Source organism: Budorcas taxicolor, chromosome 15 (genome assembly GCF_023091745.1).
Source record: "Budorcas taxicolor isolate Tak-1 chromosome 15, Takin1.1, whole genome shotgun sequence".
Classification (NCBI taxonomy): Eukaryota; Metazoa; Chordata; class Mammalia; order Artiodactyla; family Bovidae; genus Budorcas; species Budorcas taxicolor.
The window spans coordinates 52,117,952-52,188,630 of NC_068924.1; the positions used below are offsets into that span (position 1 = coordinate 52,117,952).

General features: G+C 49.7%; 1 protein-coding gene across 2 annotated transcripts; it reads right to left on the reverse strand.

Annotated features, from left to right (window-relative positions):
* Nucleotides 1-20,913: 20,913 nt before the first annotated feature.
* Nucleotides 20,914-55,674, reverse strand: CHRDL2 (chordin like 2). 2 transcript variants are annotated; one of them, XM_052652490.1, is made up of 12 exons: nt 55,418-55,674; nt 44,106-44,218; nt 39,039-39,132; nt 37,000-37,142; nt 34,280-34,373; nt 32,552-32,607; nt 30,403-30,571; nt 29,317-29,511; nt 26,070-26,243; nt 25,192-25,246; nt 21,685-21,777; nt 20,914-21,022 (listed from the first exon to the last, which is right to left on the reverse strand). In XM_052652490.1, exons 1-12 carry the CDS (start codon nt 55,497-55,499, stop codon nt 20,932-20,934), a joined length of 1,359 nt encoding a protein of 452 aa, XP_052508450.1. In that variant the 5' UTR covers nt 55,500-55,674; the 3' UTR covers nt 20,914-20,931. The 2 variants fall into 2 exon arrangements, with proteins under 2 accessions (XP_052508450.1, XP_052508451.1); XM_052652491.1 differs by lacking the exon at nt 25,192-25,246.
* Nucleotides 55,675-70,679: the final 15,005 nt, after the last annotated feature.

Here is a 70,679-nt window from a genome sequence, read left to right on the forward strand (position 1 = left end):
GGAAACATCAAGGGAGCATTCCACCCAAAGATAGGCACAATAAAGGGTAAAAATGGTAGAGACCTAGTGGACACTGAAGAGATCAAGAAGAGATGGGAAGAATACATGGAAGAACTGTATAAAAAAGATCTTAATGAACTGGATTACTGTGATGGTGTGGCTAGCCACCCAGAGCTGGACATTCTGGAGTGCAGTCAAGCAGGCCCTAAGAAACAGTGCTGTTATTAAAGCTAGTGGATGCGATGAAATTTCAGCAGAACTATTCAGATCCCTAAAGGAGGATGCTAACTATTGGACAATCGCACTTATCTCCCATGCTAATAAAGTCATGCTTAAAATCTTGCATGCTAGGCTTCAGTATTATGCAAACCAAAGACTTGCAGATGTCCAAGCTGGGTTTAGAAAAGGAAGAGGAACTAGAGATCAAATTGCCAACATTCGGTGGATTATAGAGAAAGCAAGGGAATTTCAGAAAAACATCTATCTCTGTTTTATTGACTATGGTAAAGCCTTTGTCTGTGTGGATCATGACAAACTGGAAAGCTCTTAGAGAGATGGGATTACCAGACCATCTTACCTGCCTCCTGAGAAACCTGTATGAGGGTCAAGAAACAACAGTTAGAACCCTGTATGGAACAACTGATTGGTTCAAGATTGAGGAAGGTATACACCAGAGCTGTCTGTTGTCACCCTGTTTGCTTAACCCATATGCTGAGCACATCATGAGAAATGCTGGGCTGGATGAGTTATAAGCTGGAATCAAGATAGGTGGGAGAAACATCAACAAGCTCAGATATCTGGATGATACCACGCTAATGGCAGAAAGGAAAGAGGAACTAAAGAGCCTCTTGATGAGGGTGAAGAAGGAGAGTGAAAGAGCCAGCTTAAGGCTAAACATTAAAAAAAACTAAGATCTTGGCATCCAGCCCCATTACTGCATGGCAAATAGAAGGGGGAAAGGTGGAAGTAGTGACAGATTTCCTTTTCTTGGGCTCCAAAATCACTGTGGACGGTGACTGCAGCCAGGAAATCAGAAGATGTTTGCTTCTTGGCAGGAAAGCGATGACAAACCTAGACAGTGTGTTGAAAAGCAGAGACATTACTCTGCTGACACAGATCCGTAGAGTCAAGGCTATGGTCTTCCCAGTGGTCACGTACGGTTCTGAGAGCTGGACCATAAAGAAGGCAGAATGCCAAAGAATTGATGCCTTTGAACTGTGGTGCTGGAGAAGACTCCTGAAAGTCCCTTGGAGAGCAAAAAGATCAAACCAGTCAATCTTAAGGGAGATCAACCCTGAATATTCACTGGAAGGACTGATGCTGAAGCTCCAGTATTTTGTTCATCTGATGTGAACAGATGATTCATTGGAAAAGTCCCTGATGCTGGGAAAGATTGAGGGCAGAAGGAGAAGAGGGCTTCAGAAGATGCGATGGCTGGATGGCATCACTGATGCAATGAACATGAACTTGGGCAAACTCCGGGAGATGGTGAGGGACAGAGAGGCCTGGTGTGCTGCAGTCCATGGGGTTGCAGAGTCAGACATGAATGGGCAACTGAACAACAACTACTTATCCTGAAGGGCCCCTAGGGGCAGGATTTCCAGGCCAGGGTGAACACTAGTCTCTCTGAGGTCCAGTCTACAGATGGGGTTTTTTTTGCCTGAGGTGTGGTGGGTAGAAGGGGCATGTAACTCAAACCTGTCAATTTATGTGTCCACAGGAGCCATTTTCATCAGCAGGGGCTATGCAAGTAGCAGGCTCCCCAAGGCAAGAGTCATCTCTTCACTGTAGATGAGTCTCGGAGTGTGAACAGAGTGAAACAGTCAGTGACTCCCTAGGCTCACGGTCAGAACCTTGTCAGCCAACCAGATGTGAGACAGATGAGGACTCAAGGCAATTGTGGCATCGAGGTGTTCTGGAAAGTTCTAGGCAACAAGTGGGCAGGTGTGGATGTGGTTAGGTGCCCCTGTGGGTGTAGGGGAATGGCTAGAGTGACTGCAGGCCCCAGAGAAGCCCACCCGGAATGAGCCCACTGCAGAGTAGAATTCACTGTGGCAAGGCCAAAAGAGGAAGAAATGGCATGTAGGCCCCCTACTCCGGGTAAGCCTGGGGTTCTAGAGGCCACAGGGGGCAATGCCCAGGGCTCTCGTGAGGGACCCGGCATAGTCAGGTCCCCCTGGAGGGAAGTCAGGTGTCTGCACTGCCGACCACTGGCCCTTCCTGCTCTAGATCCTGCATGTGGCCTGTGTGAGGGCCAGGAAGATTACAGCCCTGGCTTTTATTCCAGGGAAGGGCCTTCGCATCTGGTCTGACTTGTGGCGGGGTCAGGGAGAAGCTACCTAGTAGGGAGCAGCCAGGCTCTGCCATGACTCTCTGAGGGCCGGGATCGACCTGTGTAACGTGTCCAGAGGCTGCCACTGAATCCAGCCAAAGATGAGGGACTGAGGGCAATCTGGTGTTTCTAGTCACGGGACGTCCCAGGGCCCTCTCAGCTTGCATCCACACGGACATCCAGGACAGAAGGCTTCCAGAGGCAAGTGACGCCTCCTACAGGCTGTCTTCACTGATTGAGAAGGAATCCAAGGCCTCCTAGGGAAATATGCAGAGGCTCCAATCCCAACTTTACTGCCTGACCTTGGACAAGACATCAACTGTCCCAAGCCTCAGTTTCTTCAACTGTCACCTGGGAAACACAATATGGATTCTGTTTTGAAGGTTCACGTGAAAGCACCTTGAACACAGCAGAGCTCTGTGCACACCTGAGCCCTTCTGGCCATTAGAGTGTAACAGGACTTACCAGGAAGCAGGGGCCTGCCTGTCCTCTTCACCTTTGTGAACCCAGAGTCTGGCATGCACCAGGTGCTCAGTAAATCTTTCCCGAATAAGCCAATAATGGGAAAGGAGCATTTTGAGACTCATTATTAACAAGGGTCACTCCATCAGCCAACAGAGGAGACCAAGGGGCCTTGTGAAAAGGGCATTGGGCCGGCAGACCCAGTCCTGCCACTGGCTTGTTAAGGAACCTCGAGCAAGTCAGACTAGCATTCTGGGCCTCAGTTTCCTCATCTGTTCAACAAGGGGGTTGGATAAGAAGAGCCCTCAGGCTGCTTCTCAGTTCTGAGAGCCTAAGGGTGTGCTGGGGGTTGACCACATGCTCACCCGCATCTGGATCCATGAACCATTCTCCAGGTCCCACCTCCTCCACGCCTGTTTTCTTCCTTCATCTTCTTGGTATCTTTTACTCTAATCAGGCTGTTTTCTTTGTAGGTGTTTAAATGCCACTTTGGTCTCTTTGTACTTATGCGTCCTAACCACCCCCATCCCTGACCTCTGCCCTGATTTGGGGAGCTCCCTGGAGGCTGCACTGTCTCCTCCAACCACCTTATAGGCAAAACCGTCGTTCCCCTCGGCCTGCACATCCCCGTAGCCCCCATCAGACTGGGACAAGCCTCAGCTTCTCCCTTGGGTTGGACCCAGGGCTGTGGCCGCCCTCACGCTGGGAGGGGGGAGGGCAGAGTGACACGCTTGCTGACAGACCAAGGCGGCGCTCTGAGGGGAGCAGGCCAGCAGCCGCAAAGGTGCAGCGTGTGCCAGGTGGGCCTTGCCAGCTGGGGCTATTTTTAGAAGCCATGTTTGCAAATTTTGTGTTAATAGTGTCTCTGTCCAAACTCTGGCTCCCAGGGCTTAGGGAGGCAGAGAGTCTTTGAGAAGAACTCCCTCCCTTCTTGTTCCTCCCCTCCTCCTCATCTGTGTTCTCCTCACAGGTGCCTGGGATCAGTGGGGGGCTCCATCCAGGTCAGAGCTCTCCCCAGCTGGGCATCTGTAGACACAGGGCAAATGCGGGGGGATTGATGTGGCAGAAGGGAGGTGAAGAGGCTTATAGCTGGGGTCAGCAGAGGCCCAGTCTCAGACGGGAAGGTCCCAGACACAGGGCCCTTCTGTCAGTGGTCATGTCACTGGATGGGAACTGTCAGCTGCCTGGTCTGTCATACCCCCACCCCCCCACCACTGCATGCATGTGATGAACCCAGGCTCCCAGTAGGCTCTGTATCTCTCTAATGATGCCCACCCTCACCCCAAGTCCCCTGCCTGGTCTTCACTGAGTCTGTTCTGACTGAGGCTGAACTCTGATCCCAAGGCACCAGAAATGCCTTGAATTGAAATACTGTTCAATCAGTGTATCTTCCCAGGGTGCTGAGACGGTGCCACCTGCTTAGAGCTGACAACTGAAGGATGAGTAGAAGTCAGGTGAAAAAGTGGTTGGAAGGGACTCCACATGGTGGGAGCAAGTTCTCATCACAGGAGGCCCTGGTGTAAAGGCCCAGAGAGTGGGCCTACAGTTCAGTGATTCTGTGACCTGAGTGGCCAGGGGAACCTTCCAAACACAGGGGCTCCCCAGGAGGAGGCTCCCACCCACACAGACCTGCACCCCTGCAGGCACACACACGACTCCATTCCACCCCACCACCCAGGACAGCCCAGGATGAAAGCCTCCCCTGGAGGGCAGTGCCACAGGTACATTCCCAGGGGAACCTAGTGATCAGTCTGGAAGGGACCTCAGACAGCCGCCCTGCTCCTGCTGGGTCTTTGCTTGAATACTCCAGCACTGCGGCGCTCACTCTGACCTGCTGCTTGACAGGCAGGGAGCAGGTTCTGACCAGGAAAATAATTCCTGCTGAAACCCATCGTCCTGTGACACTCCCCACTGGCCCGAGCCTTGGTCCCCCTCGGCTGAGAGGCAGCCTCCTGTAGCTTTTGCAGTCACTGGGCTTGGATTCCAGGCCTGGCTCTTCATTTAGAATTCTGTGACCCTATTCAGAAGCAAGGCACTGAACCTCCCCGGGGTTCCATCTGTAAAATGGGGAAAGTGAAAAGTGAAAGTGAAAGTCGGTCAGTCCTGTCCAACTCTGTGACCCCATGGACTATATAGCCTATGAAATTCTCCAGGCCAGAATACTGGCTGCTGCTGCTAAGTCGCTTCAGTCGTGTCCGACTCTGTGCGACCCCATAGACAGCAGCCCACCAGGCTCCTCTGTCAATGGGACTCTCCAGGCAAGAGTACTGGAGTGGGGTGCCATTGCCTTCTCCAGGGGATCTTCTCAAGCCAGGGATTAGAACCCGGGTGTCCTGCATTACAGGCAGATTTTTTTTACCAGCTGAGCCACAAGGGAAGCCCAGGAATACTGGAGTGGGTAGACTATCCCTCGGAGAAGGCAATGGCACCCCACTCCAGTACTCTTGCCTGGAAAATCCCATGGACGGAGGAGCCTGGTAGGCTGCAGTCCATGGGGTCGCCAAAAGTCAGACACGACTGAGTGACTTCACTTTCACTTTTCACTTTCATGCATTGGAGAAGGAAATGGCAACCCACTCCAGTGTTCTTGCATGGAGAATCCCAGGGACGGGGGAGCCTGATGGGCTGCGGTCTATGGGGTCGCACAGAGTCGGACACGACTGAAGCGACTTAGCAGCAGCAGCAGCAGACTATCCTTTCTCCAGGGGATCTTCCCGACCCAGGAATCGAACCGGGTTCTCCTGCATTGCAGGCGGATTCTTTACCAATGAGCTATGAGGGTAGGAGACAGGAAGTGAAGTGGGAGAAGTTTTAGCCCAGGGCCTGTACTACAGTGAGCGCTCGACAAAGCTGAACTCTTAGTGATGCTACTAGGTTGCCATCCTCACCATGGACCGCATGGGGACACTCCGAGAGGGAGGAGATGGGGCTCTAGGTGGCCCCCCCGAGTGGGGTGGGGGTGGCGGGTGGCGAGAGCCGCCGATCGGGGGGCAGGCCGGGCAGGGGCGGGCGGTCGTGGCCTCAGGGGCCCTCTCCCGGCCCCGGCCCCCTCGCCGCCAGGGCACCACTCGGCTGCTGCGCTTTACGAGCGAAAACAAACACGGCCCACAAGCGGCCCCTGTGCCGCGCGGCCCCGCGCCCGCCAGCGCCGCCGCCGCCAGGTCAAAGCCGGCTTTGTGCCCGCCCCGCCGCCCCCGCGGCCCAGGCGATTTTAATTAGTGTCTGGGTCTGCGCCGGGAGATGGGAATCAAAGCCCCCGTTCTTCCAGCGTCCCCGCCCCGACCCCCGCCTTTCAGCCTCGCGGATCCCCCGGGCTCCGCGTACCCCTGCTGGCTGCTGCGGGAACTGGAGCCTTCCCCAGCAGCCGCCTTGAGTTCGAATCTCGCCTTTTTACAATGGAGGGACCCGGGCCACGTTCTTGGCTCTCTGAACCTCGGTGTGTCCGTTAATAATAGCATTCACCCGGTCAGCCCGCCCTTAACGTGGGCGCTGGGAGGGTTGACATCAGGAAATAGGAGGGCTAGCCCTGAGGCAAAGCACCGAAAACGCTTCTTAGGGGAGAGGCCAGGGAACAGGGGTGGGGGGTTGGTGTGGTGGTGGGGGGTGGTGTGGTGGGGTGTGTGTGCGTGTGTGTGTGTGCGTACACGGGTGAGAAAGGGCAGATTGGCTCTTTGGAAATTTCACTTGGCAACTGCCCTATGGCAGAGGGAGTTGAAGGGTTGGGACTGGAGCCAGTGGCTTGTGATGCCCATATGAGGGGCTGAGGCAGCCACCAGATTTGGGGGGGCGGTGAGAAGGGGACCTTGAAGGGGAAGGTCCCACCATGAGCAGCCTTCTACTACCTGAGGTTTGACCCTTACACTCTTGAGGCCTCATAAAGAGTAGCCAGGACCTTCAGCTCTGCCTGGGATGCTTGTTCAAAATGCCAAAGCCTGGCCTTACTCCACACCTGCTGAATCTCAACCTATGACCTGGGGTCCCAGAACCAACACTTGGAACTGTCCCCATGTTGGTTCTCGTGGGCGAATATGGGGTGTGCAGAGGGTGAATGAAGACTATGGCTTTTCCATAGTCTGCAGGAAAAAATGTAATCCTTGGTCCCCACTCCCCCAGCACCATGGCAAGAGGGACATTGAGCCCCTCATAGAGCAGCATGTCCTTCACTAGACCTCAGTGTCCTTGTCCGTAAAATGGGCACAGCCTGGCTCATCCACTCTCCCTTTTGGTGCTCTGGGAGGACCAAAGGTGCCCTTTTGTGGGAAAGGGTATTAGCAGCAAGAAACCCGAAACAGCCCCCTCTCCCACTCACAGCCATTAACCAACCCTGCTAAAGGCATTTTTGTGTGTGTATGACTGATGCTGCTCAACACCCTTCTGTGAATCCCGACTGCCTTCAAATTAAAACTCTGACTCCTCAGCCTAACGTTCTAAATTGGGTCCTGGCCTTATCTCCAGCCTCCTTTCTCATAGTCCCTCATCTTATTCCAAAACAGCATCCCTACCCTGTCCCACGGAGAAGGCGATGGCACCCCACTCCAGTACTCTTGCCTGGAAAATCCCATGGATGGAGGAGCCTGGTGGGCTGCAGTCCATGGGGTTGCAAAGAGTCGGACACTACTGAGCGACTTCACTTTCATGCATTGGAGAAGGAAATGGCAACCCACTCCAGTGTTCTTGCCTGGAGAATCCCAGGGACGGAGGAGCCTGGTGGGCTGCCGTCTATGGGGTCTCACGGAGTCGGACACGACTGAAGCGACCTAGCAACCCTGTCCTTAAGTTCCCGGAATCTACACAGACACCTGTGCTTTCTTGCTTCCTTGCCTTTGTCCCAGTTGGACATAACACTCCCTCCCTCTCTCATCTCCCCCATTTTCAAATAGACAAATTCTGTCATTGCTTTATTATCCTGTTGAAGGGCTACCTCCATTCCTGCCCCACCCTGCCCCTGCATCAGTCTTCTACGAAATACTCCAGCACTATTTAGTCCTCTGTTAAAGCACTAATTACCATCTACACTGGTTAAGATCTTGAGTTTGGAAGTTTGATTTGTTGCCATGATTGTGTGGCCTTGGGCAAGTTCCTTAACCTCTCTGAGCCTCTCTTTCCTCCTTGTGATTACTGAGGGGATTCGGGGACTTAAGGAAAGGGAAGGTGCTTGGGGGCAGTCACTGCAGTGTCATGGCTAAGACTTCAGACTTTGCACTAGAGGGCATTGAAATTCTACCTCCACTCGTTGACAGTATGACTTCGGGTACATGCTCAGTCACTCAGCTGTGTCCAACGTGTTGTGACTCTGTGGACCATAGCGCACCAGCCTACTCTGTCCATGGGATTTTTCAGGCAAGAATACTGGAGTGGGTTGCCATTTCCTCCTGACCCAGGGATCAAACCTAAGTCTCCTGGACTGGCAGGTGGATTCTTTACCCCTGAGCCACCTGGGAAGCCTATGACTTTGGGTAAGATTACTAAAATCCCTCTTTGCCTCAGTTTCCACAGCTATGTGATTTGGACAATATTCATGTAGCGAATAGACTATGGGATGGCCCTTGTGATTTCATATCCTGTACAATGCCCGTCTTTGAGTCTGAGTGGAACCTGTGATTTGCTTCCGGCCAGTGGAGTATGTCAGAGGTGAGGGGATTTTGCAGATGTGATTAAGGTCTCAAATCAGTTGATTTTGAGTTACTCAAAAGGAAGATTATCTTGCCTGGGCCTAATTTAATAAAGTAAAAGTTCCTAAAAGGAACCAGACCCTCCTTGGAGTCAGATAGTCTCTGTTGCTGACTTTTGAAAAGTAAGTTGTTATGTTGTGAGACTATACATCCATGGAATTCTCTGGGCCAGAATACTGGAGTGGGTAGCCTTTCCCTTCTCCAGGGGATCTTCCCAACCCAGAGATTGAACCCAGGTCTCCCACGTTGCAGGCAGATTCTTTACCGGCTGAGCCACAAGGGAAACCCTGTGTTGTGAGAGGGCCCATGTAAAGGGCATGTGGTGGTCTCTAGAAACCAGGAGTGGCCCCTAGCTGACAGTGAGCAAGAAAACAGGGACCTCAGTCCTTTTACCATAAGGAGCTGAGTTTTGCCAATAACCCAAGAGTGCTTTGTAGTGGATCTTTCCCCCAGTCAAGTTTTTGATGAGACCTCAGCCCCTGCTGACATGGGGATTATGAACTGGTGAGACACTAAAGCAGAAAATCCAGCAAAGCTGTGTTCACACTTATGACCTATGTAAACTGTGCGATAATGTATTTTTTTAAAAGAATAGTTAATGTACAGTATTATGTTCGTTTCAGGTGTACGATATAGTGACCTGACAATCAAATACATTACAAAATGATCACCTTGACAAGTCTAGTAACCATTTGCCACCATACAAAATTATTAGTATCACTGACTATATTCTTAATGCTGTAGATTATGTCCTGCCATTTATTTATATCTGGAAGTTTTATCTCTTAATCCATCTCACCTATTTCACCTATTTTGCCCAGAGCCCCACCCATAATAAATGTGTTTTAGGCTGCTAAATTTGTGGTAGTTTGTTACTCAGTCTAAAAAACTGATATAAATTGTACCTACTCTGTAGGGTTCTGGTAAAGATTAAGAGGTCACTAAAAAGCCTTGGGCTTCCCAGGTGGCACTAGTGATAAAGAACCCACCTGCCAATGCAGGAGATGCAAGAGACATGGGTTCAATCCCTGGGTCAGGAAGATTCACCTAGAGGAGGGCATGGAAACCCCTCCAGTATTCTTGCCTGGAGAATCCTATGGACAGAGGATCCTGGTGGGCTACAGTCCATAGGGTCGCAAAGAGTTGGACACGACTGAAGCGACCTGATACACATGCACACAACACAAAGCCTTAGCCTGGTTCCAGGCTCATGGGAGATGCTCAGTAAATGGTTGTAATTAGTTACCATTGTTATTATGCTTAGAATATAGCACTTTACAAAATTAAGTTTTTAATCTTCTGCTTGTTAATTAGTGAATTTAACAAATAGAATTTGCAAGCAGGAAACCTACCTTTGTGCAAACTTGCTATGAGACCTTCACCTTGCTGGGTTATATCTGTTAGGATGCTTTAGGTTGTAAGTACAGAAAATTGACCAATGATGGCTTTCCAGCAGCAGAATTTGAGATGAGGAGGAGTGTGAAAATGTTGTGTTAGGAAGTATTTCCAAGACAAACCAGCTGTAAGGAAGGAGAGAAGTGGGACTGAGAGGGCGAGTCCTCCACATTGTAGAGAAGAGGACTCTACAGGCCAAGTCCCACAAAAGGGAACTTTGGTGCCATCTTGCAGAGGATTTCTGGGGATAGTACAGATCTCTCCTCAGAGCTATACAGATCAGTGCAAGGAAGCTGGAGGACCAATACCTCCATACTCATCCATCATTGGTTAAGGGGCACCTTTGAGTGGGAGGGAGTATGTAAATTCCCAAGCTTTTCTGGCTTTCCACACTCACAGGCAATGTGGGCTCCAGCAACCTGAGGGTAGTCTTCTGATAAGAAAAAATCGATACTGACTGTTGGAAGTGAAAGCACATTGGAAGCATGCTGCTGCTGCTAAGTCGCTTCAGTCATGTCTGACTCTGTGCGACCCCATAGATGGCAGCCCATGATGCTCCTCCATCGCTGGGATTCTCCAGGCAAGAACACTGGGGTGGGTTGCCATTTCCTTCTCCAATGCATGAAAGTGAAAAGTGAAAGTGAAGTCGCTCAGTCGTGTCTGACTCTTCACGACCCCATGGACTACAGCCTACCAGGCTCCTCCGTCCATGGGATTTTCCAGGCAAGAGTACTGGAGTGGGGTGCCATTGCCTTCTCCAACATTGAAAGCATACAGGTATGAAAATATGGAAGGGATGAGAGGGTCATTGGCAGTACTGCTACAGTGGCCTAAGCTATGAGGATATATGTTGTTTTCTTAATAAAAAAAAATGTAAGTGGCCCCCAGATTGGCTCATTGTGGTTCATCAATTCAGTTACCTACAGCCTTCTTCAGTATTACTGACGTTCATAATCCTCTGCCTCATGGTCACAAGACGGCTGCTTCAGCTCCACGTCTAATGTCCTTAACTGATCACCTCTGAAGTAGGAAGCAGGAGGCAGAGGGAGGGCAGCAGCAAGAAGGCTCTCTTCTCCTGTGACTCTTGTCTACAATGTGGAGGACAAGCCCTGTGCCCCTCCCCCACCGACATCCCGCCAGAAATGGGGTTGAGGCGCAGCCCTAGACCAGTCACTGGCAGAGGAGTGTGGGGTTGCCAGAGATGCGTTTGGTCAGTCATGGTTCACTCCAGTTGCTGAACACCTAACCAAATGGGCTTCTGCTAGCAAAGAGGAGGTTGGGGAATGGCTGCCAAGGGGGCAACCAACAGCATCTGCCACAGAATATTTGCAAAAGAGAAATATTGGTATCTGCCTCTGAGATTCATGATGAGGGTGAAATGAGCTGGTTTTAATTGCTATGCACGTCCACATGTTTCTGCTTTCTTGCACTGTGAGCTCACTGAATATAGAGGCCATGTCTCACTTACCTTTGCCTTTCTTGATTCTACCCTCTGAATGGTGCTTAACCCCATCGGCTTCTCTGTTGCCACACCCTAGTCCTGCTGCCATCATCTCTCTCATGATAGCTATGATAAATTACTTATGGATGGCTTCCATTCTTGGCTCCCTCCAAGGCTTTGTCTCCCACAGAAGCCTGAGGAATCATTGTAAAACACAAATGTGATTGAGTCACCTCTTTGTTAAAAAAACTCTTCCAGGCTTAAAAAAAAAAAAATGGGGGTGATATTCAGAATTACTCCTGATTTGGCATAGGCTCTGGGCAATCAGAATAGGCATCAGCATTGACAGCCATGGGAGGGCATCCTCCGAGTCCCATCCCTGTTCCGAGGGCCCTGCAAGGGCTGGCATCTGCCTACCTCTCCAGGCTTTCCTCTAGAGCCTGTTGCTCCTGCTCCCGGCTGCCTGTACCGCCCGCCTCTGCTGCCCAGCCTGACTGTTTTGCTGGGCTGATCTGCTTGCACTTCTCCAGATGTACCACACTTATTTGTCTCCAGGCCTCTGAACATGCTGTTTCCTAGGGCTGGAATGTGATTTCCCCACTTTCTCTGGCTACTCCCTTAAAGTCACTAGTTGGGTATCCCCTCTTCCAGGAAGCTTTTTCTGAAACCCCTCCCCCATCGCCATGGTCTCTCACAGCCCCTCAGTGCTCTTTGCTATCAGAGTGCTTGTCACCCTCAGCTGTCATGTTTATGGCTTTCTTCCTCATCAGACTGGGATCTTTCTGAGAGTACACTGAGACACGGTGGACAGTTACGTCACCAGGGCTGGTAGTAATGGGTGGTGATGGTGGTGGTGATAGTGAAGGGTAGGACCACCCTTAGATCCAGGCAGGGGGGACCACCCTTAGATCCAGGCAGGGGGGACCACCATCCTGGACCACACCCTCTAGAGGGCCCCACTCTGACCCCCTTTCAGCTGCACCCCTACCCATGTAGTGCAAGGAGTCCATAGGTTCAAAAGGATGTGTACTTATCCCGCTTTTAGACCAGGGAACCCAGGATTCTGGAATTCTCTGCCCAGACGGCCCAAGTCTGCTTCCGGGACTGTGCAGTCCTTTCCCCAGATCTGTTCTCTAAGCCTGAGGGGTGTTTCCTGGGGGGAATGGGCAGAGGGAGGAGGGTTTGGATGAAACTGGGACATTTTTCTAGTTACTATTGCTACATAACAGATTATGCCAGAGCTTAGCTTAAAACAAATATTTTTGGAGGGAATTTTACATTTTTTTATTGAAATGTAATTGATGTACAATATTATGTTAGTTTCAGGTTGCTACATAATGATTTGATATTTGTATACTTTATGAAACAATTACTACTACAAGTCTAGTAACCATCTGTTTCTATATAAAGTTATTCTAATGTTGTTGATTGTATTCTTTATGCTGTACTGTATATTACATTCCTGTGAGTTATTTATTATATAACTAGAGGTTTGTAATCTTAATCCCCTAAACCTATTTTGCCTACCACCCACGTCCCTCCCTTCTGGCAACCATCTGCTGGTTCCCTGTATCTATGAGTCTGTTTTTATTTTGTTTGTTTTGTTTTTTAGAATCCACATATAAATGAGATCCTGTGGTATTTCTCTTTCTCTGTGTGACTTATTCACTTAGCATAATGCCTTCTAAGTCCATTCATGTTATCAAAAATGGCAAGATTTCATTCTTTTTCATGGCTGAGAAATTTTCTGTTTTGTACGTAGGTATATATATCACATCTTTACCCTTTCATATGTTGATGAACACTTAGGTTGCCTCCATATCTTGGCTATTATAAATAATGTTTCAGTGAGCATTGATGTGCATATCTTTTCAAATTAGTATTTTTGTTTCTTTGGGTAAATACCTAGAAGTGGAATTGTGGTTCATATGGTAGTTCTAATTTTAATTTTTTGAGGAATCTCCATGCTCTTTTGCATAGTGACTGCACCAATTTATCACCCCATCAATAGTGCACAAAGGTTCAGTTTTCTCCACATCCTTTCCAGCACTTGTTGTTTGTTGTCTTTTTGATAATACCCATGCTGAGGCTGTAAGGTGATATCTTATTGTGGTTTTGATTTGCTTTTCCCTGATAATTAGTGACGCTAAGCATCTTTTCATTTGTCTGCTGGCCATATGTCTATCTTCTTTGGAAAAAAAATGACTATTCAGATCCTCTGCTCATTTTTTAATTGTTTTTTTTTTTTGATGTTCAGTTATGTGAATTCTTTGTATATTTTGCATATTAACCCCTTATCAGATGTATCATTGCCAAATATCTTCTTCCATTCACTTAATCTGCCATTTCAGTTTGTTGATAAATTCCTTTGCTGTGTAGAAGCTTTTTAGTTTGATGTAGTCCCATTTGTTTATTTTTGCTTTTGTTTTCCTTGCCTGAGGAGACACATCCCCCAAAATACTGCTAAGACTGACGTCAGAGTGTGTACTGCCTATGTTTTCTAGGAGTTTTATGATTTCACATCTTACATTTAACTATTTAATCCATTTTTACTTTATTTTTGAATATGGTATGAAAAAACAGTCCAGTCTGATTATTTTGCATGTAGCTCTCCAGCTTTCCAAATATCATTTATTGAAGAGGATGTCTATTCCCCGTTGTACATTCTTGCCTCCTTTATTGTATGCTAATGACCTATGTAAGTGTGGGTTCATTCTCTGTATTCTGCTCCACTGATTTACGTGTCTGTTTTTGTTTTTGGTTACTGTAGCTTTGTAGTATAGTCTGAAATCAGGAAGCACCATACTTCTAGCTTTGTTCTTCTTTCTTAAGATTATTTTGTCTATTAGGTTTTTTGTATTTCAATACAAACTTCAGAACTATTTGTAAAACAATTGTTTTTTAATGCTTGTGAATTCTGTGGGTCAAGAACTTGTATGGGACACAGTAGGTATGGTGCATCTCTGCTCCATAATGTCTGGTCCTCAGCTGGGATGACTCAGTAACGGGGGGCTAGAGTCATCTGGAGGGGTCTTTATCTGTATATCTGATGGTTGATACTGGTAGTTGGCTAGGAGGTCAGTTGGAGTTGTTGACTGAAGCATCTGTGTATGGCCTCCCCATGTGCTCTGGGCTTCCTCACAGTATGGTGGCCTCAGAGTAGTTGGACTTCTTATTTAAAGCAAATATCTTAGTAAACAGAGAAGTAGCTGTGTTGCTTTTCCTGGCCTAGCCTTGGAAGTCACCCAGCATAATCTATTGGTTACAAATGAGTCACAGCCCACCCAAATGTAAGGGGAGGGGACATGGGCCACGCCTCTCAATGAGAGCAGTATAAAAGCACTTGTAGACATGTTAGGCATGTTTTAAAACCACCAAAGACATGCAGGCTAGGGTATTTCCACCTAGTCCATGTGTGTATGAAGCCCCCGCATAGTTTAGGCAGAGCTGGAATGAGAAGAGAGGTGGGCCAAAAGTTGGAACCTGGGGATTGCCCTTCCTGTGCTTCTATGTTCTGGCAAAGAATTCAGAGAAGTCAGAAATTTTAAAATTTGGCCTTCCAGGTCATTAATAAATTACTTTTGTCAAAGTAGGAAGATAGAAGATATTTATTTAATAGTTTGTTCAGTTTGATTTATAGCTTTTAAATGTTTAGGATATGATAAGTAGGCTCCATTTGTATTCTTGGTTGGACCCTGCAAATGAGAGGGGTGGTCTTTGTGATGGAGGCAGCAGCAATGGTGGTGCAAATAGTGGTGATGATGGTGAAAATTGTAGTGGTGATCATTTGAAGGCTCAACATTTATTGAACATCTATTACAGCTCAGTAGTCAACCACATCACATCACCATTGTCTTCACTATCATTATTTCCCTCATTTTCTTCTTGAAAAAGCATGTATTATGGGGGCTGTGATAGGGGCTGGGAATGCAAAGATGACTGCAATGTGGTCTCTGGCTCAAGAAGCTTACTGACCAGTGGGACAAAGGCTCAGGAAGAGGTCTTTGCGATACAGAAAGTTGAACTACAGAAGAACGTACAATGCTGGGGGCAGCAGAGGGGACCAGGAGAGCCATTCAGAGGAGGGCTTAAAATCTAAGTTGGGCCACTATAGGCAGAGAATAGGGAAAGGCATTCCAGAAAGTGGGAACAGCATGTTTAAGTTATGGAAGAGAGGACAGTAGTTTAAGAAATGATAGCCTGGAAACAGGGATTCCTTTTGACCCTGTGTGTGCTATCCACACTCTTATTTGGGGAGGCTACTCCCCCAATCCAATCACAGAATTCTAATACCTCCTTCCTGATCACCCAAGATGGACCATCCGAGTTCTTCCCTAGGAACTTTCTATTGGAATTGGAAGGGAAGAGCCTTTGTATGTTATCTGACAGGGAGCTATCAGGATGCTATCAGCCTCTCCTATCAGGAACAGTTCACAGCTATCAGGAACAGTTCACAGTATGTCTGCTTCTTAAAAGAGTTGATTGGAAAGGAAGTGCTGATATGCAGGGTGAAACAGAGAGAGAGAACACCCTGATGGTGTCGAAACCTGTGACCCAAGTCTTCCTAGAGCCCACGTTCTTCCCAGCTTGATCAGATGAAGCAGCAAACTGGACCCTGGGATGCAGCTGGGAGAAGAGGTGAGAGAACTGGAGCAGCAGGAGCCAGATCCCCAAGGGCCAGGAGAGGGAATTTCGATAGTATTCTGAGGACAAAGGGAAGACATTAAAGCAGGTGCTTAATGGAGGGGAGACAGGGTGAGATCTGTGTTTTTAAAGATCATGCTGTTTTGATAGGCAAGACTTGCTAGGAAGGAGAAGGGGTGAAGAGGAGAGGCTGATGGCAGGGGGCTTGTGAGAAGACAGATCTCATCCTCACCCCAGATATCGTGGGCCAGAGGGAAGAGGGCAGACCCTGTGGGTTCTAGTCACAGCCCCAGCTCTTCATTGCTCTTTGACTTTGGGTGAGTTATGTGGGCTCTGTTTTGTGCTGGGGATGGATAAATGTGGAGAGAGACATTAGATGTCATGTGGTCATTCAAACAGCCTTGAGCTGGGGGCCAGAGATCCTCGTCCCAGTTCCCATTAGAGAAGGTCATGGCTCAGGTGGTAAAGAATCTGCTTGCAATGTGGGAGACCCAGGTTCAATCCCTGGGTCGGGAAGATCTCCTGGAAAAAGGAATGGCAACCCATTCCAGTATTCTTGTCTAGGAAATCCCATGGACAGAAGAGCCTGGCGGGCTCTAGTCCATGGGATCACAAAGAGTCAGACACAACTGAGAAACTAACACTTTGACTTTGAAGATAACTCCTGTGTGCAGAAACCCATGCTACCCCACCCCTTCCCAACCTCAGCCAACCTCCTAAGGCACTTCCTGTTAATCTTCCACAGACTGAGCCTGTAGGAGAAGAAAGCCGGCAGTGGGTCTATTCCAGGGACCAGGGTGAGGGGAAGGAGGGTGGCCAGGCCTGCCCTGGAGAGAGATGCCATTGTGCCTGGTGGGGCCCCAGGCCTTCCCTCACCCCCAGGCCAGCCCCAAACCACAGGCCACGTCCTGTTTCTCAGAAATACTGCCATTTCCCAGAGCCCAGGGTTCGTGAGGGGACACGGGGAGGTGGCTTCACAGTTGCTAGAGGAGGAGGAGGGAGCCTCTCCAGGAAACCTGGAGGCCAGGCTTGGCCTTATAACAGGATGATCAAGTTTGGAGGCCAGAAAGCTATGTGAGAAAGTTGAGTGGAGCAGAGGCTGTGCCTGTCCTAGCCCAAGACCTGGCCCTTCCAGTGCTCTGGGATCCTTCAGGAGCAGAATCCCAGACCTCCTCCTGGAATCCACCCCCTCCCCCACAACCCCCGCCACTCACTGATGTGCGATCTTGATTAGGTCACATCCTTGCCCAGAAGTTTCTTCTTCTTCACTATGTAGTTGGCAGTCTCCACCTCACTGGGTCGTCCTGGGCATCAGATAAGACGCTGGATTTGACCGTGCATGTGGGAAGGGATGTACGTGCTTCACCCAGAGCCCAGGCTATGCCCAGCCTGGCCACCAAGCAGGATGGCGGATCCCACGGGACTCCCTACAGCAGTCTTGGGGAGCACCTGGAGACCACTCCATCCTCCTCCTGCATCACACTCATGGGGAGCCCAGCCAGAGTTAGGCAGCAAGTTGGTGACTGAGGAAGAATGGAAAGTCACTATGGAGTGGAAAGTGAATGGAAAGTGAAAGTGAAAGTCACTCAGTCGTGTCTGACTGTTTGTGACCCCATGGGCCATACAGTCCATGGAATTCTCCAAGCCACAGTACTGGAGTGGGTAGCTGTTCCCTTCTCCAGGGGATCTTCCTAACCCAGGAATCAAACCCAGGTCTCTCACATTGCAGGTGGATTCTTGACCAGCTGAGCCACCAGGGAAGCATAAGAATATTGGAGTGAGTAGCCTAACCCTTATGCAGGGGATCTTCTCGACCCAGGAATCAAACCGGGATCTCCTGCATTGCAGGCAGATTCTTTACCAGCTGAGCTACCAGGGAAGCCCCTGGTATGAGTGGATCTTAACTTGTTCCTAAACCTTCCCTTCCTCCATCCTCACTCCTGTTTCTTCTACTTTTTCCTTTCCCATGAGATCTCCTCATCACCAAGACTTGCTTGAATCCTGTCTGAAAACCCGCCTCTTCTATCTTATGTCTACTGCCAGCCACTGCCCTGCATCTCTCCCCTCTTTCACCACTCAATCTGTCTCCTCCTCTCCCAGACACTGCCTCAGCCCCCCACAACCTGCTCCTGCCTCCCAGCTCCCCTGACATGGCCATTGCCATGGGCCCCAGAAGCCCCCTCTCCCCGTGGAGAGCCCTTTCCAGGTCTCATCCACTGGACTCAGCCATGCCCTCTCCTGACTTCTCTCTTGCCTCCATGCGGTTCCTTTGCTGACGCCCCAGGGCTCTGTCCTAGTTCCCTCCTCTTTCCACTCTACCATCTCTCCCAGGCCAGCATCTCCCATCTCCAGCTGTTAGTTACCACCTACAGGCCAACAGCTCCCAAATCTCTGTCTCTGGCACAGCCTCCTTTCTAGACCATAGTATACCCAAAGGACTGGGGTTCTCGCCTGAGACTCAGCTTAGCTGAAACTCCTGGGTTCTCCCCTCAGCCACCCCGTGAGGCACCAGCTCCACCAGACTCCCTGCTCTTCCTCAGCCTGACGTCTATCCCAGCCCCGGCACCTCTCTCCTGCCCAGGCACTGTCCTCCCTTCCCTGGATCCCACAACAGCCTCCTACCTGGTCTCCGTCTCACTCCTCCACCCGGCCCTTCACCAGCAGGCAGGGCCAGCTTTCTAAACCACAAACCTGACCGAAGCACTGAAACGCTTCCAGGGCTCTTTGCTGCCCTCGGGGTGATGCCAAAGCTTCTCGGCTAGGTATTCAGCCTCAGCTCCCTCTGCTCTTTGCCTCACATTTTATTATCCAGCAACAGTGAACTGTTTGTGGTCCTCCCTGTAAGAAGCTGTTTTTCATCTCCCCGCAGCGGTCTCTTCCTGTGCCACTGTCCACCTACCTTCCCCTCCCTCCCCTCCACCTTTTCTTCTAACTCCTGCTTATCCTTCAGACTCAGTGAAGTGTTCTCCATCTGGGCAGGGGCTGTGTTCCCCATGGCCCTGTGGTCACAGCCCTTGCACTCATGGTGTTGTAAAGACTCATCTCCTGCTCAAGATTTTGGCTCACTCAGGACAGGCAGGGAACCATGTTGGTTCCTTATATCGTGCTGGTCGTCTTGCACAAGGCCTAGACCAGAGTAGCTCAGACAGTGTTTTAAGAAAGAATAAAGGGAAGGAAAAGACAACTCAGAGTGATGTCAAACCCTGGGAGAGCAGCTTAGAGATTCTGAGTGTGTTGACACACTCAGAAAGCTCTGGACCAAAATCAGGAGGTTCTGATGTGCTGAACGTACCTCCCACGGTGGGAAAGATTTGGGGTGTATAGCACAGTCTTCAAATAAGTCCATCAGAGAAACCAGGGAGGCAGTTGGCCTGCAACATCAGGACAAGTATACGGGGAAGTCATTCCTGTCCTGAGGCCCAGGAAATGCCTCTGCTCACAGATCCCTGCCTCCAACCCCATTCTCCAGCGAGGGAAGGGGTCCCTGTGCTGGGAGGGGCAGGGGTAGGTTCCAGGAGGCAGGGAAATCTCCACTGAGTAGAAGACACCTGAGCTAGGCTGAAGGATGACCAGTTAACAGTGGTAACTGATTCCTAGGCTTTCAACTCAGGAGATTCAGAAGCCACCCTGGACTTCACATTAACCCCATGTGGTGGGCAAGCCAGGCTGGAATGAGGAGTCTTCTCCAGGAGGGACAGGCAGAAGCTGGGAGGAGCTGGATGTCTTCTTACTCCAAGGATGAGGGGGAGACTTCAGGCATGTTCCTCAAACCCCACTGTCTCAGAAAAGGCCCTGGGAGTGGACAGGGGGATTTTGGGGAGGATGATACCCCTCCCTGCTCAGTGAGGGCAGTGTTGGGAGGCAGCTTAGCTGACTTCCCCAACCTCAGATGCCCAGGGACAAGACAGGGGCTCAGAGCAGAGCCAAGTGGCTGCAGGTGGCAAAATCCAGCTTACAGGCCACTTGACACCATCTCTCCATGGCTTCCCATCAGGTTTGGGGATGGGGGGGTGACATGTGACTGTGGATGAGAGCACAGGTCTGCAAGTCAGTAGGTCCGAGCTCTGGTCCTGGCTTCACCACTCATCACTGTGAGGCTTTGGGGAAGACACTGGGTGATCCTGAGCCTCTGTCTTCTCCTCTCTAAAATGGGAGTAATTCCTATATTGTTCACCTTAAGTAGAATCATGGGCATTAAAACGTCTTTGAAAGGGAAAGGAACTGTACCCATGGGCAGGATAAAGGACCGATGTCTTTAATTGTAACTGTTAGGCCTTCTTCCCAGACCGTGGTGCCAAGGTTGGCAATCTGACTGCCAAGCCTTGGAAAGCCTCTGAGGTGAGAATATTCGGGTTTATAACATTGGTCACGGTGGAACGGGAAGGAGTGCGAGCTTGGAGCGAGAGACCTGGCATACAATTCCGAATCTGCTACCACCCTGCTCTGCGGCTTCAGGCAAATTACTGCTCCTCCTTCAACTCTGTGTCCTCATTGTAGAGTGTAGCTGACGGTTGTCAGGACCCCTGCACTATCTGCCGGGAAAGTACTTTGAGGCTCCATGCATACCCCTCGGCTGGCTGACTAGAGTCAATCCCCCTCACTAGGCTCAGTGCCAAAGAGTTATGGGAAGGGGGGCTGCCCACAAAAGCAGGAGGTGCTGTAGCTGGGGGGCCAGGGACAGCAGCAGCCCAGAGTAGGGGAGAGGCCATGATGGCAGACAAGGGCCTGGGTCAGAAGGCAGGGTGGGGCGTGGGGTGGGTACTACCCCTGGCTCTCAAAACCACTCTGTGAGGACTGGGGCCAGCCTCTGCCCCTTCTGCACCTCAGTTCCCAGTCCTGTAAAATGGGGATGACCAGGCCTGCCTGTAATCATGAGAACACACAGAGACTGGAAATGGACTCAACAGGCAGGGTTAGGGGGTAATGCAACTTCTTATTTATTAATATATAACAACAAAAATGATAAAGCTCATATCTGCAACTGTTCAGATCTTTGTTATAAGGTCTTGGTCATTTTGTCTGGACTGGCCGTGACCTTCAGCTCCGGGGTCTGGGCTAGGAAGATGTTCCAGTGACCTGAACGGAGAAAAGAGGAAGAGTTGTGTGTGGGTGTGCAGTCTATGTATGTGTAAGGGTGTGTTGGTGGTATGTGTGTGTGCATACATGTGCACAACTGAGGCAGGGTGACTGGGGTGGGGAAAACTTGGGACAAGGAGGACCGAGTAGGCTGGGTTTGAAGCCCAGAGAAGAAGGAGATGGGGACCCCATCCTACCCCCATAATCCCAAAGGGTTCTGGCATAGGAGCCCACCTTTAACCTGACACCTGTTGGTGACCCTCCCCTCTGTGACTTCCTCTCCACCCACCTGGATCCATCTTCCTCAGGGTGGTGGGGAGTAAGCTGGGGGCCTCTGTAGCAACGTGGTTAGGAGGTTTCAGTGGGAGAGGTTCCAGTAGAGGGCCTACTCAGCACTAGGATTTAGGGGCTCAGAGTCCCCTCTGACAGCCCTGTCTCCCTTGCCCCAAGACCAGATCCAGCTGGCTCTGCTTCACCTTCCCGCTCCCGAGCTCTCGAGCGCCTGAGTTGGGAAATCTCTGGCCCAGACACCCACTGGATTCCTGTGCCGGGAACTGACGTCTATGGCTCACAGCACCCCCCTCCCGGCACCAGCAGCCTGGAACTCCCCAGCTTCTAGCCCGACTCTCTTCCCAGGCCCCGTCCTTGGCCCAGGGTCCCACCTTCGTGGGTGCCGGTGAGCAGCCGGAAGTTCTGCGCCTCCTTCTGGAAGTCTTGCTTCCTGACTTTCTTGATCTGAATCAAGTGGAAGATTCCTGAGGGCAAAGACAAGGGCATGAGCAGGAAAGAGAAGGTGTGTGGTCAGTGAAATGGGGTGACTTAGACCCAGGACAGACCCAGTCACCTCCCTTCCCTCCCCTATTCTGACCAGACACCGAATCCTGAGGACTCAGTTTCCTGAATATTTTGAATCTGTTCACCCTATCCCCCAATGTCACTCTTCCCCTCTAGGCCCCATCGTGTCTTACCTGGGTCACTACCCTAGACTTCTGACCTTTAACCCCACCTCTCATCTGTGATCCCGGCTGCAGGCATTGGAAAACATGCCTGTTACCCTGTCACCCCCTCCTTCCATGACCCTGCTCCTCTCACCATCATCATCCTGTGCTCACACCCCTCACCTGTCAACAGTGCAGAGGGGCAAGGAGGGAAGGAGGGAGGGAGGGAGGCTGGGAAGCCACCAGGCCTGTAGGGCCTAATCAGTCTTTTTTTTTCTGGACTGTAGAACGTATGATAAAAATCAACAGGTGATTTGCTTCAGACACCAAAGCACTACAGGTGTCAGGGTTGTAGGCTCCCTTTCCACTCAAGGCTCAGTTCACCCCATCCCTTGCCTGTGCTCCAGGTCTAACCAACTCCTTGAGGTCCCTGAAGGGGTGAAGCCTTCCCATTTGCCATCCCTTCTGCCAAACTCCGGCTTCTGTTGCCACAGGTGAACTTCTCATCCTCCCAGCCTTACCTGGGAAGTCTTCTTGATTCTCCCTCCTCCCTTAAATAGTTATAATTTCCTCCTTGGGTTGCCCACACCTCTTGGCTTCTGTTTGTGATTGTTCCTATTTCTAATATGCTACCATTGTGTCTGTTCTTGCCTCCTCCACCAGACTGGGAATGGAGAGGACTCTCTTCTTGGGTTCCCTGAACCTGGCTCATATTGGGCATGCTGAAGGAATGAATGAATGAATCCCTGGATGCATGGATAAGCAAATATATGAGTACCCAGTCTAGGCCAGGCCCTGAGGGGGAATGAGGTATTAGCTGGATCTCCTGATGTTTGTATCCCCCGGGGAGCTGGCCACAGGCACCACACATGGTGCTAAAGCCCTGAGCACTTGGGCTATGAGGTCGCGCCAGCTGTTGCCACCAGGGGCTGTGGCCAGAAAGAACAGATGTGACAGCAAGGCCTCTGCTAGGCCAGTACCACCCTCAAGAAAACCAAGAACTGGCCTTGCCTATGGGAATCCGGGTGGGGTCCCACCTAGGGGCAGAGACTGCTCTGGTCCTGGGACTGAGCTCGAGGAAGCTGGGAATGCCCAGCGCTGTGCTCAGGCCCCCCCGCCCCCCAGGTGCCAGGGACAGAATATGGGAGAGACTTGCTCCAGAGGCCCAGGCTGCATCACAATTATGAGATGGGGATGGGTCCTGGTGCCCCCGCCTGCCACTGCACAAACCCCCAAACACAAATTGGAGAAGTGACTGGGAGGAGGGTCGTCTCCATGCTGTCACTTGCAAAGCATGATTGAAAGGTCTGGGCTCTTGGGCCTAGAAGCAAGAGCTTGTCTGAGGGTCATGGTTGTGCCTTTTGGCCTTTGAAGGGTGTTTCAGGCCTGAGAATGGCTGGGCTCTGTGTGTCCCAGGCAGAGGTGTAGTGGTGGGTGAGTTCCAAGAGACAGGACAGGCTCAGCTTACTGAAGAACCTTCTTGAGCACAGCCATTCCCAGAATGGCAAGTGAAGCACCTTGTCTGGAGGTGAGGTGGGGCTGAGTGCAGTCAGGGGCTCAAGACCATCAGGGAGGCTAACAGAGGGACTTCCCTCGCTAGTGGGGGAGGAATTGAGAACCCTGAGGTCCCTTCTCTTGAAATGCTAGACTTGAAAAATCCTTAACGCTAAGCCAGTTCTCTGCTCAGATTCTGGGCCTGGAGCTGGCCCCGCTCTGGGGTGGCCTCAGCCCAGTTTTCAGCTCACTTTGTCTCCAGGTCAATTCTCCTCTTCCTCTCCTGGCTCCCAAGGTTGCTGTTTCCACTTGTCTGGGTGAGGAAACAGCAACAGTCTCCCACTGACAATCGGCCCTTGGGAGAGTTCCTTTTGACTTTCTCTGTCTGGGACAGGGAGGGAATGGGGGTGTTGATGGGGTATTTCAGCCACCCAGGGGCTTAGGAGGTGATAGGGTGGGTAGGTTTGCTAGTGAGAGGGTGGCAGGGCCTGGCATTGTGAAATTGAGGAGTCCTCCCCACTTCTTCCTTTTCACTGCAACCCTGGTAATGAGATTTGGCCTTGAGCTGTGACTCCCCCATCTCTGCCATCCTGCACCTTCCTCGGGTCCTTCCCTAAAAGCATAAGGTCACCTTTGTGGAGGTGACACTGGGGACAGTAAGACCTGGGTTTGAATCTTTACTGTTTAAACTGTGTGATTTTGAGCAAGTCATTTTACCTCTCAGACTCAGTTTTCTTATCTGCAAAATGGGGGCTTAATACAATATATACTCTTCCGGTTTCTTACACCTGTGAACTGCAACACGTTATACATAGTACCTGCTACTCACCAGTCACAGAGCGCCGGACATATAAGCATGGGCTCTGGAGCCAGAGTTTGAGGCTGTCGCTGCAGTGTGCCCCTCTTGCCTTTTTACATCCTGTCCAGTCCAGGCCCACCCTCCATGAAGGTTTCCCTGACCAGCTTGACTCCCAGAGAGCTCCTGCAAGCCATGAGGGCCTGAGGACAGAGGCTAAGCCTTTTACTCTCTGTGATGCCAGAGCAGATGGGAGGAGGCCCAGCATAAACTTGCAACCCCACCTGTCCAGGGACTGAGGGACTCCCAACGCTCAGAGCAACCATAAGGATTACTGAATCTCCCCCTCAGCCTCTGGTCAAGTCCCCTCCCTGCTCTTGCTTACACACTTCTGTGAATGGAACTTGCTCCCTGCCTTCCACTGCAGGAAGACTTCAGGTTGAGAAGGCACTTCCTCTCATTAACAGAAATGTGCTTCTCTGCCATTCTAACTCAGCCAATGAGGTGGGATGAGAAGGGTGCAGACATTTTTAGCACTTACTATGGGTCGGGGGTGACCTATGTCATTTCCCTTAAGCCTCTCAAGCCCCTTCTCCCCCATTCACAGAAGAGAAATTTGAGGCCCAGAGAGGTCAAGTGATTGCCCAAGGCCACACAGCTAAGAAATGGCAGAGCCGGGATTCAAACCTAGGTCTGTCTGATTCCAAAGCCCCTGCTTGTTGTTTCGACCCTTGTGGTCACTCAGAGCGCAACTGCTCCCTCTGCCTGGGGCAGTCCTTCAGAGCCATGAAGCCAGCGGTCCTGTTCCCCTGAGTCTTCTCTTCTCCAGGCTGAACAGCTCCGCTTTCTTGGTCCATTCCTCCCACGACAGGGGGCAGAGTAGAGCAGGGAAAGAGCCGCATCTGACGTCACAAGACCTGGGCTCTAGCTCCTCCACTTACTGGCTGTGTGGCCTTGGGCCAGGTACTTCACCTCTCTGAGCCTCAGTTTCCTCATCTGTAAAATGGGGATAATAATACCTAACTCTCAGGATCTTTGAGGATCAAATGAGATGATGAATGTGAAAGCACTTTGTAAATTTCAAAGTGCTTCACACATTGGTTGTTATTATCATTGTCATCATTCTTATTATCATTCCCTCTTCCACCCCCCATCCCCTTCACCTCCCCACTGCCAGCCAACCACATCAGTAGAGAAAAGTGACCTTAGAACTAATTCCCAGTTAAAGGTTTAATTTGTTTTACTCTACCCAGGGGATTTACGTTTAACAAGAAGAGCCCCAAAGCTGAACTCTCAGCAATTCCCTTCTCTTAACCTTCAGTTGGTGATAGACACAGCCTACTGATCAGGGTAATTTTCTCACAGAATGAGAAATATGTCGACTTACCGTAGAGGGATAGGATCCACCATAAAGGAAAGGCTAGATGAGACTGGCCTTGAGGGTTTGAGGGTGCTGTGAGGGCCCTCCTGCCTGAAAAGATCTCTCCTCCCAGTCTGCTGAAATTCTACCAATGGACAGCTCTTTGGTTCTTCGGGGTAGGCATTACTCTGTCCTGGCTCCTCACAAAGTGTAACAACCCCTTTCCCCCAGGAGAGGGAGCACTGCCAGGCTCTGGCATCTCAGAGTGGGTGAGAGTATTGCAACTGTCAGAGTCACTATCCCCCTCTCTCTTGGAATCTGGGACTCAGAGCTGGAAGATGACCTGAGGCAGGTCTTCTTGGGCCAGAGGCACTTAATCAGTTCCCTAACACCCCTGGGAGGGGGCGGCTGGAGCACAGGCAGGGGGACAGGCCAGAGTGGGAACGGGCCAGTGCTCACCTTTCACCAGCTTCCAGAGGTAGATCTCCACCTGCTCAGAGGCCTCACGCTCGAGGGCAAAGCGACGCAGGCTGTCCGGGCTTGGGGATACTGATGTGTGAACGAGAACTCGACCTGGCACCTTCGGACACTTGGTGGCACTGATCTCACTGTGGCCCGGGTCTGCCTTGTCCTCTGGGAGAGACAAGGAGCTGTGAACGCTCTGTCTCCCCACTCCTGATAGCCCAGGAAGAGGGACCACTGGGCTGACATCTCCCTCAGGGTCATTAGGGTCCTTTGGGAAAGTTCTGGTGCCCCTGGGAAGACAAGGAGATTTCTGGGGAACAGAGAGGGGGCCTCTCCCCTAGTCTCCTCCCATTGATTAGCCTGTCAGAAAGCTTCTGACCCTTCAGGGCCCAGCTCACATTCCACCTCCTCCAGGCAGCCCACCTGGAACAGCTTAGTTCACCCTATGTCCTCCCACCTATAGCTTGTTAACCCTTCTTGCTTATGCCTCTCACTCATGCCCTTAGATCCATGCTGCCTTGCATTGCCTTGTGGTTGCTTCATTTGGGTAGGTTTTCTCTCTAAAATAAACCCACAGGGGGAAAGGCAGGAATCCTGTTCTTTAAGTCTTTTGAGTCACTCACATCACCAAACACAGGCTCACAAGGAACAGAAGGAAAGGTTTGGGAGAGGTTGAGGCGCTGATGGCAGTAATGATGATGGAGCATCGTATGGAACAGGTGGTGATAACCACGATGATGGCGACTGTAGGGTGGTGGGAGGGGTGGGGGGTGGGGGGGTGAGGATGATGGGGATGGTGGTAAGTTTGTTTCTGGATCCTACAAATTGGATCCAGTCCTAAAGCCTTGACATGTTGGAATTTCAAGGACATTCCCAGAACTTTCCATGTATCAATACTCCCTGATTGTCTTTCAGGGACTGAAGGACTAAATCCCTATGCATCTCCCCACCTTCTAGACTCTTCTAGTTATGAAGACCTTTGAGGTGTCCAGCTAAAAGCTGTAAGCTGTCTCAGTATCTTTAAGGGGAAATGGAGTAGGATCTGAGGGTGAGCCCAAGACCATATGTGTTTGTGAAGGAGCCCAGCAGCGAGCCGCAGCCATTCTCATAGAGAATTCGAGAGAATTCCTGGGTGGTCAAATGGTTGGGACTCTGTGTTTTCACTGTTGAGGGCCTGGGTTCAACTCTTGGTTGGGGAACTAAGATCCTACAAACTGTGCAGTGGAGCCAAAAAAAAAAAAATCTATTTTAAAATAAAGAAAGGAGAAGGAATTCCCTGGCTGTCCAGTGGTTAGGACTCCACGCTTCCACTGCTGTGGGCCTGGGTTTGATCCCTGGTTGGAGAACTAAGAATTTGCAAGCTGCATGCATGGCCAAATAAAAAAGAGAATTCAAGGTGAACCCTCAACCATCATGCCATCATGCTTCTCTCTCACCTTGCCCCTACCGTTTATTAATCTATAAGTGACTGTTATCCCTTATGTCTAGGTTTTGATTTGCAATTCATAAAGCACTTTCATCAACTCTATGTCTAAGGCTCAGAAAGGTAAAGTAACCTGTCTTTGCCTAGAAGAGTAAGTTAGGTAGATGAGTATGTCAGGGAGCGAACCCATGCAAACACATCTCCTGACAGCAAATTCTGGGGCAGGTGGAGACTTAGGGTAATCATAGCCACTCGGCTATCTCATTTGTGAAATAACTGAGATGGAAAAATTAAGTAAACTCTGAAATCATAGTACAATACTGGGTGCACAGTCGGTTCTCAGCGTTTCCTTCCTCTGTTTCTTCCCCGTTCTTCTCCTTTCAGTTTTGTAGCCAGCCCTGTCAGAGACATGACCAGGACAGTGCCTTCGACCCCACCTGCCTTCCTTCCAGGCTTGAGGGAGCAGGCCCGCCCCTTACAACAGCTCCTGCTGACAGTCACAGGCTGCTCTTCTCAATGAGATGCTCTGACGTTTTTTCCTGCACAGCCATTAATCCTAAGGTCACTGTTGAAAGAACTCAGCCGGCAACTCTGGAGGCCTGACTTCTAGAAGCTTTGTTCCCCCCACCCTCCGCTGTTTCCTCCCACCCTTAGCTTTTAATACCTTCCTGCTTATGCCTTCCACTCATGCTCTTAATCCCACACTGCCCTGCATTGCCTTAAAACTGCTTGGCTGTGTTTTCTCTCTAAAATAGACCCATAAGGTCAAGGGAAGGAATCAAGTCTTTTGAGTGACTCATACCACCAAACACAGGCTCACAATGAACACACATAGAAGGAAAGGCTTGGGAGAGGCTGAGGTGATGGTGGCAGTGATGATGATGATGAGTGTGATACGGGAGAGGATTTAGAAGGACTTCTTGTTCCAGCTTCATTGTGTAACTTAAGAAAGTCCCTTCCCTTCTCTGGGTCTGTTTTCCCATGTGTTTATGAGGACTGAAGGAAGACAATAGTGATCAAGAGTATTGTGTTTGTGGGGATTCCCTGGCAGTCCAAGTGGTTGGCACTCGGCTCTTTCACTGCTGTGGCCTGAGGTCAATCCCTGGTCGGGAAACTAAGATCCAGCAAGCCTCATGGCATGGCCGAAAAAAAAAAAAAAAAAAAAAGGAGAGCATTGTCTTTGGAATAAGACAGACAGGGTTCATGTCCCAACTCTGTCACTTACAGTTTTGGGACCTGGGACAAGGTATTTATCTTCTCATTCTGTAAAATGGAGATGAAGATGTAGGTGACTACCCTGCCCACTGTGGTGAGTATTGCATGAACTCATGCCAAATACCTATGTGGCACATGGTAAGTGTTCAATAAATGTTGACCATTCCTCTTAAAAGGAGGTTCAAAAGGGAGGGGATATATGTATACCTATGGCTGATTCATGTTGAGTTTGACAGAAGACAACAAAATTCTGTAAAGCAATTATCCTTCAATAAAAAATAAATTAGTTAAAAAAGAAGTCCTAATAGCCTAAGCTTTTATGACTTCACCGAATCCAGGACATTACTTGATTCTGTGTGTGCCTGAGAGCCTCTGAATCTGTAGCACTACATGGTTCTGTAAGCCTCATAACTGAGTTGGGCGTTTCTCACTGCTATCTTTCTAGCATTCTGTGCATCTAAACGCCCCTGAATCCCGTGACTCTGAGCCCATGCCCCATCTATCCATGCCCACACAGGATGTTCTACGTGTCTGTGCCCTGGGGAGAGAGACCCAGGCCTTGCTCTAGCCAGTGCCCTCCCTGCCCCCAGGCTCTCTTTGTACCTGGACAAATCTTGCAGCACTTCCCAGCTACTTTCTCAGGGTGGTGGCAGGGGTACGCAGTGGGGCAGATCACCCGCTGGCAGTCCTGGCGGCCATCCTGGCAGGTGCACAGGATGCAGGGCAGGGGTCCGAAGGAGCGGAAGGCCGGGTGCCACACCTCCCCGTGGGAGTATGTCTTCCCACCGTGCACACAGGCTGGGCCGAGGAAGGCAGGAAGGGAGGGGGGTCAGTACCTTGGGCTTGGGACAGAGTCCAATAATGGGTGGGGGTAGGTCCTTGGGGTGCCCCTGCTTCACCAGTCTGGCCCAGCCACACTGCTTGTAAAGCAGAGGCCAGGGAATAAACCAGTCCCCTGTCCCAGACATCCCCCATCTCAGCACTCAGGACAGAGGTGGGACCAGTAAGTTCTTGTTGAAGATGAAGAATCCTCCCCGCCTGCCATGGGCACCCATGGTGGGGTGTGGAGAGGGCTGGCCTGACGGTAGGAGACCTGTGCTGTCAATAGTGGGCCATGTGAGCGCGGGCAGGTCCCATCTGTTTTCACAGCCTCAGTGTCCCATCTGTCAGATGTCACTGTGGCTCCTCCCTCTCCACCAATCAGGGTGACATGCAGTGAGGTCTCTCTGCCCGTCTGCTGCCACAGTTGTCTCCTTGACCTGCTTCCCTGATCCATCCCAGCCATCCTCCTGCAGCCCAGCTCTGCTTCCCCCTTCCTTCATCAAAACCTTTCCCTCAATACCTCCTTATCTTGTAATAATTGACTTACACGCTTGTCTCCCCTACTAGTCTATGAGTCCCTTGAGGAAAGGGACCATTTTCATCTCTCTCTTCTCTGCCTTTCAATTCCCAGCAAAATCATGCTCAAAAGAATATTGTTATATGGCCTGTAGTCCTAGTTCCAGGACTGGTTCTGTCTCTAACTCAATACTCTGAACCTCAGTGTCCTCATCTGTCAGATGGAAGTTTAGATCTAATATTCTATGAGTCTACCAGCCCATGGCCAAGTTGAGATTGCAGGGATGGGAAGTGGGAGCAGACAGGGCCCCCCTTTTCCACCTCAGGGTCAGCAGAGGCTCTGGTTCCCACCTTTCTTATGTTTCTCCTTCAGAACAATCTTGACTGTGGTGCTGCCTGCCTCCTTTGGTCGGAAGTGGCGAGGGATGAAGCCCAGAGAGGCGCTGGGCCCAGTGGGGGACGGGGTGCTCAGGTCTCTCTTTCTCCCGCTGTCCCCTGAACACGGATCCTGGGAATGTCTCTGTGAAGGGCAGGAAAGATGAAGATCACTGAAGGCCCGCTGCCAGTGCAGAAGCAGAAAAACAGGCTGCAGTGAGAGGCCTGAAGGTGGCTGTTGGGATGGCATAGGCTCTAGGCAGAAGGAAGGTCTGATAGAGTCAAAGACACTCCCAGGCAATGAATCTTTGAAGACTCTCGGAGGTCAGTGGTTTGGAAGTCCAGCCTCCACAGAGCCCTTCTTCAGCTGGCAGCGCCAGAACCTTGGGGCTGAAAAGTAACCAGAGGGGGCTGAGGTCTTGATGTGGAAAGTGTGAGTGATCAGGAACCCTGAGAACTTAATATTCAAGAAACGGAGTGAGCATGAGCGTCAGGACATTCTTTGCCTGAGAAGATTTAGGTGATGGGACAGGGGATGGACCTCCAAAGATCCCACCCAACTGCAGAATCCCCTAGGAGAGAGGACTGAGAGCAGGTCCTGTCCAGAGATGATGGATCTTAGGAGCCCCTTTTCTGAATCCAACACCTCAAGACCCCACACTGCCAGATCAGGTCTTGAGAGGGTTGGCGATGAAAGCAAAGGGTGTGTGTGACGGCTGTGAAACAGAGCAGGAGCTCCCTGGTCCAAAAATTGGGGATTGAGAAAGGAGCAAGTGGGCTGGGGACAGGGGTGGAATTTATCACCCCCTCACTGACACTGAGTCACATTCCTTCTTCTGCAGTCCCTTTCTGACTGTACAGTCTCTGAGACAGTCCTTCAATGTCTGCACTGAGCCCACAGGAGTTCCCAGCGTGAATACTATGTCCCAGCCCCCAGCACGGGCCCAGGACTACAGGAGGTAGCCAGGAAATATTTGTCAAGTAAAATAGAGGCAAGAAGGAATTGAAGAGCCCAACACCCCTATATGACTTACCCACGTCATCCAGCAGCTCAGTGAATAGCTGGAACTACTTACTGCAACTAAGTCTGGTGGGTTTCACTTAGCTGCCTCCTATGACAAGGACAGGGGCTTCCCAGGTGGCACTAGTGGTAAAGAACCTGCCTGCCAATGCAGGAGACATAAGACATGCAGGTTCAATCCCTGGGTCAGGAGGATGCCCTGGAGGAGGGCACAGCAGGTATTCTTGCCTGGAGAATCCCAAGGACAGAGGAGCGTGGCGGGCTACAGTCCATGGGGTTGCAAAGACTTGGAGACAGCTGAAGCGACAGCACACGCGCATGCATGGCAGGGACGGGGAGGAAGGTGGGGGCATGGTCAGGACCCTCTAGAGAAGGCCCAGACTGGGAAGGGGGTGAGCTGGCAGAGGAGCAGGGAGGGCTCATTAGTTCAGACCTCTGGGGAGTCTCTGGGGAGGGGAGTCCCACTTCGACTGCCCCAGGGTCCAGGTGAGCCAGGCGGTAAGTGCAGGCGGAGCTGTTCACAGGGTAGGCATAGCACGGCTGGTGGACGGGAACGTGAGTCAGTGTGTGAGCCCATTCTCCCAGCTCTTCTCTTTCTGACCAGAGAGAGTCAGGCAGTTTAGCTCATCTGAACGCTAGACCAAGATGGAGAGGGGTCAAGACGGAGCCGGAAACGTGAGGTAGCCCCACAGAACTGGAACCTTAGGAGAGGGATGGAAGGCTGGCCCAAGTCAGAGGCCACTCCCTCTGAAGACATGCTGCCCAGAGGTGGCCTGAATAAGGACAGACACAGGCTCTGGACAGGACAGTGTCAGAATTTTCCAGGAGGGAAATCAAGACGCTTGAGGCCTGCTTCTGCCCTGTGTGGCGTTTTTGTTTCTTCCCCCCAGCCCTCTCCTTCCTCACCAGCCACTTTGGGAGCTGTAATGGAAGTTAAAGAGGAGCCTGGAACCTGGTGGTGGCTAATGGAACCGACCCAGGTGACAAATGAGACATGAAGGCAATAACTGGGATTGCCTGCTCCACAGTCAAGGAGATTCAGGCCCAGGATACCAGCCCCCTCGCCGCCCCCTCCCCACCCTCTCCATAAAGCTATGCACTCACCACCCCTCGGTGTGGCTGCGTAGTGTCCTCTTCAGCCGACTTCTCACTGGACCCATCTAGAAACCCAAAGGGAAGTCCGTGAGCCTCCACCTCCTCAGCCTTCCTGGCCGGAGCCCTGCGGGCCTCCCCACCTCTAGACTCTGCCCCTCCAAAGCCTGGCCCTACTCCTGCAGCCCCATACCAGTAGTTCCCGTGGCCCCATGGGTATTTATTCTTACTTCCCATTACACGTCTCCTCACCTTTGGGTTGATGAAATCCCTACAACTGAACTGCAGACTGTATCTCCACATTGGCCTCTTGGTCACTTAAGACTGAACCCCTTGGCTAGGCCAGAGCATGTCGTTCAGTGCTCGTCTCAGATGGTGTAGGGGCTGTGAATCCCACCCCCAGCAGCCTCTCAGCCCAGCCACACCTGAAGTCACCAGGCTTGGCTTACACTATACACTCCCTGGCTGCCTTTAGCCTCTCTGTCCCTCCCACTGGAAGAGCCTAGGACTCCTCCACCCCTACCTGTCTGGGCCCCAGCACTCAAAACCCTGTGAAGTCCTGCAACTTCCTAGAGCCCCCCTACCCCTGCCTCACATACAGTCTGGCTGCCACTGAGCAATCTGGATTCAAAGACCCAGAACGCAGGAATCAGACTGCTTGCTAGAAATCACCAAGCGCACTCGCTCCGTGCATACACAGCATGGCTGAGGCCCACAGAAGGGAAGGACTCTGCAGGAATTCACTGGAAGGACCAGGACTAAACTGGTTTCTGATCTAGTGCTCTTCCACAATGCCAACATCTGGGGAAGCATTTCATGGTGGAGTACCACCCTCCTTGAGGTCTGCCTCCTCCAGGAAGCTTTCCTGGACTACCACAGCCCACAGGGAACAATCTGGCCATCCATGCACTTCATTTTGCCCAAGCTGCTCACCCTGCACTCGCCACTGTCTTGTCTCTCTCTGTTCCGTACAGAGATGCTACCAGGATTCTGCTTGACACAGGGGCTTGGAGCCCCAGTGAACCCAGGCCTGTGCCCAGCTCTGTGATGAGGAAGACAGGAAGAGACATGGTCTCTGCTCTACAGACCCCTCTCCTGTGCCTCTTCTGATCCTCTTGGCCTCATCTTGGCAGGCATTTTGTCCCCTCCTTGCAGGCACTGCAGCAGCACCCCCTTCACATGGACTGCAGCCAGCTTCCTTCAGACTCAATCTGGCAGCAGGTGCACTGATGCCACACCTCCTCCATGTCTCTGCCCCCATGTCTTATCTCCCCCTCCATCCCCACTCCCTCTCCCATTCCCAGGATAGCCCAACACAGTGGGGAGTGGGAGGGAGTGACCCCGCCTTGGGGTGAATCTTTGACCAGTGGGAGTTGGTGGCTGGTGGACCAATTCCTCCTCTCCCTCTTATCACCTCCAGACCTTTCTGAGGAGCAGAAGGCTACTTGGAGCAATAGGTCACGCTTGATGTCAAGTCAAGGCCAGCTCCCCAACACATTCCTGTGCTGTTTTTGCCTCCCTCCCTGCTTCACTTTCTGTCCCCTCCTTCCTGCTCCCTGAGATTATAATACAAATACTGCACATCAGTCTCTGGCGCAGGCTCAGCTGTCTGAGGGGTGCAGCTAAGCCACCACCCTGAGGAAGGAAGGGGCCGGGTGACCCCTGAGGGTCCCCTGAACAGTCCATGGCTGGGTCCCTGAGGCAGTGGGTGCGCACTGCCAGATGTAGGGACAGACTCACCTTTGCAGGCCTGGCAGCAGGAGGCGGGCAGCGGGAGGGGTGGGGGACAGCCTGGTTCTGGGCAGGTCATGAGGCCGCAGTAGATCTGGCCCTCCTGACAGACAGAACACACAGGAGCTGGGAGATGAGCTCTGCTGGGGACCAGCCTTGGGGCTGGGATAGCCCCCACTCTGGCGGTCCATGGCTTGAGGTCTCCTCCGAGGTGGGCAGAGGGGGAGCAGCACAGTGTCCGGGGCAAGGCCCAGGCAGCTCAGAGGAGGGTCCCTGCACCTTTCCCACTCACTCCAGGCCCCAAGGTAACAGTTATCCTCCAGCTTCTGAGCCTTTTCATACCCAGGCTCTTCCTAGGCTCTCACAGCAACCTAGTGAGGTGAGATTTTCCCAACCTACAGATGGGAAGGGACTATGGAGAGGCCTGAATCCCCTGAAGTCAGAGACACAGCCAGGCAGAATGTTTCAGGCTCTTCCTCCTGCTGTCAATGTCCTTCTCCCCTGGCCTAGAACAGGGAGCCCAGGATAGATGAGCAGGACGAGGGCATGTCTCCTTGAGCTCATCTTGCTCTTATGCAAACTCTAGGTCCCCAACTTCAGGACCCAGGCTGGAAAGGCAAGACTGCAGCAGAAAGGGCCTTCTGGGAGTCAGGAGGCCAGATGACCTTTGGTGAGTCACTTCTCTGGGCCTCAGCTTCTTCATCTGTGAAATGGGGACACTTTCATCTGGGTTGTGAAATCAAATGAGGGAACAGTTATGAAAACCCCTTTTAAACTGCAAGGCACAATGTGTCCCTGGGAAGGAGTGAGATTACTTCGAATCCTTCCCCTATTCCTTTTCCAGTGAGTCTCAGAAGTGAGGATTCTGATCCTTCAAACAAGTCCCATATAAACAGGGATGAGAAGAAAGAAGGGAAGACCCAAGTATCCAGGGGGAAGGGACAAGGGATCACAAGCACTGGGGCAAGGCCCAGGCAGCTCAGAGGAGGGTCCCTGCACCTTTCCCACTCACTCCAGGCCCCAAGATAACACCTTCCCCTACCATGAGTTCTCTCTTCCCACAGCCCCCTCTTCATCCAGGTGCAGCACAGTACAGGTAAAACAGTGTGGGTTTGGAACCATGTGGCCCTGCGTCTGAATTCTGAGTATGCCACTTAACTAGCTCTGTGTGTGTGTGTGTGTGATGTCTGATTTTTTGTGACACCATGGACTATAGACCACTAGGCTCCTCTGTCCATGGGGTTCTGCAGGCAAGAATACTGGAGTGGGTTGCCATTTCCTACTCCGGGTAATCTTCCCAACTGAGGAATCAAACCCACATCTCTTGTTTCTCCTGCATTAGCAGGCAGATTCTTTACTGCTGTGCCACCTGAGAAGTCATGTGACCTTAGGCCAATCGTTTAATTGCTCTGAGCCTCAGTTTTCTTATCTATAAAATATGATTAGTGATAGCCTTCTCATAGGGCCTTTGGGATACTGTATATAAACATAAGGCATATCCTAGTAGGTACAGTGCCCTAGTTTACTTCAAGAGGCCCAGGCCTTGCAAAAATAACCATTGTCTAGGTTGATTTCTAAGTGGTCCCTTTTATTATAAGTTGTTTGCTCTGCAGCACAGATACTTTGAAATTCAGACTCAGAGTGATGGGATCCTCTCACTGAAAAGATGGGAGACAGATCCGAGAGAGATGACTGTCTCTGATGGTCACGGATGGAACCATGGCAGAACCAGAGCTGAAACTTGGGTGCCTGACACCTAGAATGGACCTCGTACCCTCTCATCACTGCTGAATCAGATGATTATTTAATCAGAGAGGACCTTGGAGATCACCTTGTTAGACTCCCGGGTGTGCATGCATGCATGCTCAGTCATGTCCAACTCTGTGCAACTCTACAGACTGTAGCCCAGCAGGCTCCTCTGTCCGTGGGATTCTCCAGGCAAGAATGCTGGAGTTGGTTGCCATGCCCTCCTGCAGACTACCTTCCCGGCCTCATGTCTCATGTCTCCTGCATTGACAAGCACTTTCTTTACCTCTAGCACCACTAGGGAAGCCTAGACCCCCTTAAGCACTCAGAAGAACTGAGGCTCAGAGAAGTTTGCTGGGCAGGTGGTAGGGAAATCGAGATAGCAGGGATTTCTCCCACCAGTGCACAGATGCACTAAGCCCAAGGGTGAGGATGACATGCTGAAGGCCACCTACAAATGTGCAGCAGGGCCACGCCTGGAACCCCCGAGGTGGAGGGGAAGACTTTCCAGCTCAGGTCCTGCTTGACTCCAGTCTCTGTCTCCTGATAACACTGCTGGTTCAGCTCTGCCTGACCTGACCCTAGGCCCAGCTCTGACCAAAGCAGGGGGAGTTTAATTAGCTTCAGATTAAATTACAATTACTACAAACTCTGGCCCTGTCTCTGCACCCCAGGATTGATCACTGATCATTCATTCATGCTATGTGCCAGGCCCTGAGCTGGGGGCCCTGCAGGATACAGAAATGAGTTGAGTATGTCTCCTGCCCTCAAGGAGTGCAGTCTACAGAGGACACAGAAATGGCCAGGGTCAGAGCGAGGTGACCAGGCAGCTCAGAACTGCGTGGAAGCCCTGAGCAGGAGGTTCCCACCCACAGATGTTCCCTTCCCTGGAGCCCATTCATTCTCATGCCCTTTGACCAGGAGGGACAACCCCCCAGGGCCCAGACCACTGGCCTACATGAGAGGGGAGTCGAAGTTCTTACGGTACAGCTGCAGAGGACACACTGGTTGGGCAGATGGGAGGGGAGCAGCTCGTGAGCACTGAAGATCTCTCCGTGTTGGTACGTGGTCCCATTATGCTGGCAGGACCTTGGTGGGGCCCGGAGCCCAGAAGGGGTATGAGGTTCTGTAGGTGGGGAGGGGAAGGAGGAAGAAGAAAATGGTCTAGAGCTTTATCAGAACTAACTGGGCCACTTCTCTGAAATGTTTGTATCTGATCCCTTAAACCAAGCTCTGGCCTCAGCCTTCCCAGCCAGATCTCATATTGATGAACCAAGAAGAACCCTGACATTCCTCTCTGACCATGTCACTCCCTCTCGTGGCCTTTAAGCCCCTGAGTGTCAGAGGTGGCTCTGATTGCAGCACTAAGGCAAGGCCGGAAGCCTCAGCTCCACTGACTGCCACTCAGTTTAGACCTGTGCTGGTTCACTCAACGTTCAGGAAGCATCCGTGGAGCACTTGTTAGTGCCAGGCACTGTTCTAGGTTCTGGGGATACAGAAGGGAACAAAACAAGGTTCCGTATGGAGTTTCATCCGAGTGGAGTTCACTGGTGTGATCTGGACTGTGCCTGATCTTGGAGTAAGTGCCTTCCACTCCCTGGCCACCAGACACCCCCTGCATCACCTGCCAGTTAGTCTGTCCTCACCCTACTGGATAGAGGGGTAGCCCTCCTGCTCCTTTTTTCAAGGCACCTTTCCTAAGCACCTTCTCTGCACCAGGTGCCATGCTATATGCTGGGAATGGAGTGCAAATAAGGCCCAGCCCCCTCACATCAGGAAACTGATGGTCTCACTGGGTAGAAAGACAGGCCCCAAGCAGTGACACTGGTATGGTCTGGGCTAGGGGAGATGGGAGCACAGAAGTTGTGGCAGCGTAAAAGAGGCGTCCCTAACTCAGCCGGGAAGGGCTGTCAGGGAAGGCTTCCTGAAGGGGCCGATAGCTGAGATGAGTTTTCAGGAATATGCAGACAAGGCAGGCAAAGGGGCAAGGCTGGGAAAGAGGGAGTGAGGAGCATGGCAGAAAGAAGGGGGCTGGGCTGAGGCATAGCAGGGAGCGGTCAGGACTCCTGGGGTCAGCCTCAGCCGGGAGGAGGTATGATGCCCCCTCACTGGGCAGGATGAAGCCTAGAGACCCCGCTCCCCTAGTGAACCCAGAGCCAGGAAACCATGACCCAAGCTGGAGTCACAGTCAGATCCCTACTGGGATCCCACTTGGAATAGAAGCCCCTCTATGCCCATACTCCGCACAGGTCCCCAGTCCCCCAAGAGAGCTGCTTCCAGAGTCTGGAGCTGAGGCTACAACCTGGGACCCCCTCCCCTCATCACCTTCTCGATGTTACTAAACATGGGTCCTCCTCTTTACATCTCCTGCCTTCCGAGTTGGCCACCCTGCTGACTACCCCTCATTTGCCCCTTGGTTATGTCAATTTCTTCTCAGATCACCTCCCCTCTCTCCTCTCTTACCTCTGCTTCCTGGAATCCCAGTCTCAGAGGCTATTCGTAGATTCTTAAAATCATGGACATTTAGCATTGGGGCACATATTAGAACCTCTAAACCACAGCAGAGGAGGAGTCTCAGAGCACATAGTCAACTCCTGTGGCCATTCCCAGCCCCAGGCGGTAACCCCGGGGTCACCCTGCAGGGCCTCCCAGCCCCAGTTCACTCACCTTCACAAACACAGGGTAAATCTACTCTCTCAGGCTTTGGCCAGCCCCTGAGAGAATGAAGCCCACCTGTGCCATCAAGAGGTCAAGCACGCCTGTTTTCCTTCAGCTCTTTCCCACGTTCCCTCCCTCCTCCTGCCAAGCACAGCTACTCAAGGCTGAGAAGTCTGTGGCCACCCCAGCCCTCCTCACGGATCCATGGAGGATGCATTCCATGAGCACCTTGGGGTCTCAGCAGCTCTGGTGGCTGGAGTCTGCCCTTCTCATTCCAGGGACCTCCTCTGGCTGTGTCAGGAGTGGGTCAAGGGCCACTGGGCAGGTGGGAGGCTGGCACAGGGGCAGACGCGAGGCCACTCACCCACACAGCGGGGACAGCACTGCTGCGGCTCAGTCACGGGCTGGGGGCAGTGGACGGGCGGGCAGTGGAGGCGGTAACAGCTCACGTGGGCATTCTGAAGGGGACACAGGGGTCAGTCCTGCTTCCAAAGAGCCATTGCCTCCCACCGTCCTCTCCTCAAACCCCCTCCCAACTATGGGGCGCTGCACTCCTTTTCAGCCTGCAGTGGGATAAAAGTGACAAATTCCACATGTCCAGTCTCCCTCCCGCCTGCTCACTTGTGTGGCGCACTCATCCATGTTCCTTCCCACCAAGGAGGAGCACACCACGTGCCTGGATTTGCACAGATCTTGTGTCCCTTAGTGGTGAGGGACTAAGGAGAGAAATCTGAGTAAAAGACTTGGGTTATTTTGACATTGACTTTTTTTAAAGATTTTTTTTTCATATGGACTATTTAAAAAGGCTTTATTTAATTTGTTACAACATTGTTCCTGTTTCATGTTTTGGGTTTTTACCCTGAGGTACATGGGATCTTAGCTTCCCCAGGGGTGAACCCACACCCCCTACATTGCAAGTCTCAACCTCTGGACTGCCGGATTAGTCCCTCAACATTGATCTTGACTGTGCTGTCTTAACTCCAAGGCTTTGTTCTTTTACCTCTGGATCTGAGCCTCGTGGCTAATGCAGGACTGTGACACATGAAGGCAGGTGACAGGGAAGTGGAGAAGACTCAGGGCTCTGTGATCTGCTCCCTAAGTCTCGGAGAGGTGTGGGTGATCCCACACACAGCCTTGGGACTGGAACCAGAGGAAGGGCCTGAAGTTCTTAGGCTTTTTCAAATACAGCAAAGGAGAGAGAAGGGGCAGAGAAACGTGCACAGGACAACGGGCAGACATGGAAGAGCTGGAGGGAGAGGCCCCCCTGGAAGCTTTCCCGGGCAGTCTGTTGGCCTGTCTCAGGCGGCCCACACCTTCCCCTTCTGCTCTAAGAGGTGTTGCCCTGGGTTGTAACAGTACATCTGTCTCTTCTGTTCAGCAGAACAACAACAAAACCTCATTATGTTCATCTCGGAATTGTCAGCACGGGGCCTTGCTCCAAGCGAGTGCCTGCTGAAGTCTGAATGAGTGAATGAATGAGAACCAGCAGGGGAAGGAGAGATGGTCTCTTTCTTGGTCAACTGGAGTCAGCTTTGTTTAAACTTTGAAGTTGCCGAGTGACATTCCAGACCCTTGGCCCACCTGAGAGCCCCCAAAACACTTCTACCAAAGCAGCTTCCTGCCCCATGGAGAACCCTGGACCAGGCCTTAGTCCTTCTGGGCTCACTGCTTCCTAAAATGGCCAGAGGTGATCACAAGGATTAATCAGTGCTAAAGGGCATCCTAGAGTCCACAGAATCTGTCTGAGCTCTAAAAGTGGCCTTCCTGAGGCCTGGGACCCAGGGGTGCTGGATAAACATCCAGAGCATGAATGGAGCCCTTCAGATGAGAAACTAGGATAGAATGCAAGGAACTTTGGTATCTGAAGAGTTAGAATCTGTCTCTTGATTCTGGCCTTCAAGGTATCAAGGAATGGAGATGATGAGTGAGATGCAGCAGGAAGTAAGGTAGAAATACCCAGGGCACAGAAGGTGGTGGTGGGGGCTAGGCATGAGGCCTTGCAGTCAAAGGGTATCTCTCAGGAAAATCATAACTACCATTTATTGAATGGCTACTAGGGGCATTTATGAAGTCATTATTCTGTTTTAATCGAAGAAAATGAGGTTCTATTTATTTGTATAAAAACTGCTTATTAAGCAGCTATTTTGTATAGGTACTATTCCAGCTACTGAAGATACAGCTTTCATGGAGGAAGCATTCAAGTGGTTCTGACGATTTCAAATATGTAACGTTAAGGTGTATCAGCGAGGGCTAATGATTTTATCAAACTTGCCCCCCAAAACAGGTTTTACAAGACAAATTTTGTGAGTATAAGGAGTACAGTTGCAAAATCATAAAAATCTAACCACTGCAGTGTAACTCATACATTTTAGCATCTCTATCATAGGCTCTCTAAAATTAATGGGCCTTGAATAATTTGGAGAAAGCAATGGCACCCCACTCCAGTACTCTTGCCTGGAAAATCCCATGGGCCGAGGAGCCTGGTAGGCTGCAGTCCATGGGATTGCTAGGAGTCGGACACGACTGAGTGACTTCACTTTCACTTTTCACTTTTATGCATTGGAGGAGGAAATGGCAACCCATTCCAGTGTTCTTGCCTGGAGAATCCCAGGGACGGGGGAACCTGGTGGGCTGCCGGCTCTCTAAAATAAATGGGCCTTTAATAATTAGGGGCATTTATTGAATGGCTACTAGGGGCATTATGTTATATAGTAATGTATTATCTCACTGCATTCTCTCAACAACCCTAGTGGTAGGTATTCTTATTCATGATTTCAAAATGAGAAAAGAGCCTCTGAGAGGTTGCCTAAGACACACAGCATGTGAGCACTGTGTAGGTCTGTGCACTTTCTGTGATGCAGGAAATGCCTCAGGTGGAGGGAACAGGGCCTCATTCATTCACTCGATGTTTACTGCATGGCAATTGGGTGCCATGTCCTCTTCTGCACTGGGGACAGTGAGCAAGAGACAAGAGTTCTGCTCTCACGGAGCTTCCATCCTAGCGGAGAAGGAGACAGACTATAAAAAATAAACAAGTAGGAACCAGATCATGTCAGATGTTAAATTTATAACAGGAATAAAACAGGGTAACGTGATTGCGTTAACAAGGTTAGACTATTTTAGAAACGGCTGTAGAGAAAGCCTCATAAGGAGGTAACTTTATGTCGTGCACTGCGAGATGAGAAGAAACCATTCCTGGGAAGATCTGGGGGAAGAACATTCCGAGTGGAGGAGCAAGTTGGAATGAGTTTGCAGCGTTGACGCAGGTAGGAGATGAGGTTGGAGAACAAGGCAGAAATCAGATGGTTCAGATGGTGTAGATCCCACAGCGGGCAATTTGAATTTTTCTTTAGGTGCAATCACAAGCTATTGAAGGGTTTTAAGAGCTTCTGAATGACATGATTAGTTTTATGTTCAGAAAAGATCCTTTGAGCTGCCATACAGTGGACAGATTAGAAAGGGCACAGGAAGAGGGTTTCCCTGGCAGTCCAAGAGTTAAGATTTTGCCTTTAATGCTGGGGTGTGAGTTTGATCCCTAACTGGGGGGGAGCTGAGATAGCACATGCCTCACAGCCAAAAAACCAAAAACCCTAAAACAGAAGCAATATTGTAACAAATTCGATAAAGACCTTAAAAGTGGTCAACACCAAAAAATGTTTAAAAAAGGGAAAAGGGGTATAGGGAGACTAGGATGTTCACACAGCAGTCCAGGTGAGAGAGGAAAGCGGCTTAGATTAGGGGAAGTGATGATGATGGAAAGAAGGAAGGAATTCAGAGTGTATTTTGGGGATGTCAGCTGCAGCCCCTTGGGGTGAGGAAGCTGTGTATGTGTGAACTCCAGGGAGGGAGAAATGAATTAACTCCACTGATCACAAAACTTGGACTTGGTCAACTGGACCGCATGATATGTCTGGAATTTTCTGTTATGGTTTCCTTCTTGTTTTTTGGCTATATTTCACAAAGTTCTTTTTGAAAAGGCTGATTGGCCTCAGATGTGCTAAGAAACCAAGGGGAAGCAGGGATTGGGGGTTGTGCTCCCACCGGCATCAGATCTGACCAGGGGCCAACATGGTAGAAGCAGTGGGGAGTCAGAGGAAAAGACCCCAGAGGACTAAGACCCCCGTGGTCAGGGTCAGGAGAGGGGCTGGCCCACACCCGTCCACCTTCTGGTGTTTCCTCAGAAGGTCTTCCCTGCTCCCACTCTGAGGACTGTTTTAACAAGGGAGGCTCTCACAGCCTTGGCTGTGCAGGGAAAGAGGGGTCCAAGGGGCTGGCCCTAGCTGGGACTAGGTACCCCCTCCCCAGCACCAGCACCTGGACAGACAGAGCTCTGGACTTCACACCAGTGAGGCTGGTCTCCGGCAGCTGAGCCAGGGCCAAGGGGATCCAAGCCTCCTCAATTACTCTCTCCTTCCCCATCCTCCAGCCCCACACCTGGCCTGGGAATTCTGGACCCCATACGGGTTTCATTTACCCCACCTTGTTGGCTATACAAGGTCCTGTGGAGAGTGCTGGGTTGGGGTGGGCTGGGAGGACAGAGGTTTACAAAAAAATCTGGTCTCTCAGGGTGCTCAGGGCTGGTGCACTGGGATGACCCTGAGGGATAGGATGGGGAGGGAGGTGGGAGAGGGGTTCAGGATGGGGAATACATGTATACCCATGGCTGATTCATGTCAATGTATGGCAAAAACCATTACAATATTGTAATTAGTCTCCCATTAAAATAAATAAATTAAAAAAAATCTGGTCTCTGCCCTAGTTGGCACAGCCTTCAGCAAGTCCCCAACCTGGGCAAGAGTGAGTACCCAGGAAGACCTGCTCCCAGACCTCCATGGAGGAGGGGCAGTAACTGACAGACAGACAACCATTGTACTTGGTTGACAGTGATCAGGAGAAAGGGACAGAGACACTTATGTGGCCTCCCAGAAGAAGAAAATACTTTCAGGTGATCAGGTAAAGCTATTGGTGGAGGTGGCATTTGTGCAAAGTTGGAAAGAATGAACATTTAGACCAGCGGCACTGGGACATGCATCCTAAGGCTGGGCGGCAAGAAAGGCCACTGGAGGAGAAAGCAGGAGGAAAGGAAGGATTAGGGGGTCAGGTCAGGAAGGCTCTGCCTTCTGCTGTGTAGGCACGGGAGGCTGGTGGCAGCAGGAAGGAAGGCTGGGTGAGAGAGGGGAGGTCCGTGTGCTCATCCCAGCCCAGCCACTGATCCACTGCACAATTTCTCTCGGGAGGCCCACAGTAGGCCTGTATGCCCATGCCTGAGTACTCAGTAGTGAAGTGGTGTGGCCCCAAGTCCCTCAGCTGCTGCCGATAGATCCCAGTTCTATGGGGGCCTGCTTCCAGAGTACCCTCCACTCCAAAGTCAGGCTGTCCTCTTTCCCTCAGTCTCAAAGACATACCGTCACAGGAGGCCAGAGGAACCTACCTCGGAGCAAGTGCAGCGGAGGCAATACATCAGACCCTGAGGCTCCAGGTAGGGGTGCCAGCTCTCGCCGGGGGAGTATCTCTTCCCATGGAAAAGGCAGAACATGTCTGGGCCTGGCAAATCAACCAGTACTTTGTGAGTCCCAGGAGGCTCCAGCCCGGAGTCCCTGCTTCATCCCTCCTTCGTTCTGACTCTAGGAAGGATGTCATCGGAACACTCAAGCAAAAGAGAATCCATAGGACATGCTCTCCTAGTCAGGGGGCCAGAATGACTGAGTTTCAGTATCAGCTTGACTGGCTGTGTGACTCTGGGCATGTGACTGGCCCTCTCCGAACTTTGACACTTCTCTCACAGAGTGGTTAGAGGATCAAGCAGTGAACACGCTTTTTACAGATTTAAATTGTGGAAGAAATGTTAGTTATTATAATTAGATGAATAATCTGAGGCCCAGAGAGGCCAGACTATACCTCTTAGGACACACAGGAAGTCAGTCATGGAGCAAGGATGACACCCGGAGCCTCTTGACTCTCAGAGCAGGGCTCCTTCTGCTCTCACAGTCACGCTTGCTTCCCTTTCCTTTGTCCCATTTGGCTTATTCATTTACTACATCTCTGCACCATCCTCTCTTGCCCCCTGCTGCTCACCTGCCTATGCACGCACACACAGACACACAGACACACAGACACACAGACACACAGACAGACACACACACACACACACACACACACACACACACACACACACTCTGGGCCACGGATATATCTTTCGAATAAAGCTACTGACAGCAGCTTTCCTGCTTTCTTACTATGCTGTGTCCCTATATCTCAGAGAGCTCTGATCGTTAAGTGATGAATCAGGAAAACAAAGTGCTGCCCAGTGAAAGGCTGTTACAGAACTGACTTTTAAAATATCCTTAAAAATGGTCAATGGTACTACGACTTGCACATCAATTGACTGTTTTTGTAATGATTTACAAATGATTCACAACTGATACAAGCAATTGATATGTTGATATGTTGTCATATTGATATGTTGTCATATTGATATGTTGTCCATATGTAGATGAATGCTTTTAAGAATGATTGAAATAGTTTATTTCCTTATGTGGGTTAAGTATCTCTCCTGCAATCCTGATTTCCTGAGACCTCCACCCCTCTGTCCTTTCATAGCCAGTCAGTTGCCCAGTCTTTTGAGCTCTGTCCTGAATCTCGTGTCCTCACCCCTCACCAGCTCAGCCCCAGGTCAGGGCTCCGTGTTGGGGGCTGAGGCCTCCTTGCCCTGCCGCTCTGCCTCTGGCCCTATCCCTTGCCAACCCTCCTGCATACAGGTACCTCGTGATTTTTACAGCAGAGAAGGGATGCTATCATTCTACAAAAAACTCTCCATTACATAAAGAATAATCTAAGCTCTTTTAGGGGGGAATCTGGAAGGCCCAGAACAAGCTAAGTGTCCATAAAGACATACTAAATTAAATGAGATTGAAATTTGGAGAAAGGAACCAATGTTTATCGATGATATTCTATTTATATAAATTACTTATCTCATTAGCATCAATGTTTTGACAATTAAATTGGATAATGCTTGGAAAACACTCACTTAGCCCAGTTCCTGACACATAGTTGAATGCTATAATTATGACGATTATGGTAACAATGACCCTGCTGGATGGGCATTATCATCTGTTCCAGATTCAAGAGGATAAGGCACTCTTGCAGGGTCATTGGGATTTTTTTTTTTTTGGGGGGGGGAATTGTTACTTACCATTGTTAATTGTAAGAAAACTAGATGAGAAAACTGAGGAGCCGCAAAGACCAAGTTGACTTGCCTGAGGCCAGCCAGCTATCGATTTGAACCCAGGACCCCATGCTCCCAAGCAGACTTCCCTGCAGTCCACCTCACCTGCTACGGTTTTTGGCTCAAACTCAGGGCCTAGAGGTTTCTTGTCCCCACTGGCCACCATCCCCCTTTCCCAAATTTTTTTTCTTCAGTTCAGTTCAGTTCAGTTCAGTCACTCAGTCGTGTCCCACTCATTGCGACCCCATGAGTTGCAGCACCCCAGGCCTCCCTGTCCATCACCAACTCCCGGAGTTCACTCAAACTCATGTCCATCGAGTCGGTGATGCCATCCAGCCACCTCATCCTCTGTCGTTCCCTTCTCCTCCTGCCCCCAATCCCTCCCAGCATCAGGGTCTTTTCCCATGAGTCAACTCTTCTCATGAGGTGGCCAAAGTACTGGAGTTTTTTTTCTTGGTCCGCTGTTAATCTAGAATCCAGAGGTTGCTCTCCATGCCTCCGTCCTGCACACTTTCTAGAGCCTCACACTTTCTGAATCATTCTCTTAGACACCTAAACTCTGCAGAATCGCAGAGCATCGAAAGCAGTACAGTAGCAGGAGCAGCTCGCCCTCGAGACAGGAATTCCCCCTCCATGTTGAGGGTGGGCTGGAATGGAGGACAGGAGCTAAGGGCCATTCTTAACCTTTAGAAAGCTGCCTTTGTGAGAAGCTGAGAACAGCCTCCTCAGCTCCCTGCACTGCTTCTGTTGTGTCTCTTGGGTTTCCCAGAACAAAGATTTGAGGCCATGGCCATGACGCCCTCAGGGTCTGTGCTTCGGTGGCCACTGGGGACCACGGCTTGGTTTGCCCCATCTGCTCCCCAGCCCCACCAAGTAGAGGGGGGATCAGACAGCAGATCCCATTCCCAGCAAGGCCCCGGCTGGCCCGTATCAAATGAGCTGTGTTTATCTCTCAGCCTCCGCTGGCAAAGAGGGCAGGACACAGGCCCAGCTGGGGTGCTTGTCAGAGCCAGCCCAACTCTCCAAGGATTGAATAATGTCTTTCTTTCTCAGTCCCCTCCCCCGACCAGGAAAGGGCGCAATTGCAACACTGCTGCGGCCTTAGGACTTAGCCTTGCTGTTGAAGAAATCTTGTTCCATCTTCCCTGCAGCCTGGCCCCTGTGCCAGCTGGCACCCCCACTCCATCCCCTCGCCTGCTTAGAGCATGAAGACAGAGAGAATGTATCAGCCCATGCCCAGGTCAGGAGGCGCCTGCCCCCCACTGATGGACCTGGCAGCAGCTAAGAATATGGGGGGCCTGGCAAACTGTCCCTCAACCCCAGGAGCTACAATTCCCACCTCACCACGCCCTCCAAGGTGAGAAGCACAAGGAAGGGTGGCATTGCCTGGAGCTCCCTCTTTTTCTAGGGAGGTGAGTGCCCAAGGCCACACCAAAACCAGGCAGGAGGAGGAACTGGCAAGACTGCAGGCTGCCTCCGTCGTGCAGCTCTGGCACTCGCTCCATCCTTGCACTTGGCTGGTAAGGGGCTCTAGCTCCTTATGCCACGAATTCACTGTATGATGCTGAGGAAGACTCTTGCTTCCCTTCTCTGGGCCTCACTTCCCCATCTTCAAAATAAGGAGTGGGCATGAACTCTGATCTTCACAGGTTTTCTGTACAGATGGTTTATGAATCCATGATGTCAACATTCTAAGACTCTAAGGTTCTAATTTTCTAAGACTTAAGATCTGAGAATTCCAAGCTTCTGAGAGCCTACATATCATGAGACAACAAAGCTTGTAGAACGACATGTTGTGATTCTAAGATTTGATCACTCAAGCTTCCATGATTCAGGATATGTTGATGGTTCTGTACACCTAGGCTCGCAGGGGCTCCAAACGGGGTAGGATGAGGCCCAGGCAGCCAGTGCAGCCGATCCTGAGAGACACAGAGAAGGAGCAAAGTCTGTTTCTCACATCCCCTCCCTTCTCATCTCCTTCCTGTGGTCCTCTGTGGTCTTCCCACTCCGACCCTGGCACCCTGCCACCACATCTCAGACCACCCATCATCTCTGTCTCCAACTTGGGGACCAATTGCTCCTTCTCTCAGGGGACTTAAGGAGTTAATGGCCCCCAGCAGTGATGTCTAATCCAGGAAGACATTAGTGGAGGAAGTTTTTGCTTGAGGAGGATGACTGGAGCTGTTCTAGACTTTAGAGAGACAGAGAGGAACAGGGACAGGTCTCATACCCCTCACCCACTGTGTATATAGTCCCCAAACTCTGATTTCAGAGTCAGATAGGCTGGGGTTCCAATTGAATTTGGCTTTATTTGCGACGTGCATTTAGACAAGCTATTTAAACACGTCGGGCCCCAGTTTCCATATTTGTCAAATGGTCGAGTAATAATCTTGACCTTTTGGGGGTTATTGCAGAATTAAGTCAAATAACATATATAATATGACTAATGCCTGCTACATATTAGATGCTCAGCCAAATGGCAGACTAAAAACAAAGAGAGAAAAAGCAGACCTTGTTGCTGACCCCAAATTACCCTAACAATTTCTGTTTCTCATAGTTTATTCTTTTTATTCCCAGAATCCTACGGGCAGACCCCAGGTACCCAGAACATCATGGTACCTGCCACTAAGGCCAAACATTCTAGATCTCAAGATTGGAGGCAGAGAGACCACAGGAGGTTGTTACAGTCATCTCTTCTGAGATCATGCTGACCTGGAGCAAGGCAGAAGCAGTGCTGGGGGACAGAAATACAGATGTGAGCACTACCTACTAGGTACAGTGGGTAGGCTTTCAGACAGACTGATAAGGGTGGAGAGGGTGAAGGGGCAGCCAAGGGTGGGACTGGGGTTTCATGCCTGAATAACCAAGGGAATGTGGGGTTCTTAGCACATAGGCAGTAAATGTTATCATTAATTTTGATGTTTTATTATCATTAGTAATAGTAACATTGGTTCCTTTATTCATGTACTGAGCATTTTGTATATCAAGCTATACGTGCCCATGAACCTGGTACATGCCTAAATAAGACATAGTGCCCACCCTCAAGGAGCTACAGCCTAATGAAGAAGACAGATAGATATAATACATACAGTCAGACAAATGCCATAACAGTGGAAGCACAGGATCTTCAGGGAAGTCTTCCCTGAGCAGATGCCTGAACTGGATCTGGAAGGAGTTAACAAGGTGGAGTCGGGCAGAGAAGAAGTTGCATGCAAAGGCACAGGGGCGGGAGTGACTGTGGTCCATGTAGTCCCCTGAAGGTGGCTGGGGTGTGCTGGGTGCTAGCTCCTCTCCCTGCAGGAAACACCCTCTTGGCTAGGCCAAAGCCGAATCTCTGTACCTAGCCTGATGATTGAATTTTGTTGACCTAATCTGAATTCAAGGTCGCTACGTTTATCAGGGCTCTTCCCTGGTGGCTCAGATGGTAAAGCGTCTGCCTACAATGTGGGAGACCTGGGTTCGATCCCTGGGTCGGGAAGATCTCCTGGAGAAGGAAAGGCAACCCACTCCAGTACTCTTGCCTGGAAAATCCTATGGACAGAGGAGCCTGGCAGGCTACCGTCCATGGGGTCACAAAGAGTTGGACACGACTGAATGACTTCACTCATGTTTATCAGACAGACTCTGCTATCTGTCATAGTGTTATCATGTCACTCCAGCCTATGATGAGCAGGCTCCCACCTGCTTTTTCAGCAGAACTCTCTGTGGTGGCCCTTTTTTAAGCCTCACATCCTCCTGCTAAATTTCTCACTCTTCCCATCCCCACCCAGCCCCTACCCTTGCTCCTTCATGCTTCTGTACCTTTTTAACCCATGCTCTTTCTTCACCTAGAATGTGATTCTCCATCTCCAATGTTGGACCAGCTCCTCATTCTCCAAAGCCTGTTTAAATGCCATGCTGTGAAGCCATCCCAAACTCCCAGGCCACTTGCCAGTCCTTTCTGGCAGTCCTACAGACTGAGTTCAGCCCTCTGCCACAATTTGCATCATACTAGGTTAGAAGTACTTTTTGAATGGACTTCTCTTCCTTACTAAACTGTGAGTCTCTTGAGAGCAAGGGCCAATGGCATACATTTCTGTATCCCCAGTGTTCTGTGCAGAGCCTACACAGAATCCGCGCTTGGTAAATGAATGTGGGATGAAAGAATGGAGTTAGGGGAGGTTCTGGAGGAGGAGGCGATTGCTGGTCCTTCATCTCGGAAACCTCCTGCTTCAACAAAAAGAGAACTTCATTTTGTGACAGAAGAGCCAAATCTCTTTGGGCACTTTGACCTTGCCGCCTAACAGAAATCGGCCCTGGACCTCCCCTTTCCAGTTCCCATCATCTGAACTCCTAAACTATTCACCAAACATTATGTACAAAAAAGCCAGGAGCCCAGGAAGGTATGAGGCTGTGATTTCACGATCTTCACATGTAAATCCAAATTTCCAAGCTGTCCCATCCAAGGTCATCCCAACAGTCTGCCTTGAGACTCTCATGGTCTTTTAAGATCTCTTAAGATCTCTTAAGGAGTAGTCAGGAGTGGGTAGTGTTGCTGGGAATTCTTCCAAGAGGAGGCAGAAAAGACAGCAAGAATATTCCGGGCTGCAGAACAGGCAGGATGAGACCAAGAGAAGGTCACCAGGTGGACCTGGGGCTGGAACTGCAACTGGCTTGACCCTAGCCTGTAAGAACTCAGGAAACCTGAGTGAGCTAGCCTGCATGGGGATGTGAGAATGTTTACATTTCTTCCCTCATGCCCACTCTGCTGTACTTTATTTATTTATAGTTCCCTTTCATACCAACAAACTTGCTCCTCTCTGAGACATAAGCTCTGTGCTGGGTACTGGCATTCAATGAGGGAGGCCTCCTAAGGGAATCAGAAGTAAAAACCTCGGCTCCTCAGTGGATGAGCTGTGCAGTCTAGGGAAAGGACCCTGGCTTCTCTGAACCTGAATTCTTATCTGGCACATGACAAATGTTCAGGAGCATAGAGGGACCTTAAAGAGAGAGTCAGCAAACCAGGAAAGACAGCTCAGTTGCCTGGCAAGGGTCAGTGGGTAGAGAAGAAACTATTTACATTTACATTCTCTTTTTACATTCTCTATTTACACTCTCTTCTTCCATGGACATGTATTAATACATTTATAGGTTCAAAAAATCTTAGAAGGAGAAGGAAATGGCAACCCACTCCAGTATTCTTGCCTGGAGAGTTCCATGGACAGAGGAGCCTGGCAGGCTAAGTCCATGGGGTCTCAAAGAGTTGGACACACTGAGTGACTAACACACAAAATCTTAGAAAGTTAGGGATTGAGAGATTATGTCCAATCCCCTATTTTACAGATGTGGACACAGTTCCAAAGAGAGCCTGAACCTGGTCTAAGATAATTCATTTTTGCCAGCATGAACTCCAATGCCAGTCCTCAGATCCAGGTAGATGGGGGCTTCTCATAGGAATGCCCATCCCCTAAGGGACAGGATCGGAAGAAATGGGTTTGAATTGCAAACGGAAGGTTTTAGCTGAGATAAAGGAAGAATCCTGACTATAAGTATGGGAAAAAGAGTATGAAACAGGCTTCTCTGGGATGAGATCCTGCCCAGAGGCAGAGGGATGCTGGCAATGACCTCTGCATTGCACCTTCCAGCAGCACTGCTCGCATGCCAGTCCTCTTCTTTTGGAGTCCAAGGATTCAAAGTCTCTCTCCCAGAGCCTGGTGCCATGGCCGGCGGCTAGGGGAACTTGAGAGGCCAGCCCTGGAACAGGTGCAACAGCTGGAACAACTGCCCAGCTGCTGCCCAGCTCTGTCTGCTCGACAGCCTGCAAGCGAGTGAGTGAGACAGAGACCTCTACTGGTGGGAGAGAGGTGCAGAACCTCTAGACAGAGGCAGAGAAGGGTCTGACTGGAGCCAGATGTCAGCCCTCCGTACCCACTGTCCTAGGCCCTCTAGGCCCTTTCTGTTGGTGTCTGATTCTCAGTGGATGTCTGTCTATCCACTCCTCCTTGGAGGGCAAGGGTACCAGGCTGCAGACCTACACTCCCCCAATTCCCTTTCCCAAAGGCCAGAGCGGACCCTGAACCAAGGCAATAGCATCTTTGGGTCTTAGGATCATGAGATGTTAAAGCTGGAAAGGTCCTCAAAGATTATCTGTTTGACTCCCACCATCTTGCTCTACAGCTGGGAAAAGTCAAGGGCAGACAAAGGCAACCTGCCGTAGGTCACAGTTGGAACTGGAGGCAGAGCCAGGACCGGAGCCCTGACCTTCTGATTCCATCTGTACCATGTCATAGCAGGGAAGCTCCTTTCCTGCCCCACCCTGCCTCTGGGGTCTGAGGTTTTGTCACCTGGGACCAAAAACTTTGATTCCCATAGTATACATAAACCTTGGAAGTAGAAGAGCTGATAACCAACTCTCTCCTGAAGTCAGGATTGGATGGAGGGAGAGATGAAAAAACAGAAGAAGCTGTACACCTTAAAGTGGGGGGGGGGGAGTTAGGAGAGGGGGTACAGCTGGCAAAGGAAGAGCACAAAGAAGAGGAGCTGACAGAGGAGAGAGCACTGGAGAGGGAGTCAAGGAACTGGGCGGGTTCTCATTCCACAGACAGGAGTGGGGATGGGTGCCCAACGTGACTGACATCATACACGCATGTGGCTCAGCCTGGGACTGCACTGGCGAGCGACCAGATCAGGGGCTCACCCTGGCTAAGGGCTCTAGGTGGGAATGGAAATGGGGCTTGATCCATAGTAGCGTCTGAGGATTAGAGCTCAGTCTGTGGCTGGAGTTGAGACTCAGTCTGGGCTGGGATCAAGGCTCAATCTGTGGCTGTAAATAGAGCCAAGGATAGAATAACCTTTGCTTGAATACCCTTACACTTTAAACTAATGAGCAAGCTGCCATACATGTTCACAGGCCCTACACATTCTGCAGGATGGGGCCATCTCAGGAATCAGACACCACAGGGTTTGAGAATTTCTATCTGTGGGTACCACTTCTGAAAGCACCTAAGATGTCATCAGGAGATTTCTTACTTACAACAGGCCCCAGATCTTACTAACTAAACTTACTAAACTAAGATGAGGACCTTCACAGGGGACCTTCAAACAAGACCTTGCTGCTGATGCTAAGTCACTTCAGTCTTGTCCAACTCTGTGCGACCCCAGAGATGGCAGCCCACCAGGCTCCCCCATCCCTGGGATTCTCCAGGCAAGAACACTGGAGTGGGTTGCCATTTCCTTCTCCAATGAGGGCCTTCACAGGAGACCTTCAAACAAGACCTTAGCAAATGACTATAGGATTGTTTCTAGATTCATAGGTTATTAGCATTACACAGAATGAGGCTCAAAGAAGGAAATGATTTGTCCTAATTCACACAACCAGTCAGTGATAAATCAGGGACTAGGATCCAGGTCTCTGTTCTTTTCTTTAATAAATTTGCTGTGTGACCTTGGGCAAGTCACTTGCCCTTTCTGGGCTTCGGTTTAACTGTAAGGATTGGTACACTGAGGGGTAGAAACAGAAGACTTTCAAAAGTTCTTTCAGCTTTGAAATCGCAGCATCTTACACCCCTTTGACTACCTCCATGTCACCTTAACTCAGCAATTCTGCTCCAAGGTTTTTCTTGCATGTCAGTAACTAGGCTCCAGTCTAGGGGAGATGGAATACTGGCAGCACCTAGTGAGCAGTACGGCCCAAAGAGTGGAAGCACAGAGGAGGGAAGATCAGAGTGGATCAGGTGGCAGGGAGAGTTTGCTGGAAGAGGTGTGACCTAAGCTAGGCTGTAGAGGGCTGACAGGCTCTGGGCAGCAAGGAGGAGAGCTGTGGGGAGGATATGAGCAATCTACATAAAGATGATTCTAGGCCATCTTTCAAAGATGCATCCGGGGCAATGAAATCTGGGGGGTTAAGAACCATGTGCCAAGTGGAAGGGAGGCAGGCATTAAGGGCATCCTGTGCTAATTCTCTCTTTTAAGAAGCAACGAGAAAGTGTTGGGAGGAAACCTCCAGGCCTCAGGGAGGAGGAGACACGGACAGAGCAGTAGGCATTGTGCTGGGCACTTAACAGTCATCTTCTCTAATCCTCCCAAGAAGCCTTCAGGTGAGTGTGTGTCTTAGATGCAGAAAGTGAGGCTCAGAGAGGTTGTCACTTCCAAAAAGCCACACAGCTACTAAGGGGCAGAGCCAGGACTGGAACTAACACTGGGCTCTTTTTAGGACTTGTTACTAAGGACTTCTGTGAATCTCATGCTGGTGGCCGCCCAGAGACGAACAGACATGCACCCTGCCCTGATGATCAGAGACAGGAATGAAACAATACCCAGCAATGCTGGCTCCAGAAAGTCATGTGCAAAAGAAGGCAGAGATGGAGGAGCTGAGTTGTGGAGAGGAACGTGCTCTAGGTGGGAAAATGGGGTTTCATCCCAGGCTGCACCCGGCGTAACCTGGGGCAGACCACTGCCCGTGCTGGGCCTTGGTTTCTTTACTGGGTATGTCTGCATTTACACTAAGATGCTTCCTTCTTTTTAAGAGAATCTTTGGTTTTGTTCTTCACCCTCCCAGCCTTCCAAGAGAGGGTCAAAAGATGGGTAGGAGGTCCGCCACCAGCCTATTGTGGAAAGAGTGAGGAAATTGAGGTTCAGAGAGTTGATATCAACTGACTGAGGTTACACTGTGTACAAATGGAAAAACATGATTTAGGGAACGTGTTTTTCGAGAACCTACCATGGACCAGCTAGTTGCTGGTGCTGGTTGCTTTCCATGTTTTCTTCAGTTTAATCCTCAGAACAGTCCTGGGATTTTCACTCCCATTTTATAGATTAGGAAACTGAGGCTCAGAGACATATCTGCCTCCTACCAGCTGGTGGTCAGCAGATCTGGGATAATGAAGACCCTGGTCTATCTCCCTGTGCCCTGCTGCCTCCCAATGTCACAGCTCAAAATCAGAGTTCCTTCCAGGTGCTGTGGGACTGGGGGGAAAGCATCAGATTGGGAATTAAAGGGTTCTGGCTTCGGATGGCTCACTAGCTCTGTCAACAGTGAGCAAGTTTCTTCCTCTCTCAGTCTAAGTTTTCTCACCTGTAAAATGCAAATGATAATACCCACCTGACCGGAGTGTTGTAAGCCTCAAAAGAGAAAAGCAATGGGCAAGTCCTCCTAGTTAACTCTTCTTCTTTCCACCGGCTCTCTTTAAATGCAATAACTTCTTCATCATCACACACTTGCCGCCAAACATGCCAGACTCTCTGCTAGGAATAAGCATCCCCCGCTCCTCCAGAAGAAGCACCGTGCCCTGCCCTCTCTCCCACCGCTCTCAGGTCCCTCACCCTCGGGTCCGTGGCCGCAGCCACCTTGGCTCTGAGTCTTGCCGAGTTCCCCCCAGTCTGGTCAGCCCGAACTGGTCCGCAGAGAAGCCGCCACCCTCCCGGCACAGGTGCTCCCTGGATGGCTGTCAGAACAGTCTGGGGTTCCAAGTCCTGGCACTTTCCAGTACATCCCGAGGGTTCCCTCTTCTGCCACCCAGCACACCCACTCCGCTACTTACGGGCTCGTGCGTGGGAGTCCAAGGGGAACCAGAGCAGCGCGAGTCCCAGCAAGGAGGAGAGGACCCTTACCTCGGGAACCATCCTTCTTCCCCAGGGCCAGGCCCTCAAGCGCTGAGCCGGGAGGGGACTTGGGGGAAAGTGAGATGAGGGGGACACCGACGCCCAGGGGCACAAAGCAATCCACAGACCCGAGGAGGGTTAGGGTTAGAGATTCAGAGAAGGGTTGAGAAGAAGGTGGTGAGGACAAAAAGGGAGGTCCAAGGTGCAATAGGAGGAAGGTGCAAAGCAAACGCAGGGAAAGGGTTGGAGGGATACAGGAAGGTACGCAAGAGGGGAAAGCAATTAAAGTAAAGGAGAAGGTGAGAGGGAGGGGAGGAGAAGAAAGACGGGAGAGGGAGGACCGGAGTCCGCCGAGCGCGCAGCGTTGGGCCAGGCGCGCGGGGCCGGCGGGCTGCTCCGGGCGTGCGGGCTAGAAGCGGCCGGCGCCCCCTGCTCGCAGAGCTCGGGGTCGGGCTGCCGGGTCCTGGAGCCCGGCGGCGCGGCGGTACCCGCGGCGGCGACGGCGCGGCGGCCACGGGGGGAGGCTGCGCGCGGGCCGGCTGTGCACGCCAAGGGCGCCAGGCGCGGCGCTCGGGCGCATTTGTACTTTGCCGCGGGAAGCAGGCAGCCCCGGCCTGGCGCTGGCCTAGCCCTGGCGCCTCCTCTGGGGCACCGCGGGCTCGGTGGATTGGCCACCCGAGAAACAGGCCCACTTTCCCCCTCCTCTCTCGTGCCGGTCTCTGGGACAGACGCTCCAGGCGCCGCGCCGAGAGGAGGCGAGGGGGCTGGGGAGGGGGAAGGAGCCACCCGGGCCACGGGTTTTAACCCCTGACTCCCCGCGGCGCCCTGAGCCCAGGAGGACTGAACCCTGTTAGAAACTTTCGGGTGGGGAAGAGAGAGATGTCGGGGTCGGAGAGGCGAAGCGGGCTGTGGAACCGAGAGGCGCTCAGGTGAGGGAATTCGACGGTGCTTGCACAGAACCCCGCCTCTGGATGAAATCGGGACACTTGCTGTTCTTAATTGTCTTGGCCACTCCACCTGAGTCTGTTTCCCAGATCCCCATGCTAAAATGGGGACCTTAGTATCTTAAGTATCTTTTAATGTTTTTAATGTCTTCCCACAATTGTTTCGCACGTGGGATGAGCACGTCAAAGCACTCAGATATCGAAGAGAAGGGGTCCGAATTCCAGGCGCCTGGAATGCTCCGATCAGTTATCCCCGAATCTAGAGGCACCATGCGGGATCCCTGGCCCTTCCTCTGCGAATCTTCTGCTCCCTCCCACCCCACCCTGGCACTCCAGAAGCAGGACTCAGTCTTTCCTTTGCCTCGGCAGGTAGGGCCTGCACCTTTCTGAGAGCGTTGGTCATATCAATCCTCTTGAGTAAGTGCCTTAGGTGGAAGCATTGTCTTTCTTACCTGAAATTGATGGGGTCGGGGTGGGGGCAAGGGCCTGGAGCCCCCCACCTCAGCCCATCCTTGGTGCCCCATACCTCGTGGTAAATGAGTGTATGAATTAATAGGACCTAAGAAGAGTCGGACATGACTGAGTGACTGAACAGAACCGAACTGGAGAAGAGAACCACCAGCTCTGTCCAGACAAGAAACGCTCAAACTCTGAACTCAAAAGGACAGGGCCCCTGTCCTGGCTCTCTCCCTAGCTTGCTTGAATGTCCTGGGTAAGTTCATCCATCCCCATTTTGGAGCTCAACTTCCTCCCCAGGGGAACTTCTTGCAGAGCTGCTGGAAATTCAGTAAATGTTGGAGGGGAGCAGACTGGGAAGAGTAAGAGATAAGACAGAAGGGATATTGAACCACATCCCGCTCTGGTAGGGAATCACATTTCCAGGTTGAAACACTTCTGACTGTGTCTGTAAAGATAACTGGGGTCCCCACCTCCTGTGTTGCCAGTTGATGCTCTCCAAGAACAGAAAGTTCTGGAGGAACCAGTGTTCCCAGAAGCAGAGCTTCTGGGGGACCTCCCTGGCAGTCCAGTGGTTAGGACTTTGCCTTCCAGTGTGTGTAGGGGTCAGGGTGGGAAGGGTGCAGGTTCAATAGCTGGTTTGGAAGCTAAGATCCCACATGCCTTATAGTAAAAAAATAAGAACCTAAAGCAGAAGCAATATTACAACAAATTCAATAAAGACTTTAAACATGGTCCACATCAATGAAATCTTAAAAAAAGAAAGAGAGAAAATAAACAGAGCCTCCCCAGAGCCCTCTGAATCAGAGACAAACATTATCTGCCGCTGGTGCCCTCTAGGCTTAATTTCTTCTCCAACCTGGCCACTTCCTCTCCCTTGAGTATGCTTCGTTTTAACAGATGATGAGATCCTTGGGTGGGGAAAAATCCCCTGGAGAAGGAAATGTCATCGTGCTTCCCTTTTTGCTTAGGCTTTCAGGGCACTCAGAGTTAAGTTTAGTGTTTAATTAAAGAAATAATCTCATCCCAAGGATCTGGGACAGAGATCTTTTCCTTTCTCCATCCTTGTTTAAAGTCTGCTATATACATAGATTCAACTCAGATAAAGGAGATGGATTGACATTGCCCTCCCCTATATCCTATCCATTCTACTTCAGGAAAGGTCTCTACCATAAGATCAAAAAGGTGTCAACACACCTCTCCATCCTTAATGTTCTCAGAGTTCAGGCCATCATCATCTCTTACTGGGCTTCGCTAGTAGCCTTTTAGCAAGTCTTCCGCCCCTAGTGTGGTCACCTCCAATCTATTTTCTTCACACTTGCCATAAAAATTACGTAGATTATTCCTACTGACAAACCTGATCACATCATCTTCCCACTTAAGACCATTATTGAAAGTAAAAAGAAAAAAAAATATTAAGTGCAATGTGATATCCTGGCTTGGATTCTGGGATAGTAAAAGGACATGAGTGGAAAAACTGGAGAATAAAGTCTATTAATTTATAGTCATGTACGAACATTGGTTTCTTAGTCTTGACAAAGGTGCCATGGCTATGTAAGGTGATAACACTGGGCGAAACTGGGTGAAAGATCCATGGTTCTTAGATAAAAACTCTGTACTACCTTTGAAACTTTTCTGTCAGTCTAAAATCCTTTCAAAATAAAAAGTTTATTAAATAAATAACAGGATAAAACATTATCGACTTCCAATTGTCGACAGATTCAGTTCAGTTCAGTTCAGTCGCACAGTCGTGTCCGACTCCTTGTGACCCCATGAATCGCAGCAGGCCAGGCCTCCCTGTCCATCACTAACTCTCCAAGTTCACTCAAACTCATGTCCATCAAGTCGGTGATGCCATCCAGCCATCTCATCCTCTGCCGTCCCCTTCTCCTCCTGCTCTGAATCCCTCCAAGCATCAGGGTCTTTTCCAGTGAGGCAGCTCTGGATTCAAGGCCGCGGGCATTGTGGCACTTACTGCCACCTACCCTACTCTCACCAGCCACTTGCCTCCCCACCTGCCCACGCACTGTCTAATCTCCATGGCTTTCTCTATGTCTCCCTTCTGTCTAGACTATCTTTCTCTTCCTTTATGTAGTGAATTCTGTTTTACTTTTCAAAAGTCAGCTCCGAGTCATTTCTCTTTCAGGGCTTCCCTGAGTCCCCCAAGCGAAGCAAATTTTTGGTAGCAAATGGTATTTTAACTAGTGAAGTGTAAATATTTGCTTTTCTGCCCTGCACTCTGAGGGCAGGGTTTGTTTTTTTTTCTTTTGTATCTATATTTCCAGAATTTAGCGAAGTCCCTGACACACACAGATACGGGATAGATAACTGCTTCATGATGGAGTGAGGACCTCAGTGACTTGAAAAGATATTTACTTTCTCATGGGAGACCCTTCAGCACCCCTATTGCTCTCAGTGATTGACATAAGAAACAAGCCTTTGGAAATTCCAGCGGTCCAGCAGTTAAGACTCTGCACTTCCAGTGCAGGAGATACAGGTTCCATCCCTGCTTGGGGAACCGAGGTCCCACATGCCTCTCAGTACAGCCAAAAAAATAAATAAATAAAAACAGCAAAAAGAAAAAAAAGAAAGAAAGAAACAGCCCTTGAGGAAAGTTTCTGCGTCTTCTGTAGAAATGCTGTTCATGATGATTTTCCATGTATTATCTGTGCTTAGTTGCTCAGTTGTGTCTGACTCTTTGCGACCCCATGGACTATAGTCAGCCAAGCTTCTCTGTCCATGGAATTTTCCAGGCAAGAAAATTGCCTGGAAACTCACTCTGGAGTGGGTTGCTATTTCCTTCTCCAGGGGATCTTCCCCACCCAAAGACTAAACTCATGTCTCCTGTGTGGTCTGCCTTAGCAGGCAGATTCTTTACCACTGTGCCACCTAGGAAGCCCAAATATTATCTAATACTCTTAAAAAGGAGATTTGATCAATTCTTCCAAAATCTAATCAGGAAAAAAAAATCTATCTACCCTTAACAATCTGTTGCACTGTTTGTCTGCCACCTGTCTGCTACCCTCTTAGAGAACTTGCTCACAGCCTTCGTAGGCTGCCCATCGCACTGTTGGATAGATCTGTTAGAAAGTTCTCTAACTAAATCTGATTTCTTTGAGTTTCCCCACATTGCTCCTAACGCTGACCTCAGGGCTGCACAGAACAAGCCAACTCCTTTGGTCTTTTTGGAGCTCTACAGAGATTTGAGGCAGAGAACTCCTCTTCTGTACTCTCATCCATATCAGTTCTAGCCCCTGGACCCCTCATGCCACATTAAATTTAAACTTCCTCTCTCTTGAAATATGCTGAGCTCTTCCTCTTCTCTCCCCTACCCAGGTGTCTGTACGTTATGGTGGTTTGTTTTTTTTTAAATTATTTGTTGTTTTGGCTGTGCCAGGTCTTAGTTGTGGCACAGGGGATCTGTAGGTGTGGCCTCTGAGCCCTTAGCTGCAGCCTGTGGGATCTAGTTCCCCGACCAGGGATTGAACCTAGGCCCTCAGCATTGGGAATGCGGAGTCTTAGTCACTGGACCACCAGGGAAGTCCCTGTGTTTTTCAAACACCCTGCCTCTACACACTCTTATCTGTCTTATTTTTCCAGGATCAAGGTAAACTCCTTCATTCATCCAATAGTTATTGATAACCAACCGTGTGTCAGGCACTGTGCAAGATGCTAGGAACACAGTGGAGAACAAGAGAGACACTGATGCTTATAGTCCAGGTTCTCACTGAGGTCTCTCTGATGACCTTCTTTCTCCCATGCTTCTGTATCTTCATTATAGCACTTATCACATTGTATCACCAAAGGTTTTTTGTCATCTCCTCTGAAAGAACATACACTGGTATTTATCTAATATTTTCCCTAGCCTTCAGCATACATCTTTGTACATAGTAACTGCTAAAGAGAGGTTTGTTGAACAAGATTCTTATTCTTTCAAATAGTTCTCTTGTGACTTGTTACTTGTGGCCAACAGGCTTCCTGGACTGCAGGCTGCTTGCTTACGTAAAATTAATATAGCAATAAGGATCATAGACTTCAGTGTCAAGGCAAGTTTTCTGAACTCAGTCCATTTAGTTCTGTAAGTAAGGTTCTAAAAGCAGCTTCACCATACGAGAATTAATATAAGGTGACTACATAATACATACTACACCTGAGGTATGCTGATAAATGTTTAACAGTCCATTCTCCAGGGGGAAAAAAGCCCTGGTTTAGAGCATTTGCCAATTTCCATGGTGTAAATATTTCCATCAGGGCCAATTTCAGGCTACAAATGGACATCATTGAATATGGGGTTGCAACATACAGTTGGACACCAGTATGCAGTATTTCCATCTTACAGGGACATGTAAATAACTTCAAGAACACTGATAGTAAAATGCAGTAAACTAATTAGCAGGCAAGAATTTGAATGTTTCAAGTATAACATTTAATTGTAAATTTATTAATTTAATGTTTAGTAATGATCAGTTTTAACCATCAGCTTGGAAAATTGCTGAAAATTTACCACTGGTCTCTCTAGCTTCCCTGATAGCTCAGTTGATAAAGAATCCACCTGCCATGCAGGAGACCCCGGTTTGATTCCTGGGTCAGGAGGATCCGCTGGAGAAGGGATAGGCTACTCACTCCAGTACTCTTGGGCTTCCCTTGTGGCTCAACTGGTAAAGAATCCGCTTGCAATGACGGAGACCTGGGTTCGATTTCTGGCTTGGGAAGATCCCCTGGAGAAGGGAAAGGCTATGCACTCCAATATTCTGGCCTGGAGAATTCCATCAACTCTATAATCCTGTATATCTGAAAGTCGCTCAGTAGTGTCCAGTTCTTTGTGACCGCATGGACTATACAGTCCATGGAATTCTCCAGGCCAGAATATTGGAGTGCGTAGCCTTCCATGGAATTCTATAGTCCATGGGGTTGCAAAGAGTCGGACATGACTGAGCAACTTTCACTTTCTCCAGAGCCCTTATAAGCGAGTTTCAGTACACTGTCTTTACTTGATGTCCTGGAAAGGATGAATGAATTGGCTCTTGAAAGTTAGATCCAATTTAGATACATTAAATAGGAGAGTCATATTTAAAAGAGCTGTTAAAGTTGATGTTCTTGTAAAGTGAACAATCACCATTCCATTTCCACCCTTCAGTCAGGTCAGAGTTATTCATCCATGTAAAAATCATTTAAGACCTACTGTTGGGACTTCCCTGACAGTCCAGTGGTTAAGACTCCACACTTCCACTGCAGGAGGTGCCGATTCAGTCCCTGGTTGGGGAACTAAGATCCTGCATGCCAGACAACACAGCCATAAAAATAATAAATAGATAGCTTTGATGCAAAATTAAAAAACTAGTTATTTTAGGACATATTCATTTGGATCTCCAGATATTGTGCATATAGTTAGCCTAAGTAAATTGCTTTTGGAATGAAAAAAGATATACTGTGCTGGGCAAAACATGGTCCCTGGCCCCATCCATATTTATTTGTATGGGTACTTATGTGGCTATGTGAATATTCCTAAGTCCTTTTTTCTTCCTTATGTCTCTTCATGGGACAGCCTGCACACAGTGATTCTGAGGAAAGCAGGATGAAGGAACACACAGCTCTTAATTTCACAGAGCCCTCAGGAGGGGCGCTGAGTGGGGACAAAGTGTCTTTAATGGAAGGCGTGGAGTGGGAGCATCCTTCATCCAGGTCCTAAGCTTAGCAACTGACCAGAGGCCTCCTTCACTGCCAGCATCAGCACTCACCAAGCACCAAGGAGAATGGACCTTCTGTTCCTCCTCCCCCAAGCTCAGGGGGACTTTCAAAAAGCAGTTTGTCCTCAGAGACTTCCTTCCATAGGTCTGTGAAGATGAAGCTAGAGCACCAGTAAACAGTGCTACATGACTTTGGATTCCACAGCCAGACAGTGGCAGGCACTGTATCCACCCAAAGGTAGAGTTAGGAGCCACCAGAGCTAGCTTTTAAAAGTATAAATCATTCAACATCACTGTCTTGCTTCAAAAATTTTCCATTGCATTTAGAGTAAAATCTAAACCCTTTGCCATATTTTGAACACCCTTCCATGACCTGGCCTCTGCCTGCCCTCTGACTATAGACCATCCTCCCAGTGCCTGCTAGGCTCTAATTTTTTCTAATTTTCTAATTTTTTCTGTCCCTAGGCTGCCTATACACTCCATAGGGTCTTTGCCCTGGAGATTTCTGCTGCTTGGGATGTTCTTCCCCAGCTTTCCCCCCAGCTGACAGTTCGTTCAGCTCGAACAGCGCTTCCTCAGTAAGGTGTCCTTCGTGCCACCTGTCTGATGATGTCCCCCTTCAGTTATTTCCTGTCCTGTTCCCTTCTTTTACTTTCTTTGTGTCACATCATTATCTGAAAGGCATGTCTTCATTTGTTTATTATCTGCCTCCCCCATGAGCAATGACAGCTCTATAATAGCCTAGACCTCAATTCTTTGTCACTGTTATAGTCCTAGTTCACAGAACAGTGCTGAGCACATACAAAGGGCTTACTGAATATTTTTTTAATAAAAGAAGGATAGAATATTTATCTGGATTATCTGATTCCATGAGGAATGAACACTAAATTCAAGACACCAAATCCTTGGAATTAAACCACACTTTTATTTTCATCATTATTATTACTAACCTCACTTTTATTATCATCTCACAACCATCATTATGTACAACAGTGCTTCACGGCACTTGGAGGGTAGTTACTGTCTGCAGAATGAAAAGTGAATGAGTAGACATCAGCTTTGCAACTGACCTCAAGCTTCTTTACTACCCTGCAGCTACTCAGACAGAGAAGGCATGGCACCTCACTCCAGTACTCTTGCCTGGCAAATCCCATGGACGGAGGAGCCTGGTAGGCTGCAGTCCATGAGGTCGCTGAGGGTCGGACACGACTGAGTGACTTCACTTTCATGCATTGGAGAAGGAAATGGCAACCCACTCCAGTGTTCTTGCCTGGAGAATCCCAGGGACAGGGAAGCCTGGTGGGCTGCTGTCTATGGGGTCGCACAGAGTCGGACACGACTGAAACGACTTAGCAGCAGCAGCAGCTACTCAGAACCAATTGCTTTCACCTGACACACCATGCCTTCATTCCTCTATGAAAGCGAAAATGAGAGTTGCTCAGTTGTGTCTGACTCTTGGCGACCCCATGGAATATACAGTCCATGGGATTCTCCAGGCCAGAATACTGAAGTGGGTAGCCTTTCCCTTCTCCAGGGGATCTTCCCAACCCAGGGATCAAACCCAAGTTTCCTGTACTGCAGGCAGATTCTCTACCAGCTGAGCCACAAGGGAAGCCCAGGAATACTGGAGTGGGTAGCTTATCATGCCTCTATATGTTGGCTTATTCTACCATTTCTTCTATTCAGAATTCCCATTTCCTGTCTTTGATGAGTTCTCATTCTTCCTTTAGAACTCAATTTTGTATCCCATCCAGGTCACTTCCTCTTCTTGTTCTTCCACAGCACTGTCTACACCACTGTTAAAAACTCACCTCCTGGGACTTCCCTGGTGGTCCAGTGGTTAAGACTGTGTGCTCCCAATTCAGGGAGCATAAGTTCAATCCCTGGTGAGGGAACTAAGATCCCACATGCCTCACAGTGTGGTTTAAAAAAAACCACCTCACCTCCTGAATTATAGTCATTTGTTTCCATCTCTGTGTTCTCAGGAACCGTGGCTGGGCCCACCAGATAGCAGTTTCACAATGTCTGTTGAAATCCTGCATCTGTTGTTGGGCATAGGTTGTTTACAGGGCTGTATTCTAGGTCCTGAAGGAGAAGATATACAGTGCTGGGCAAACCATGGTCCCTGGGCCCAAGGACTTACAATCTAACTAGAGAGACAAGTCGTTTTTATGGAAAATACATTACTAAAAACCAGTGTATTCTAGAATAAATATGAGACAGAAGAAAGCTCAATGTGGTAGAACCTGTATAACGTTGAAATAGCCAGTACACTTGGTTTCTGGTTCCAACGTCACCATTAATTCACTACGTGGCCTTGACAAATGATTTCTCGTTTTTACACCTTGGCTTTCTTGCCTGTAAACAAAGATGTTTGATCAAAAGCCTTGGGTGATTTTTAAAGCGGATTCCGGCTGAATTTGACTCCATGGAAACTGAGTGGAAGGGATGGTGGGGAGAGCTTCGTAGTCTTGGTTTGCCCCCTGGTGGTCACTCAGCAACATCACAGTCCCAGGAGACGGCCGTAGGCTTTTCTCTGGGATGGAGGTAGCAGAACCCGGAGCCTAGAAAACAAAGAACTGTGGAACAATGGCCATTCTAGAGAACAAATCAGTCAGTCACTGGTGGATTGGTACAGAATCCTATCCTCCTTTAAGACAAAGGAACTAAACCCATGTCGTAACTGTTTCTGTGCAAACCAGCGAAGTCAGTCTGTATGAGGCTCTTCTGCATTCCCCCTGACTTTTTCTTCTGCTCCCATCACAGTACTCTCTTCTAAGGCAAGTTGTTTTTTTTGTCCCTGTTTTCAGAATAATTGAGGAATTGTACTCCTCCATTCTCTCTTTGTTTTTATTTCACATGAGAAGACACTGATCCTCAGTGCACCACCTCCTGTCGCCAGCTAGTTTGGGTTCAGAAGAACTAGACAGGGATAGTAGTACGAAATCCATTGTCCCTCTTGGCCAAATTCAAATCTAAAGATCGGTGAATTTGAAGTTCCACTCTTAAATCCCAGTGTCCTCCAACTCTCACCCTCTCTCTCAGGCTTTCTGATACATATTTTGTTGATGTTGTTCAGTTGCTCAGTCGTGTCTGACTCTTTTGAGACCCCCATGGATTGTAGCCCACCAGACTCTCTGACCATGGGATTTCCCAGGCAAGAATACTTGAGTGGGTTGCCATTTCCTTCTCCAGGGGATCTTGCCAACCCAGGGATTGAACCCGCATCTTCTACATTGGCAGGCAGATTTTTTTTTTACCTCTGAACTGCCAGGGAAACCCAATACATATTTTATAGGAGAGCCATTGAACATCCAGAACAAAGCTGGGGTGAATGTTTCAGTTTGGTCAGCGTTACTGTCCATCCAGACCAGACCACCTGACCTACCTCTTGAGAAACCTGTATGCAGATCAGGAAGCAACAGTTAGAACTGGACATCGAACAACAGACTGGTTCCAAATAGGAAAAGGAGTACGTCAAGGCTGTATATTGTCACCCTGCTTATTTAACTTCTATGCAGAGTACATCATGAGAAACGCTGGACTGGAAGAAACACAAGGTGGAATCAAGATTGCCGGGAGAAGTATCAGTAACCTCAGATATGCTGATGACACCACCCTTATGGCAGAAAGTGAAGAGGAGCTAAAAAGCCTCTTGATGAAAGTGAAAGAGGAGAGTGAAAAAGTTGGCTTAAAACTCAACATTCAGAAAACAAAGATCATGGCATCTGGTCCCATCACTTCATGGCAAATAGATGGGGAAACAGTGGAAACAGTGTCAGACTTTATTTCTGGGGGCTCCAAAATCACTGCAGATTGTGACTGCAGCCATGAAATTAAAAGACTCTTGCTCTATGGAAGGAAAGTTATGACCAACCAAGACAGCATATTCAAAAGCAGAGACATTACTTTGCCAACAAAGGTCTGTCTAGTCAAGGCTATGGCTTTTCCAGTCATCATGTATGGATGTGAGAGTTGGACTCTAAAGAAAGCTGAGCGTTGAATAATTGATGTTTTTGAACTGTGGTGTTGGAGAAGATTCTTGAGGGTCCCTTGAACTGCAAGGAGAGCCAACCTGTCCATTCTGAAGGAGATCAATCCTGAGTGTTCATTGGAAGGACGGATGTTGAAGCTGAAACTCCAATACTTTGGCCACCTGATGTGAAGAGCTGCCTCATTGGAAAAGACCCTGATGCTGGGAAAGATTGAAGGTGGGAGGAGAAGGGGATGACAGGATGAGATGGTTGGATGGCATCACCAACTCAATGGACATGAATTTGGGTAGACTCCAGGAGTTGGTGATAGACAGGGAGGCCTGGTGTGTTGCAGTCCATGGGGTTGCAAAGAGTCGGACACGACTGAGCGACTGAACTGAACTGACTGTCCATACATTTTTTATGACAAAATGAGGGTTTCACTCCTTCCCACTCTTCCTGGAGAAGGGCCATGAATCCCTCCTTCTGGGGCACTTGGTCCAAAAAAAAAGTGAAAGTAGCAGAAGGGTTTTTTTTTTTTTTTACTTTTTATTTTGTATTGGGGTATAGCTGATTAATAATGTTGTGATAGTTTCAGGTGAATAGTGAAGGGACTCACCCATACATATACATGTATCCATTCTCCCTCAAACCCCACTCCAATCCAGGCTGCCGCATAACACTGAGCAGAGTTTCATGTGCTATAGAGTAGGTCCTTGTTGGTTATCCATTTAAATACAGCAGTGTGTACATGTGTGTGTGTTAGCTGCTCAATTATGTCTGACTCTTTGCAACCCCTTGGACTGTAGCCTACTAGGCTCCTCTCTCCATGCAATTCTCCAGACAAGAATACTGGAGTGGGTAGCCATTCTCTTCTCCAGGGTATCTTCTGGACCCAGGGATTGAACTTTTTCTCCCTCATTGTGGGCAGATTCTTTACCATCTGAGCCACCAGGGAATGAAAGTGTGTACATGTTTATCCCAAATTCCCTAACTCTGTCTTCCTCTCAGCAACAATAATTGCAGAAGGATATTTTTTTGATGAGATGAGAAAAACAGACTAGAATAAGACATGCTATTTATATTGTAAAAGGTGATCGATACTAGCAGAGAGAAGTTTGTCTTTTATTATTATATTTTAGATTCATGCTGTATTTTTTCTTCCATTTTTATTGAGATATAATTGACATACAACACTATAAATTTCAGGTGTATGGCATAGTGATTTGACTTAAATCCATCATGAAAGAGGCTTCCCTGGTGGCTCGATGGTGGAGAATAGGCCTCCCAATGCAGGAGGTGCATGTTTGATCCCTGGGTCAGGAAGATCCCCTGGAAAAGGAAATGACAACCCACTCCAGTCTTCTTGCCTGGGAAATCCCATGGACAGAGGAGTTTGGCAGGCTACAGTCCATGGGGTCGCAAAAGAGTCAGGCAAGCCTGAGTGACTAAACAAACAAACAAGAAATCATGAAATGATTACCACAATAAAGTCAGGGAATATTCCTCATCTCATATAAAAATTTTTTTTTAAATAAGAAAAATTCCTTTTCCATGCAGTGAAAACTCAGGATTTACTCTCATTAATAACTTTCATATATAACATAGAACAGTGTTAATTATATTGATGGAGTAGTATATTACATCCCCAGTACTTGGTATCATATATAACTGGAAGTCTGCACTTTTTGATCCTCTTCATCTAATCCCCTCCCCTCCCCACTCCCCAGATTCATGCTTCAGAAAGATCATTCAGACTGTGAGTTAGAAGAAAGCAGGATGGGATGGAAAGCGTGCAGGATACTTCTTGTTTGCCCTGCCAGATAGGTTCTCCCTCCACTCCACCTGTCCTGTGTCCCAGAAATTTGACCTGCGTGGACTCCCAGTGGCCCTGAAAGTTTTGCCTTTTAGGTGTCTCACTCTGAGGGAGAGTTAAGGCGGGGTGTTTTCCCGTTTTATTTCCTTAATTGCTATCTGTTGGACCTAAAGGGCTTCTTTAGTTTCGGTTCAGTTCAGTCGCTCAGTCGTGTCCGACTCTTTGCAGCCCCATGGACTGCAGCACGCCAGGCTTCCCTGTCCATCACCAACTCCCAGAATTTACCCAAATTCATGTCCACTAAGTCGGTGATGCCATGCAACCATCTCATCCTCTGTTGTCCCCTTCTCCCACCTTCAATCTTTCCCAGCATCAGGGTCTTTTCCAATGAGGCAGCTCTCCGCATCAGGTGGCCAAAATATTGCAGTTTCAGCTTCAACATCAGTCCTTCCAATGAACACTCAGGACTGATCTCCTTTGGGATGGACTGGTTGGATCTCCTTGCAGTCCAAGGGACCCTCAAGAATCTTCTCTGACACCACAGTTCAAAAGCATCAATTCAACGCTCAGCTTTCTTTAGAGTCCAACTCTCACACGCATACATGACCACTGGAAAAACCATAGCCTTGACTAGATGTACCTTTGTTGGCAAAGTAATGTCTCTGCTTTTTAATGTGCTATCTAGTTTGGTCAGAACTTTCCTTCCAAGGAGTAAGCATCTTTTAATTTCATGCCTACAGTCACCATCTGCAGTGATTTTGGAGCCCCAAAAGACAAAGTCTGCCACTGTTCCCCATCTATTTGCCATGAAGTGATGGGACCAGATGCCATGATCTTAGTTTTTTGAATGTTGAGCTTTGAGCCAACTTTTTCACTCTCCTCTTCCTCTTTCATCAAGAGGCCCTTTAGTTCTCCACTTTCTGCCATAAGAGTGGCATCATCTGCATATCTGATATTGCTTCTTGCTGCTGCTGGTAAGTCACTTCAGTCGTGTCTGACTCTGTGCGACCCCATAGATGGCAGCCCACCAGGCTCCACTATCCCTGGGATTCTCCAGGCAAGAACACTAGGGTGGGTCGCCATTTCCTACTCCAATGCATGAAAGTGAAAAGTGAAAGTGAAGTCGCTTAGTCATGTCTGACTCTTTGCGACCCCATGGACTGCAGCCTGCTAGGCTCCTCCATCCATGGGATTTTCCAGGCAAGAGTACTGGAGTGCCATTGCCTTTGGCTCAGAGGTTAAAGCATTTGCCTGCAAGGTGGGAGACCTGGGTTCAATTCCTGGGTCGGGAAGATCCCCTGGAGAAGGAAATGGCAACCCACTCCAGTATTCTTGCCTGGAGAATCCCATGGACAGAGGAGCCTGGTAGGTTACAGTCCTCGGGGTCGCAAAGAGTCGGACACGACTGAGCGACTTCACTTTCACTTTCACTTTATTCCCTTAAAAGAACGACCAAATAAAAGAGGGAATTCTTTGCTTGGTATCTTGGACCAGAGCCTGAGGGTACCGAAAGGAGAAGGCAAGACCAGGGGGATGGGAGGGAGCAGCAGAGAGAGACAGTGAAACAAGTTGCAGACTCAAGGTGGGGCTTTAGGTATCTAGAGGGAGACACTTAAAGAAGTCAAAGAGTTCTTTTTCTCCACCAATGTGCTTATGTGTTAAAGAGAATTTTTTTCTTTTTTGGCAATGCACTGAACTTTAAGCCTTGCTAAACACTACAGACATAACTAAAGGAGGGAACTGTTCATGGGGTTCTCAAGGCAAGAATACTGAAGTGGTTTGCCATTCCTTTCTCCAAGTGGACCACATTCTGTCAGACCTCTCCACCATGACCCGCCCGTCTTGGGTTGCCCCGCGGGCATGGCTTAGTTTCATTGAGTTAGACAAGGCTGTGGTCCTAGTGTGATTAGGTTGACTAGTTTTGTGTGAGTATGGTTTCAGTGTGTCTGCCCTCTGATGTCCTCTTGCAACACCTACCATCTTACTTGGGTTTCAATGGATGCGAGTCTGAGTGAATTCCGGGAGTTGGTGATGGACAAGGAGGCCTGGCGTGCTGCGATTCATGGGGTTGCAGTGTCGGACATGACTGAGCGACTGAACTGAACTGAACTGAGCTGAAAGGAGGGAACATACATTCATTCCGTAACATCTGAAATGTGCCAGATACTGTAACTAAAGCTGGTCCCACCAAAGCTGGGTCAGCATCTACACCTCCCTGTCTTGTCCACTGCTGAATTCTCCATACCTGTATTCAGTTCAGTTCAGTTCAGTTGCTCAGTCATGTCCCACTCTTTGTGACCCCATGAATTGTGCAGCACACCAGG

Coding starts and splice junctions, on each gene's coding strand:
- CHRDL2 (XM_052652490.1), bottom strand. CDS start 55,499: ATGGTTCCCGAGGTAAGGGTCCTCTCCTCCTTGCTGGGACTCGCGCTG. Junction 34,374..36,999: donor GTGTCCTCTGCAGCTGTACC/GTAAGAACTTCG, acceptor TCTGTCTGTCAG/GAGGGCCAGATCTACTGCGG. Junction 21,778..25,191: donor GGCCCAAGGCCACACAGCCA/GTAAGTGGAGGA, acceptor CTTTGCCCTCAG/GAATCTTCCACTTGATTCAG.